Source organism: Monodon monoceros, unplaced genomic scaffold (assembly GCF_005190385.1).
Source record: "Monodon monoceros isolate NGI ecotype Baffin Bay Population unplaced genomic scaffold, NGI_Narwhal_1 Super_Scaffold_18, whole genome shotgun sequence".
NCBI classification, from domain to species: domain Eukaryota; kingdom Metazoa; phylum Chordata; class Mammalia; order Artiodactyla; family Monodontidae; genus Monodon; species Monodon monoceros.
In genome coordinates, this window is record NW_021703774.1 from 22,800,316 (window position 1) to 22,872,404 (window position 72,089).

Genomic DNA, 72,089 nt, shown 5'->3' on the forward strand with positions numbered 1-72,089 from the left:
CAAAATAATATTGTTTTGGGTCACTCTATTCTGGGGGCGGTGTTGTTTCACAGCAACAGAAAATGAAACAAAGGACCTAAAGCTGGGGTGACCAACCATCCCAGTTTGCCGGAAACTGAAAGGTTTCTGGGACTCAAGACATTGAGTGCTGACACTGGCAGAGTCCAAGGCACACGGATAAAGCCGTGGTTCTCAAACCTTCATGTGCATCAGAAACACCAAGGGATTTATTAAAACACAGACGGCTGGGCCCTACCCCTAGAATTGAGTGGGTCTAGAGTTGGGTCCAATAATTTGCATTTCTAACAAGTTCCCTGTTGCTGGTTGGAGCCCAAACTTCCAGAAGGACTGGCCTGAATGAAAGGCTGAGTTCGGGACCTGCAAATCCCAGTTTACTGCATGTCCCACTACTTCATCCTCTGTGCGACCCAGCACTGTGGCAGGAAATGGAGGAGGCCAAGGTCCTCTGGGTGTCAACCAGGAGAAACCCACATCTTCCTGGCAGGGTGGCTGGGTGCTATGGAAACAAGGCTAAGCCCGGAAGTGCCCAGGCTCCTTGGCACCTGCTTCCCAGAGGGAGCCTCAGCCCCTGGGGAGGAGCGAAGTGAATAAACAAACAGCAGAGATCAGCCCTCGGCCAGGGAGGGTGCCTGCAGGTCCCCACCCCTCAGGAAGCAACCCTGAGGACAAACCTCTGCAAAGGAAACCACCCATCTCCCAGGGCCTTGAGTTTTGTAGCTAGAGGGGACCTTTGCCATCACTGGGCCAACCTCCTCTTTTAACTGGGCGGGGTGGGGGGAGCAGGGAAGCAGGCTGTGTGTTGACATGACTTGTCAAGACCACCCGTCGAGAATGAGAAGCTTCTCCCCTCCCAGCCGCCTTCCTGGGTAGTGGTCCCTCCTACCTCAGGCTCTGGCCCCAGCTCAGCCTGGATGCCCACAGCTCCTCGCCCCACTTGGTCCTAACGCTGTGAACCCACATCCCCCTCATGGGCCCTCCACATCTTGAGCGTCTCAGTCCACGTCAGCACCAGCCCCGGGCAGAGGAAAGCTAGAAAGCGGCTGCTGCCTTACTGCAGGGCCCCAAGCTTCAGTGTGAAGACTGCAGATTCCTGGACCCACCCACGAGAGTCTGTGACGGGGCCCAGGCACCGACATTTTCGACAAGAGCCCTACGTGATTTGGATGCAGGTAGCGTTGGCCAGACTCCGAGAAGCAACCCCCTAGCATAATCTTCCACAGAAGGCCACCGACAAAGAGGTGACGAAGTGACAGAAGCCTGACTCAAATACACTTGGGAGGAAGCCGGAATTTATTATTGGTTCTAAAACCCAGACAACGGACAAAGCAGAGCAAAGATGTCATTTGACCTCATGGACAGTGGGAGCTGAGGCCTGGGATGAGTTCCCTTGATTCTCATGGCTAATTTTTCCATCCAGCTGGACATAATAACCCACAGGTCACATCTTCCACCAGGGGATCGACTCACTCTCTCAAATTAAGAAACTCTGGGGGAGGGCTGATTGGGTCAGGTGCTTCTCCCTGGACCAGCGAGTAGGATCCTACGCAGGCCCCAGTAGCCCAGCCTGGTCGGTACTGCTCAGGGTCTGAGACAGGGAAATGTGGTAAAGAAGGGAGGACTTGGTTCCAGTCTGTGGAGGCCTCTCCCAACCACTGAGACTCTGGGCAGGAGACCTGGTATGGCAGCCAGCCTCCAAGACGGTGCCATGATTCTTGTCTCCTGGCATTCATGTACCTGTGTACTCCCTCCTGTATTGCACAGGGCTGACCTGGGTGATGAATACGATACTGCAGGAGTGATGAAGTGTCTTCCAAGGTTATGCTTTAAGAAGTACTGCAGCTTCTTCCTTGCTCACTCTTGGGTCACTGGCTCCGGGGGAGCCAGCTGCCATACTGTGAGGCACTCAATCAGCCCTTTGGGCCAGGGCTGGGATGAGGGTGAGTGAGGCATTGGCTCAGGCTCAGAATTTAAGGGGTTGCCAATAAAGCCAGTTATCAAGATAGATGTTTTAGAGTAATATTTTAAAAATGAAAATTCATGCAAAAAAATCCATCATGAACAAAATATCAAATTTTTAAATAAAGACAGGCTCAGTACGGTCTGAAGTGTACTGAAGCAAAAGGGAAAATCAGTAACACTGGTCCTGATAGCAATACTAGAGCCCACCAGGAGCGTGGGAGGTCTCGGTCCCGGGGCTGAGGATCTAGTGACATCCACTCAGTCTCCCAACAAGTGACTGGATAAGAACAACACACATGTGTCATCTTCTGGCTCCAGGAAGAAGGCAAATCTAGCAGGGCGTTTCCCTCTGTGTCTGGACCGGGGTGACTAAGCTAAGCTCCCCTTAGCCAAGCAGAACAGTAGCTGGCCACTTCCAGGGCTGCAGCCTGTTAATGACGAGGAATCGTCATAACCACATTTGTGGATTCCTTATCACGTGCCAGGCCCTTTGCCAAGCACTTTTCAGGTATTAACTTCACTCCTCAGTGGGGACCTGAGGTAGGTTCTAATCACCGTTTTACAAATGAGGGAACAGAAGTACAGAGACTTCAGTAACTTGCCCAAGTTTCCACAGAGCGAGGGGTCAGAGTTGGGGTTTGACCTCAGGCAGCGTCTGACTCTGGAAACCACAGGCTGAATTTGCATCTCAGCTCTGCCAAGTATTTGCTGTCTATACTGGGAAAATTACTTCACCTCTTTAGGCTCAGTGCTCACCCCTGTAAAATGGGGATAGTAGATGAGCGCATGCTTAAAGCACTTAGCACCATCGTTGCTACGAAGCAAATGGACACTCAGCATTAGCCATTATTCTTCTTCTGTCAGGCGCACTTGAACTTCAGATGGTAGCTTCCACTCAGGGACGGTCTCCCCCTAATCTTTCCCTCCACTTCTTTTTTTTTTGCGGTACGCGGGCCTCTCACTGTTGTGGCCTCTCCCGTTGCAGAGCACAAGCTCCGGACATGCAGGCTCAGCGGCCATGGCTCACGGGCCCAGCTGCTCCGCAGCATGTGGGATCTTCCCGGACCAGGGCATGAACCCGTGTCCCCTGCATCGGCAGGCGGACTCTCAACCACTGCGCCACCAGGGAAGCCCCTCCACTTCCTTTTTTACTGGCTTCTATAACCATCCTCCCTCACTCCGCAGGGACCCCTTGCCTCTCATGGGATTGTACCTACTCCCCACCCAACCCTCATGCAGTGAAGCTCAGAAAATCCAGGAAGAGCTATGGGATGCTGGGGAGAGCCTGGGGTGGGTGTGGGGAGAGGAACAGGAGGTGAGCCGGGCAGGGAGAGCGTGGCCCTGGGGCAGGAAGCGCCGGGCTAGGGGAGGCCTCAGGGCCCCAAGCGAGCAAGCTTACCGAGCTCGATCCTGTTTGCTTCCCTGGGTGCAGCCCCGACTCACAAGGAGACCTACCAGAGTGGACACACCGACTAACCCGCGGGTCTTCTCCCCTCCCCACCGCCAGGGCCACCAGGGCGATCCCAGAGGCCTCATAGGTGGGAATGGGGATCCAGGAGCACAGGGCAGGCTGGGCTGCCGCGTGGAAACCTGGCTTGAGGGGGTGGAGGGACCACCTCTGCCCTTCGTCCGCCAACACCGTCCCCTGCCCAAATTCAAGCTCATAAAGAAGCTTGTGGGCACAGGCTGGGGACCAGTGACTGCGTGTGCACTGGAGTGCTGGTGGCAGTGAGCTCTGCCAGGTGGCTCCTGCTGGGCGCTACTCCCCTTCAGCCATGCCACCCAGTGTCACCCAACAAACCCATCACGACGTCCCAAGTCTGTCAAGTCTTCTGAAAAGACTTGCTCTCTTCTCTTATTGCCATCCTGCCTCTGCCCTCCTGGGAAGGGATGACCTTCATCCCGTGATGGATCCCCGATGCTGTGCTGGAACCGTGAGACACACAGATGAAAGGCGCTCTAGGATTCTCGGTTCCAGTTTGCAGAGGAGGGGTGGTAAGAGCCGATTTGGTCCCAGTGCCTGGGCTATGGTAGGCTATGCAAGGACAGGGGCAGCAGAGGGGGTTCCAGAGTCCTGAAGGTCACCAGGAGTTGGCCAGGGGAAGGAGAAGTGTCCTCAGAGGAAAGGCCCTGCAGGGTAACTGGGATGAATTCTGGGGGTGTGTCCTGGAGGCAAATGGGGAGAAGTGGGGAGGTGGAGCCGATGATGCTGAGCTTTGTAACTGGCCGGCTTTCATAGTTTGCCTTTTATCTAGAATCCTCTGGGGATCCAAAGGGTTTTAAGCTGAGGGACACGATTAGATCTGCCTTTTGGAAAGCTCTCTGGCTGCGCTGCAGAGAATGGATGGGTGGATGGAGAGGCCGGGAGAAGGGCGGAGGGAGAACAGGTGCCGGCCCTGGGAGGAGAGCGTTGGCGTGGGAACCAACAGGACTTGGGGGCTGATGAGGGGAGACTCTAAAGAGGACACAGTTTGCTGACATGGGGGATTGAGGAGGAGGGCAGATTTGGGGAAGATTTCCGACACATCCACAGTAGAATCCAGAAGGTACATGGATAGCATCGTGTAACTGTGGCGTCTCCCTTTACCACCTTGAACAGGAGTAGCAGGCCCATTGTTTCTAAGTGTCACTCAACCCTTCTCCCCACTCCTTCTCCCATGTGACTAAGACCCCAAACCTACTCAGTTTAAGTGGGGCTTCCCTGGTGGTGCAGGGGTTAAGAATCCGCCTGCCAATGCAGGGGACACAGGTTTGAGCCCTGGTCCGGGAAGATCCCACATGCCGCGAAGCAACTAGGCCCGTGTGCCACAAATACTGAGCCTGAGCTCTAGAGCCCGTGAGCCACAACTACTCAGCCCACGTGCCACAACTACTGAGCCTGTGCTCTAGAGCCCGCGAGCCACAACTACTGAAGCCCACGAGCCACAACTACTGAAGCCCATGTGCCACAACTACTGAACCTGCGCTCTAGAGCCTGCGTGCCACAACTACTGAGCCTGCGTGCCACAACTACTGAAGCCCACGAGCCACAACTACTGAAGCCCATGCGCCTAGAGCCCGTGCTCCGCAACAAGAGAAGCCACCGCAGTGAGAAGCCCGCACACCGCAAGGAAGAGTGGCCCCCGCTTGCGGCAGCTAGAGAAAGCCCGCGTGCAGCAACACAGCCGTAAATAAATAAATTAATTTTAAATTAATTAGTTTTCAGAAGGGGTGGGTACTGTGGTCTGCAGCTGTGAATCCCATAGGACTTGCTAACACTGCTCAGGGCCCCAGCACATCCAGTGGGGTGGCCCTCACTATGAATCGTGGCCCCGCAGTCCTCTGCAAACCGCCACTCAGAACAGGTCCTGTCACCTGCCAGCTCTGACTCCAAAACCTATCCTGAACTCAACCCTCCCGTCTCCACCGCACCACCGCAGTTCAAGCCACCAGCGCCTCACCTGGACCACTGCCTCCTAACTGGTCGGCCAGCCTCTGCTCTGGCTTCCCCACTCTCAATATGGCAACCAGAGAAATCTGTTCAAAATATAAACCAGATCATGTCACACCTTGGTTTAACACCCCTCTTTCTGCATGGGCTAACTTACCACTCAGGCCTCAGACAAAATATCCCCTCAGAGAAGCCTTCTTGACACCCCCCCGCCAAGCTAAGATTAGTGGCCCCAGCCTCAGTATCCCATCACCTTCTTCTGCTTTCTTTGTCGCTCTTTCATTATCTGACATTATCTTGTTTCCTTGCTTCCTTGGTCTGTCTCTGCCCGACAGGATGTCAGCTGTCAGACAGCAGGGCCCTTGCTGGGCTCGATGGCCCAGTATCACCGGCATCTGGCGCCGGGAGAATAGGTGCTCGAGAAGCATCTGTTCAACGAACTGTTAATGCTATAGGCCCCTGGTGCAAACTGCCTCTGAGCCCTGGCACTTGGGCAGCCTGGTGGCCTCCCTTGACCTGAAGACAGCACCTAGTGACAAGGGTCAGGTAGAGGAGTGAGACTCTGACAGCCTGCTCTACGTGCCAGTCTCCTCCGCAAGGCCCTCCCCACCAGGCCCCCAGCGCCTCTCTCCTCTCCCAGTGCCCAAGTCTGCTCCACGGCCTGCTCTGTGGAGAGGACACTCCTTTTGGGGAACCCCTATTCCTACACCACTTTGGCAGTGAAGCCAGGAGCTGGTGGGAGCTAGAGGAGGGGGTAGGCCGTCCAGAGCAGAGGGGCAGCGCTAGCTTTGGTCATTTGAGAACAGGGTGAGAGCCGAGAGCACAGCTGTGAGTCCACATCTCGCATACAGGTTTCCAGTGTCCCTGTGCCACCACGGCCTCTCCGCGGGGTCCAAAGACAGAATCAGGAGCCTCCCTCTGATTCTCTAAACTGCTAACATTGTTTACTACACACAGGCCCTCATTAACCTAAGAAAGAGCCCTGCAGGAGGGGCTCCTGTTTTGTTGGGTGCCTCCCCTGGTGTGTGGGGAAGGAGGGCTGCGGCCAGAATCCTGGGAACATTGGCCTTCAGGAGACATACGGGAGGAAGCGGAAGCTAAGGCGAGGATGAAAGTGCCTAGAGGCTCAGAAGGAAGTCCAGAGAGGACGCTGGAGGCCAGTGGAGCAAAGGATTTCAAGAAGGAAGTAGTAAACAGGGTCAATGTTGCCAAGCAGTCCGGGTTGGAGAGGTGTCAGTGGCTAACCACTGAGATTGTTGGTGACTCTGGTGGGGGCAGAAGCTAGCCAGGCGTTGTAGAGACGAGGAGCCTGGGACTTCTTCCTGAGTAGCTTGTGCCTGTGATGGAAGGGAGACTGGGCAAAAGCTCATAGGGCTCAGGGGACATGAGCCTTTTTCCTTTCGAGATGGAATGTGAGCATGCCTACAGGGGAAGAGAAAGGCGGCCAGGCCAGAAGAGAACCTAAATGATGCAGGGAGGCCCCGGGGGACAGGGGGTGGAATGGGATCGGTGGGAAGCAAGGCAGCAACGTGAGGTGATGCAGAGCGGAGATGAAGGGGCTTCTCACTTGTTGGCGGGAAGAGAGCTCACTTGCTGGAGTTGGGGGTCGAGGGGCAGCGGCAGGGCCGTAATCGTTGCTGTAGGGGAGCAAGGGCGGGTCGTGCAAAGAAGTGGAGGGGCCCTGAGGCCACGTGACCTGGACCAACACCCTCGAGAGGGAGGAGACTTTCTCTCCAGAAGCACTTGTCAGCCCAAGTGTAGGAACAGATTCGAGGGTTTTGCTTTCCTCCTCCTCCAAACCCTCATTTTATGGAGGCAAGTCTTGTCATTACTTTGGTTAGCAGTATGGCTCCACGAGAGCTGGCTTTAACAATAAAACCCGCTGGATAGAAGAAAATTCTTCCATAAAAGCCACCCAAAAAACTATCCAGGGCTTCCCTGGTGGCACAGTGGTTGAGAGTCCGCCTGCCGATGCAGGGTACGTGGGTTCGTGCCCCAGTCCAGGAGGATCCCACATGCCACGGAGCGGCTGGGCCCGTGAGCCATGGCCGCTAAGCCTGCACGTCCGGAGCCTGTGCTCCGCAGCGGGAGAGGCTGCAACAGTGAGAGGCCTGAGTACCGCAAAAACAAACAAACAAACAAACAAAAACAACTATCCGAAAAGAAAAAATGGGGGGGGAGTGTCATTTACAGGTGAAATAAAGTAGTACAGTCCCACTGAAGCATACATACCAAGGCCTCTCGCAAAATGACTGGGGAAACCAAGAATATTAAAAAAGTTTCCAAGTAAGATGACTGGGTAGCTCCAAATCTAGTTTTGGTTCTGCTGCAAATGATTATATGCTTTTATGTAGGTGCGCCGTTTCCTTTTTTTTAACTTATTGTTAAAAGGGAGTGGAACTAGAGAGCCGCAGACTCCCTGGATTCTGAGGCTTTGAGCCTGAGAAATTTCCGTGAGTCAGCAACCCTCGGGACAGACACAGGGACGCAGTCTGGTGGCTCTGACCCCAATCATGCTGCCCTGACCTGGCAGCAGGCCTCCACCAGCAGTGGCCACTCCCTCTCTGGGGACTGTTGTTAAGTCTGGAGCTTGGCTTTAGCCACTCATTCTTTCTTTAAATTTGTCTCCAGAATTTGGGGCTCTTTCTGGCCAGGACGGAGATCTTCGTAGTAGGGATACCAGGAGGAAATATGTCTGCTCTCAGCATGAAAGAACTGCCCAGGAGGGAAGAAATTCTGTCACAAAACATTTCAGAGATCAGTTCATCTGGTCCAAACCTCCCATTTCACAGATAAGAAATACAAGTCAGCCCGGAAAAGCTGCATCTGTTAACCTCACAGTTGGTGGCAGCACGTGTGTGCCCTACACACGGGGGGCAGGGTAGGTGGGTAGGGCTGTCTTGGAAAGACTGGGAAACTGAGAAAAGAGGGAGGCAGCCTGTTCAGATACTGGCAGCTAGTACGTGAAGCCAGAAAGCATTACAGAGATTCTGTGGTACACCTATTTTAGTCCAGAAGAAACAAAAATCTTCACTTTAATTTTCTGCGATCCCCATGGATTGCCTGTCTGTATGTGTACTCAGTGCTTTGTTGTGTAATATAAAGACTTCCCCAAGATGCTACACAGGTATAAAATCCCTTAGGCAGAAATAGTATTCACAGGATATTAATAAATGGAACATAAAGACAGTGTTGGCCACAAAAGTTTTAATTCTTTAAGGGATTTAATTATATTAAAGAGCTAAATGTTCCAGGAAAGATTCTGTTCCCCTTTCACAGCCAGTTCATGGCAAAAGGTTTCTGGGGACAGGCAGCTGTCCCCAGAGACAATTAATTGAGGCTCCAGGCTGTTGCTGGTTGCCTTATTTGGAAATGCCTGAAGTCGAAGGAGTTCCTGACAATCACTGTGGGGGGACGATACAGGCAGAAACCTCTCAAAACCTCTCAGTCTCCTCACAAATCGCTGAGAAAAGGGCCTTTAAAACAAACAAACAAAAGGCAGACAGAAGACTCCGGAAGAGTAGCCAAATAAAGGTCTTTGAGACCACAGAGGAGAGGCTTACTGCATGCACAGCTCAAAGTATAATCACCAGCTGGCTGTGACAAATCTGTCCTCATTAGACCTTGGACTCTGAAGCTAGTTCTCAATATAATCCTGAAGCCCAGTGGATGGATGTGGAGAGTGTTATCTGTTCTCTATCCCCACTGCACTTACTGTTTAAAAGGTTCGGGCTTTCCTGGCGGCGCAGTGGTTGAGAGTCCGCCTGCCGATGCAAGGGACACAGGTTCGTGCCCCGGTCTGGGAAGATCCCACACGCCGCAGAGCGGCTGGGCCCGTGAGCCATGGCCGCTGAGCCTGCGCGTCCGGAGCCTGTGCTCTGCAACGGGAGAGGCCACAACAGTGAGAGGCCCGCGTACCGCAAAAAAAAAAAGGTTCAGCAATCTTGCTTATGCCACAGGCAAGAAAGCAAAAGCCTTCACAAAATCAGTATGTCCAACCCAAAGAATTGGAGAAAATATTTGCAAACCATTTATCTGTTAAAGGATTGATACCCAGAATATATAAAGAACGTCTACAACTCAACAACAAAAAAACCAAACCACCCAGTTTAAAAAATGGGCAAAGGACTTGAATAGACATTTCTCCAAAGAAGACATACAAGTAGCTAACAGGCATGTGAAAAGATGCTCAAAAAAAAAAAAAAAAAGATGCTCAACATCACTAATCATTAGGGAAATACAAATCAAAACCACAGTGAGATACCACTTCACACCAATTGGGATGGCTGTTTCATAAATATATAAAACAGGCATTGGAGAGAAACTGGAACTCTTGTACATTGCATTCTGGTGGGAGAGTAAAATGGTGGCACTGTAGAAAACAGTACAGATGTTCGTCAAAAAATGAAAAATAGATCTAGCTATTCCACTTCTGGGTATATACCCCAAAGAGTTGCAAAGTAGGGTCTTGAAGAGATATTTGCACACCCATGTTCATAGCATTGTTCACAACAGCCAAGATGTGGAAACAACCAAATGTCCATCAACGGATGAATGGATAAACAAAATGGGTATACACAGATATACAATGGAATAAGATTCAGCTTTAAAAAGGAATGAAATTCTGACATATGCTAAACATGGGTAAACCTTGAAGACATTATGCTAACTGAAATAAACCAGAAACAAAGAGAACAAATATTGCATGATTCCAATTATACGAAGTATACCGAGGAGTCAAATTCATAGAGACAGAAAGGTAGAATAGTGATTACCAGGGGCTGGGGCAGAGGGTAAGGAAGAGTTACTGTTTAATGGGGACAGAGTTTCAATTTGGGATAATGAAAAATTTCTAGAGATATTGGTGATTTTGCACAACACATGAATATACTTAATGCCACTGAAATGTACACTTAAAAATGGTTAAAATGATGTTATATATACTTTACTAAAATAAAAATAAATTAAATAAAAAACCAATCTGTCACCAGATTGGTACAACTGTCATGTCTCAATACCAGTATCAAATAATCTTGTTCTAAGGCTGGAGAGAAAAAATGTGAAATCTTTTCAAGGTAGAATAACTTATTCTAAAAGACTCCTGGGGACTTCCCCGGTGGCGCAGTGGTTAAGACTCTGTGCTTCCAATGCACGGGGCCCAGGTTTGATTCCTGGTCAGGGAACTAGATCCCACATGCGTGCCGCAACTAAGAGTTCGCATACCACAACTAAGGAGCCCATCGGCTGCAACAAAGACCCAGTGCAACCAAATAAATACATAAGTATTTAAAAAAAAAAGACTCCTGGATACAAGATCAATATGCAAAACAATTAGCAACAAATCACGAAAAAAGGTATTTTAAAAATATATCTTCTAGGTTCACCATTCTTAAGATGTAGAAATACATTAACAATGGAAGAAAAACCGAATAATATTCAAAAATCATAACTTTCCTTGGGCCCATCTCAGAGCTATTACAAAGTAACCAAATAAACTGAATTCTAAAGGGTAATAAACCCATCCAAGCAGAGAAAGGGATGCACTGAGCATGTCATATTATGCTGATCATGGAAGAAAAAGGTGGGTGCCATTGGAGATAAGGAAGAAGAAATGAACTAAAATTTTAACAAGTTTTTAAAGGCCAAGTGTGGGCTAGTGTGTCAATTCTGACAGCAGAGAAGACCAGAAAAGGAGAACTCACACTCACCTGCAAGCTCTTTTCTGGGTTGGGCCTCCAGTGGTACAGACCAGGAGGATGGAGAGAGCCACCCTTGGCGGCACATGCATGCAGGAGTGATAAGCTGTTCTGGGGGAACAGATGTGAAAACCCACCTCCTTCCCAGGAATCCTTCTCTCCTCCACAGCTCAGGCCAAAATCTATTCTAAAGCCACTAGGGAGGACATGAAGTATGCTGCTGTAATGTTTTTATACTGTACATGAAGTGGTATAATATATTTGAAGGTAGACTGTGACACATTAAAGACATGTATTATGAACTCTAGCACAAACACTAAGTAAACCAAAACAAAGTAAAAACAAAAGAATAAGTCAGTAGGAGAATTCCAAAAGAAGGCAGTGAAAGAGGGGAAAAGTCATCCAAAGAACAGATGCAACAAAGAGAAAACAGCAAGTGTATAATAGATTTAAATGAATATCTACCAACAATTACATTAAATGTAAATTGTCTAAACACTCCCATTAAGAGCAAATGATTTTTTTAAAAAAATCTGACTATATACTATCAAGAAGAAACCCACTTTAGGTATAAAGACATGGACAGGTTAAAAGTAAAAACATGGAATAAGATATACCCTGTAAATTTTAATCAAAAGAAAGCTTAAATGGCAATATTAATACAAGATGAAACAGACTTTAGGACAAGGAAGTGTCCTTAGGAGTGAAGAGATACATTACATAATAAAAAAGAGGTCAATCCATCAAGACATAACAATCATAAATGTAGACACCCAATAATAGAGCTTCAAAAGACATAATTCAAAAATCGACCAAAAAAAAAGGATTCAAAATAGACAAACTCAGAATTTAGTCGAAGACTTTAACACTCCTTTGTTGGTAATTGATAGGGCATACATAAAATCAGTGAGGATATAGAATACTTTAATACTACTATCAACCAACTTGACATACTTGACATTTACAAAACATTCTCCCCACCAAGAGCAGACAACACATTCTATTTCAGTGAACGTGGAACATCTACTAAGAGAGACTATTCTGGGATCTAAAACAAGTCTCAATAAATTAAAAAGGATTGAAATCATATAAAATATGTTCTTTGGCCACATGGAATTAAATTAGAAATCAACAACAGAAAACATTTGGGAAATTTCCAAATATTTGGAAATGAAACAATGCACTTCTAAATAACTTATATATCAAAGAAGAAATCAAAGAAAATTAGAAAATATTTTAAATAAATGTAAAAATACCAAATTTACCAATATACCAAATTTATGGGATGTAGATAAAGCATTTAGAGGGAAACTCATACCTTCAAATGATTAGACAAAGAAAGATCTCCAATTAATAACCTAGTAAGCTACCTTAAGAAACTGGGGGTGGAGAGGTGGGAGCAAATTAAACCCAAAACAAACAAAAGGAAAGAAGTAATAGTAAGAGGTAAAATCAATTATGTTAAAAAAAAATCAATGAAACCAACAGCTGATTCTCTAAAAAGATAAATAATTCACTAGCCAATCAGATCAAGAGAGAGAAGATACAGACCAACTGGAATGAAAGAGGAGACAACTCTATACAGATCCTCAGACATTAAGTGAACAATAGGAAATATTATGAATAAATTTATACCAGTAAATGATAGTTTGGTAAAATGGACACACTCCTTGAAAGTGACAAACTACCAAAAGCTCACTCAAGAAGAAACAGATAACCTGAATAGCTCTACGTATGTATCAAAAAAGTAAGTTCACAGCTAAAAAGAAAGAAAATTCCAGGCTGAGATAGCTTCTCTGGAGAATTCCACCATCGTTTAAGAAAGAAATAATAACAAGCCTACACATGCTCTTCCAGAAAACAGATGAGAGTATACTTCCCAACTCATTTTATGAGGCCTCCATTACTCTGAAACCAAACCCAGACAACAATATTATCAGAAAACAAAACTACATATCAACATCCCTCATGAACACAGACATAATATTAAAAATTGAATCCAGTGATAAAAATGATCATTACCAAGTAGGGTTTATCCCAGAAATGCAAAGTTGGCTCAACATTCGAAAAGCAATCAATATAATTCAATATATCAATAGGCCAATAAAGGAAAGTCATGTATATCTCATCTCCATAGACAAAGAAAAAGCATTTGGCAATATTCAACATATAATAAAAACTCTCGGACTTCCCTGGTGGTGCAGTGGTTATGAACCCGCCTGCCAATGCAGGGGACATGGGTTCGAGCTGTGGCCCTGGAAGATCCCACATGCCGTGGAGCAACTAAGCCCATGTGTCACAACTACTAAGCCTGCGCTCTAGAGCCCGTGAGCCGCAACTACTGAGCCCGTGTGCCACAACTACAGAAGCCTGGGCGCCTAGAGCCCGGACTCCACAAGAGAAGCCACCGCAATGAGAAGCCTGTGCACCGCAATGAAGAGTAGCCCCTGCTCACAGCAACTAGAGAAAGCCCAGCGCAGCAACGAAGACCCAATGCAGCCAAAAATAAATCTAAAAAAAAACAACAAAAAAACCTCTCAGCAAACCAACAGAAGGGGACTTTCTCAACTTGATAAAGAAAAACCGATAGCTATCATCATCCTTAATGTTTAAGACTAAATGTCTTCTCTTTAAGATGGACTAAAGCAAGGGTGTCTACTCTTATTACTTTTTTTTTTTTTTTTTTTTTGCAGTACGCGGGCCTCTCACTGTTGTGGCCTCTCCCGTTGCGGAGCACAGGCTCCGGACGCGCAGGCTCAGCAGCCATGGCTCACGGGCCTAGCCGCTCCGCGGCATGTGGGATCTTCCCGGACCGGGGCGCGAACCCGTGTCCCCTGCATCGGCAGGCGGACTCTCAACCACTGCGCCACCAGGGAAGCCCATTACTCCTTTTAAAAGGAGTGTTTTGCAGGGAGCTGAGCCGTTATAGAGGCAGTGTGCACCTCGAGCAGTGAGAGTGGCACTGCCAAGCTCCTTCCTTGGAAACTACACTCAGCATCAAGCCACCAGAGCTGTGAACTGTGTCTGTGAACATCTGCACTTTACCTCGGTTTATTTTGTACATGTTAGCAAGATATGTCCTAACATAACTGCTTTTTCACTTTATGCCACTTCGGCTTATGAAAGGTTTCACAGGAATGCTCTACTTTCAGTGGGGGAAGCCTGTATATGGTCAACTAATTTTTGACAAAGGTGCCAAGGCAATTCAAAAGAGGAAAGAGTCTTTTTAATAAATGGTGGTAGAGTAAGTGGACATTTATGTATAAAGACAAAAAAACTGTTACCTCACATTATAGACAAAAATCAACTTGAAATGGATCATAGAAGTAAAATGTAAAACTAAGCTATAAAACTTCTGGAAGAAAATATAGCAGAAAACCTTGAGTTAGGCCAAGATTTCTTAGGACACAGAAACCACAAATCATACAAGAAAAAAGCTGATAACTAAACTTCATTACATTAACATGTCTGCTCATCAAAAGGTACTGTTAAGAAAATGAAAAGACAAGCCAAAATATGAGAGAAAATATTTGCAAAACACATTCCTGTAAAGCGTTTGTATCCTGAAATATAGGGAACTCTTACAAGTAAACAGTAAGAAAATAGCCCAGTCAAAAAAGAGCAAAAGATCTGAACTGATAATTCATCAAATGATAGATATGGATGGCAAATAAGCACACGAACAGATGCTCAACGTCTAGTCCTTAGTGAACTACAAATGAAAATCACAATGAGATACTACCTATTAAACGGCTAAAAATTTTAAAATGACATACAAAGTGCTGGTGGGGATATGAAGCCACTAGACAGAACTGTGTTGGTGGGAATGCAAAATGGCGGAGCTACTCTGAAAAGCAGTTTGGCAGTTTGTTAAAAAAAACAAACAAACATATACTTACTAAACAACTTAGCAAACCCACGCCTAGATATTAACCCATGAATAATGAGAACATATATCCACACAGATACCTATACATGAATGTTTACAGCAGCTTTATTCCTAATGACCAAAAATTAGAAAAACCCAAATGTCACTAACAGATGAATGGATAAACAATAGAATACTTCTCAGCAATGAAATAGACTACTTGTATGTCTACAAGGATGAGTCTCAAATGCATTATGTTTAATAAAAACATCCAGACACAAAAAGCTCCACTTGTTTACACTTAGATGACATTCTGGCAAAGGCAAATCTACAAGGTCAGAAATCAGACCAGTGGTTGCCAGGAGGCAGTGAAAGGGGACTGACTCCAATGGGACAAGGTAAAAAAATTTGGCATCATGACACCTAACAGTGCAACTCAAAAGGGTGCATTTTACTGCCTTTAATTTATACCTCAATAAGCCTCAATATAAACTTGATATTTTAAAAATGACAAAGATAAAAAAAGATAATCTACAATAGCACCAAAAAAGTATCAGAGATTTAAAGATTTACTTAAGAAACAAATTAAATTACTCTGAGATACATATGCAAAATGATATAGGTACATGATCATTTACTGCAAAATTCTAATGGCAAAGATTGGAAACCTAAATCTCCTTTATTACTGAAGTTGTACAATCCATTTATTGAGAAGCCAAAAATAAACTGAAACATCTATGGTTTCAACAAGGATTTTCAACAGGGATTCCAAATGAGTTTCAAGGAGGATTCCAAGACCATTCAATGAAGAACAGTCTCTTCAACAAATGGTGCTGGGACAACTGGATAACCACGTGCCAAAGAATGAAGTTGGAACCCCACCTCACTTCATATACAAAAATTAACTCAAAATGGATCAATAACCCAAATGTAAGACCTAAAACTATCAAACTATTAGAAGCAAACATAGAGGTAAATCTTCATGACCTCAGATTTGGTAGTAGATTCTTAGATTTGACACCAAAAGCACAAGCAACAAAAGAAAAAATAAGATAAACTGGACTTCATAAAAATGAAAGACTTTTGTGTATCCAAGGGACATTATCAACAATGTGAAAAGACAACTTAGAGAATGGGAAAAAATATTTACAAATCTAATAAGAGTTTAATATTCAGAATACATAACAAACTCTTACAACTCAACAACAAAAAGACAAATGGCCCAATTTACAAATGGGCGACGGACTTGAATAGACATCTCTCCAAAGAAGATATAGAAATGGCCAACAAGCACATGAAGAGATAACCAACATCACTGGTTGTTAAGGGAATGCAAATCTAAACCACAATGAGATACCACTTCACATCCACTATGAGGCCATAAAAAAAAATCCCCAAACAGAAAACAACAAGTGTTGGAGAGGGTGTGGAGAAATAGGAACTCTCATTTGTGGTCAATGGGAATGTAAAATGGTGCAGCCGCTGCAGAGAACAATTTGGCAGTTCCTCGAGAAGTTAAACATAGAATTATCATAGGACACAGCCACTCTACTCCTAGATATACACCCAAAAGAACCAAAAACTAGTATGCAAACAAATACTTGTTCACAAATGTTCATAACAACACTATTCACGACAGCCAAAATGTAGAAACAACCCAAATGTCCATCAACAGCAAATGAACATATAAACAAACTGTGCGTCTAGCCAAAGAATGGATTATCATTCAGCCATAAAAAGCAATGAAGTACTGATACATGCAACAACTTGGATGAACCTTGAAAACATTATGCTAAGTGAAAGAAGAAAAACACAAACCATCATGTATTATATGATTCCTTATATATGAAATATCCAGAATAGGCAAATCCACAGAGACAGAAGACAGATTAGCGGTTACCAAGGGATGGGAGGAGCAGGAAATGGTGTGATTTTTAATGGGTACGGGTGTTCTGCTGGGCAGATGAAAAAATTTTAGAGGCAGTGGTTGCACACTGTGAATGCATTAAATGTCACTGAATTGTACACTTTATAATGATTAATTGTATGTTATGTGATTTTCATCTAATAAAAAAGAGAAAAAGATGTACTGGTCTATCCAATGACATATATATTTATAAAAAAAGACTGGGGGCTTCCCTGGTGGTGCAGTGGTTAAGAATCCATCTGCCAATGCAGGGGACACAGGTTCGATCCCTGGTCCGGGAAGATCCCACATACCGCAGAGCAACTAAGCCCGTGCGCCACAACTGCTGAGCCTGCGCTCTAGAGCCCACAAGCCACAACTGCTGAGCGCGTGTGCCACAACTACTGAAGCCCACGCACCTAGAGCCCATGCTCTGCAACAAGAGAAGCCACTGCAATGAGAAGCCCGCGCACCGCAACAAAGAGTAGTCCCTGCCTGCTGCAACTAGAGAAAGTCTGTGCACAGCAACGAAGACCCAACGCAGCCAAAAAAAATAAATAAAATTAAAAAAAATAATAGGCAAAAGATAAATATTCTGAGTCTTTAAAAAAAAATGAAGCTATTATGTATTGATATAAGATTAAAAAGTAAGTCTTTAAGTTGGAAAAAGTTGTAGAGTATATACAGTAGGGGAGAATTTATAAATATGTACTTATTTACTTGGATATGCATAATACACATGAAACTGGTAATACTGGTTGCCTTCAGGGAGCAAAGTTTGAATCCTTGGGTGGCTGTGGACAGGGTGAGAAGCTATTTTTTATATAATCTGTTGTACATATACAGTATGAATATATATATTTTCTGTATATATCAGACTCATATAATAAATATAAAAATACACACAGGATAACTAGTTTATGAATGATAGTGGAATAATTTTAGTTATCCCTATAGAAAAATCAATTAATAACTCCTACTTCATATCAAAAATAAATTTAACATGTACTTGAGACCTAAACGCAAAACATATTTTAAAGTACAGAGGAGAATCTTTATATCCTCAGGGCTGAGGAAAACTTCTTAAAGTAGATACGGAAAACACAAACCATGAAAGTTTAATAAATTTAAAGTAAAAACTTCTAAATAGTAAAAGACATTATAAATAAAGTAAAAAGACAACCTGAAGTGTGACACCAGTTACTTGTGATGCACATGACCAAAAATAAATTGTAGGATCCAGAATATTAAAAGTGCTCTCACAAATCAAGAAAAAACACAAGAGAATGGATGACGGATATAAATATGGACTTCACAAAAGGCCAGTAACAGGAAGAAATGCTTATCCTCACTGGTTATTAAGGACGTGCAATTAAACCACATGAGATTTGTTTCATATCCATCCAATTGGTAAGTACAAAATCTGACAACTGTCAGTAAAGATGTGGAACACAGGCACCCCTGCATATCGCTTTTGGGAGTTTAAATTGGCACAATCATTTGAAGAGTAATTCTGCGTTATCCAGAATAGTTGAAGATCCATGTAGCTTATGACTTAATTCTATTTCCTGATATATACACTAGAGAAACTCTTGCACATGAGCATAAGTAGACATGTACAAGAATATTTATAATAGTGGAAACCTGAAAAAACCCTAAACATCCGACAGCAGGAGAATGACTACATGGCGTTATATAGTATCCACATGATGGATTACTCTAAGCGTAGAGCTATATGAAGGTAATCACTAAAAACAATGCAGATTAGAAAAAACAAACTATCAAATGATATCAAAATTTATATAAAATTCAAAAGCATTCTGTAAAACCGTACTATTCTGGCAATCAAACTTTTCTGGCAACATACATTATTATAAAAGGCATACAAGGGATTTCCCTCGTGGCACAGTGGCCTGCCAATGCAGGGGACACAGGTTCAAGCCCTGGTCTGGGAAGATCTCACATGCCGCAGAGCAACTAAGCCCGTGCGCCACAACTACTGAGCCTGCGCTCTACAGCCTGCGCGCCACAACTACTGAGCTCGCGTGCCACAACTACTGAAACCCGCATGCCTAGAGACCGTGCTCCACAACAGGAGAAGCCACCACAATGAGAAGCCTGTGCGCCACGATGAAGAGCAGCCCCTGCTCGCCAACTAGAGAAAGCCCGCGCGCAGCAACGAAGACCCAATGCAGCCAAAAATAAATAAATAAATTTATTTATTAAAAAAAAGAAAGGCATATGGAATGACAAACATAAAAATCAGAATAATGATTATCTTTGGGAGGAAGAAAGAGGATTGGTAATCAGGGAAAGGTACACAAGGCTCAAACTCTTTCATTAATGTTTTATTTAATTAGACAAGATCTGAAGCAAATAAGGCAAAATGGCAAATATGACTGAAGCGGGTGCTGGGTACATGAGTAGTCATGTTATGCTCTATACTTTAATGTACACTAGAATTATATCATAATTGAAAATTAGAAAAAAGATCAGAAGGAAAATTTCCAAATGATAACTATTATCTCCTAGTGGTAGGTTTATAATTTTATTCTTTTCACCTATGTATGCTGCGTAAATCTTCTATAGTAAATGGGTATGGCTTTTATAATGGAAAAAAAATCAATGATCTTTTATTTTAAATCAATATTTTAAAACTCACTTGGGGACTTCCCTGGTGGCGCACTGGTTAAGAATCCACCTGCCAACGCAGGGGAAACGGGTTCAATCCCTGCTCCAGGAAGATCCCACATGCTGCAGAGCAACTAAGCCCGTGCGCCACAACTACTGAGCCCGCACAACACAACTACTGAAGCCCTTGCACCTGGAGCCCGTGCTCCGCAACGAGAGAAGCCACTGCAGTGAGAAGCCCGCGCACTGCAATGAAGAGTAGCCCCTGCTCGCGCAACTAGAGAAAGCCCGCATGCAGCAACAAAGACCCAATGTAGCCAAAAATAAAATAAATTAATTAAAAAAAATAAAATAAAATACTGTTAAAAAAAAACTCACTTGATAAATCCAAGTCTGCTCACTGTCCACTAGAATCCATTCCTTTTCATAATAAACACACTCACCCCTCTCCAAGTTCCAAGTTTTGGCTGTGCACAAGACCGCCCAGCTAGAGATGGCCGTGTAACTTAAGTACTTGCTAATGGAAAATGAAAAGAAATAGGGGTTTTCTCTTTAAAACTAGTCATGAACCCCTCCCCCCACCCTAGCTGAATCGGGAATGTAATCCCAGCAAGCCTGAGTCTAACCATGCACACAGAAACAATGTCCCCCAGGATGGTGGAGCAGTTAACATTTTAGGAATCTGGGGCTCACAATCACTTCATCAAATACTGCAGCCCACCTGCCCTGCAACACTTGCCTCCTTTGGCCTGTATGAGACAGCAACTATCTTATCTGAACTACTTTATTTTTGAGTCTCTGTTGTCCCAGATTAGCCAGTATTCTAATTAATTATGGCAGGAAAGACCACTTAAGGGTTGTATTTTCCATTTCTTCTACTGAAAGTACCATTTAAGAACAAAGAACTATCCACCTTTCTTTAGAAAGGCAATCTAAACTACACTAAAAATCAGTGGCTGAAGCTCTACCAATTAATCTAGAAATTCAACACAGTACTGTAATGTAAATCCCAACAAGATTTTTCATGAAATATCAATATGACACCCTAATGATTAAATTCATATGGAAGAAAGGTACAAAAATAGCCAAGAAAAAGTATCAAAAGAACAGAGGAGATTCACCTTGTATCAAAATATATTTTAAACCTACAGGTATTCAAAGTGTAGTATTAGCACATACATGGTCAAACAGATAAATGGAACAAAGTTCACAGACAAACTCATATATATATGGAAATAAGCAAAAGCCATAAAGGAAAAAACTGAATAAAATTGACAACACAGTTTATAACTTCTATGACCAAACAGACATATACACACACCAAAAACACCATAAACAAAATTAACAGACTAGCAATAAACTGGGAGAAAATACTTACATATAATGTATGATAAGTATACGAACTATTTTTTTTAAATGCTAATAAATCAATATAAAATTACCCAACTGAAAATAGGTAAAGGACATAAACAGGCAATTTATAAGAGAAGAAATACATATTAACAATAAAAATGGATGCTTAATCTTACTGGTTATCAGGGAAACACACAAAATGAAATTCCATTTTTCACCCATCAGATTAACCAAAACTTAAGTCTGATAATATCAAGTGTTAAAAGAGAAAAAAACAGTATTCTCAGATGCTACCCACCATAGTGTATTAGGGGGAAAATTAGTTCAGCCACTTTGGAGGACAATTAAAATTAAAAATGCACAGAACTGGACTTCCCTGGCAGTCCAGTGGTTAAGACTCTGTGCTTCCAATACAGGGGGTGCAGGTTCAATCGGGGAACTGAGATCCCACATGCCATGTGATGTGGCCAAAAAAAAAAAAAAAAAGCACAGAACTTATCCAGCAATTCCACTATTCCCTACTTGGTATTACTCTTGAAAAAGTCATGCACATATGCAGAGACATATAAAAGAGTGTTCACTGGAACACCATTTATAAGAAAAAAACCAGAAGTAACCAAAAATGTTCACTAACAAAAAATGGCCAAAGAGCCACTCCACAGAAGAACATAGAGCAGATTGAAAGAACACAGTAGACCCAAACCTACTAACAGGAAATGTTCTCCAAAACGCAACCTGAAATTTTAAGTGCAAAATGCAGACCTTTTGAAAAACATGTTTATATTTCTGCATTTTGCCATGCCCCCCCCAAAGTTATGTTATCTTCATACTGGATATATTTAAATTAATGATCTTAGAAAAGGGTAAAAATTGTTATAATTGTACAGATATGCCATAAAGAAAGGTTAAAAAAAAATCGGCATTTGTAATCCAATTTGTACTTGCTCTTTTCAGAAACAGACTTGCAAATCACCAGTTCACCATAGGGTTGAACTAAGCAACCACACACAAGCTTTCAACACAGATGAGTTAACTGCTCAGTTTACACGTTTACCCCATGTTTGGACTGCCTGAGTCCAAATGCCAATGTCAGTTCTGAAAAAGTCAGCCACTTAGTTTTCTGTACTAAATTAAGTACCCTAATCAATTTGCAACTTACAAGTGACCTGTCAACTAATAAAAATAGAGCTAGTGCTTACATCTCTAATTACAAAACAAATCAAGCAATATAATAAGCAACTGAAAAAATGTAATAAACTCAAAATAAGGGTGTTGAAAGGACAATAATCAACTTGGTCTTAAAAAACTTCCAATAAGAAAGTTGAGGAACCCTAGGCAAATGTATGGAGATTAAAGTCCAATATTTATTCACACACATTTTGAAAAGTTAGTGAATGGAAATGAAATTAGGACTTGTGCTACCCCAAGAATACATGCATACATTTTTATGTTGCTGACAGAAGTGCTGAACTGAGAAGCAGCTTTGGCTATAGACTACTGCACTCTAAGTCCCAAGGAATTATTAGCACTCATTTGCTATTTTGAACTAATTGTTTCTTCTCTTCCATAAAGCAGATGGTCAAGACTCGGTAGCATGGTTTCTAAGATGTGCTCACACATCAACAACTCTCCTTAACTGTTCTATGATCTGCCTTCATGGTAGCAACAAACTACACAGAAAGGAAAAAAAAAAAAAAAAAAAAAAAAAGATGGCAACTTCATCTAGCCTCTCCAAATTTCCAAAGGAGAAAAAAAAATTGATGTCCAAGTGACCGTGCATTTCAGCGGGGTCATTTTTAGAATAGTTTGTGGCACTCCACATCACACTGACTGGGGCATGCCTCTCATTGCTGCTTCCCAGGCGCCACACCTCAGGAGATATTTTAAAGGAGCATATTCCGTCTTCAAGGAACATGGTACACAAGTGGTTTGGAAGGGGAAATACTTTTATAATGTCACTGTCAATAAGAAAAGTCAGCGCTTTCCCTTCCATCAAGAAGTCTGAAAAACTGTTAACCTATTTTAACAAACTAGGGTAATTCACAGCAGAAACGAAATAATTAGCCAGAAAGTTTGTTGTTGTTTAACTTTCTAAAACAGAAAAGATCATTTAAAACATTTCTTGTCCTACCCAAATGATGAAATACAGAACTAATGCTTCAAAGAGTAACTATATTAATGAAACATCAAGAAGATACAGATAAACATTTTAATTGATTAAATATATTATTTTCAAGATCTTTTTGAAATCGCACTTGTAATATACTAATCAACAGCCAAAGGCAATAAAAAAGTTTAAAACCAAAAATGTTCTGACATGAACATGTGACAGGAATTGCCGCTATGTCAAGTAACATACACTGCTCCCAAGAACAATATTTTTGGAGGATAATTCATCTTAACATGTGCAAGGAAAAATCTGTAATCAAAGGCTGGAAGAAATATATATTAGTGCCTGCTTTTTAAAAGTTTATTTTACATTTTAAATACAGTGTTTTCTCATTAAAAAAAAAAAGCCAGGAAGTGCCTAACCCCAAGGTTTCTATACCATGTACACATGAGAGCTGATGGACAGCTTGACAAACCTGGTGTAACAGTACGGACATCCATAAGCTGGGACTACGGAAATCAAAATTAAAAAACACACATTAAGCATCGCTTAGGAGAAAATAATCCAGTTTCTGAACAACCAAAAGAGAACAGAGTTAGATATGTACAAAACCAGGTACTGAAAAACAGAAAGAAATGCAGCACACAAAAAACAAACAGCCCCATATGTAGTGAATTGTATACACTGCAGCTAATCAATGGAAACCCTCCTACAAGAAGTGATTTGTGATTTGAAATTTTAAAAATCTAAGTATTTCAGTAATAACATATAATAACAGCATTATGTGTATACTGCCATCTTTGTGATTTTTCTATCTATACCACCCTCCCTTCTGAAAACAAGAATCTCCAGACGAGTCAATCACTTATACAAATTTGAGGCAATTAATCCATATTTGTTTTCAGTAAGGAAAACAAAGATGTACCTCTTTCCATCAATGAAGACGTAATACAGATTAAAGCTATAAAAAAATTTAAGTACAGGCATACGCATTTCCAACTCTTTCTCGTAATTCCCAACTGGAATCATGTAGGGTGTATGCCTAAGTAGTATCAAATCAAAAGAAAACGGACTGTCTCTGGCAGTGATTTCCATATTAGTGCAATGTTATTCCCCATACACTGAGTTATATTTAAATGATTTTATGTATTTCAATTCAGTAGGTGTCATTTTAAGTTTACAAAATCCCTAACTAGATGCTTGTGTAGAGAACAGTTTCAATTTGAGATGCTCCGTAAAGCCAAATCAAGGCAAAAATGAATCGATTTCGCATTGCTACTGGCAGTTATGAATACCAGATGAAGAGAAAAGGGCCAAGAGTTTGTGGAGGCTTGCTAAGATGGATGTTTGAAGTGTTCTATGTATCTTGATACTTCAATTATCAATCAGGTCTGAACATTCTATATTAAGATTATTCAGAAAATAATTATCTGTAACATAACTCTGAACTAAACAGCTGCACCCAAAGCAAAAACAATCTGGGTCATTCAGAACAAGATCAAGTTGAGGCAATTTCTTTTTCTATTATAATCCGTGAGGTCTTAAGTTTTTAAGTTTTAAAAATGGTGACCTTCGATCAAAGTCAGATGTACCTCATGTAGACTATTAACAAAGGATTTCAACTCAGAGGGCACTGTAAAGGAACTAAGTGCTCTCATAAAACACAGAGCAGGCAGCAATGCACTAACCATCAGCCAGGTGGGGTCAATGTTGAGCTATTTTATTTCGGAGACTTTAAAAATTTAACACGTAGCTCATGTAACGTCAGCATCCACTTGTGACTCTGCTGGTCAGCACCAAAGGGCTGGATGAGTCTGAGGAGTCCCTTTAACCCCAAAGTACTAATGCTCAAGAGTTTCAAGGAAATCCTGATTCCCAAGAAGAGTCACAAACCATCAGACCAAAATCAATAGGGTAAACACAGACTGCAATGCTCCACAAAAGTCAAAAGATATTTCCAAATTAAATGCCATCTTCTGCCCAACCCTAGACTCCAGACTCTGTAACATCTTTATCTAGTATAATAGACTCTGTAGTAGACCGATTTTGACCTCCACAAAGAGTAGGAGTTGTCAAACTTGAGGAGGTAGACTCCTCTCCCTGGATATTGGTGGCTGCCAGCATACACCTCTTCATGACAGTCCCGTCGGTACACAGGCACAATCTCGTCCAGTAGAGGCTTGTTGGCATTCTTTTTGGCTTTCTCTTCAGAACTGATGTTTTCTGTGAGAAAGAATGGAGACATGTCACTGTGAACAGATCCAGGAAAACCACATTTGCCTCAAGCATCTTAAACTCCATCCTTTCTTTGAGAAATTGCTCATTAGGAATTCTCTCAATCCATTCTACAACTTTCTGCAGGCAAACATGTGTTGATTCCTTCTATACCTGAGCAGCTGCTATGTGTACCAAGCACTGTCTGGGCCCTGGAAGCCCAGTGGCAAACATCTGGTGGTGGCAGCAGTCAGCATCCTCTCTCCCTCTCTGTACTCAGACCATTGCTCCTATTTCTGAGCCCCACTTTTTCCCTTCCACATCCACTCAATTCCTAATTCCTCCCAACAGGTGGAATCTCACTGATCTGAGTGAGACCAGGGAAAATGTTACTCTGATCCTCCTCTTCTCAACAATATGAAAGTCCTCTCTTGTTTTAGGAAGGTGGGAAGGGAGCTTATGAGGACTATTATTTTCTATTTATCTGAAATATAAAGAGTAAAATGAGAAAGCCACACTAGAGAGGTAGACATTCAGACACTCTGAAAATTCAATTATTTTCACTAGGCCTGTGAAACCCAGGGATGATCTCAGTGGCAAAAAATAAACCTGATTCTAGGTTTGCCCCAGTTAATAGTTTTCTGAACTGTAATGATATGAGGTTAGGAAAAAAGAAAATACCTGTAGAAACCTATAGGAATGAGAACTATGAACCAGTTTAAAAGTCTCAGTTTAACATATTAAATATAAACAGCCTCAAGGAAAACAGATCAAGGGAATACTCAGCATAGATTTTAAAAGACTTTCAGGTTTACAACATGACAGAATGAATTACAGAGACATGAGTCAATTATGTGACGCCTGTCAGTGGGCCACTATTAGGAATTTAAACCAGGAAGGTCTAAGAAACTCTCACAGTCTAGAAGAGCTTAAGGAGACGTGGTGACTGTAATGTGGCATCCTGGATGGGATCCTGGAACATTAGGAAAAATTAAGGAAATGTGAATAAATATGGACTTTAGTTAATAATGTATCAATATTGGTCCATGAGCTATGATGAACATACCACAGTACAATGCAAGGTGTTAATAATAGGGGAAACTGGGTTGTCGGGTATATAGGAACTCTTTGCATTATCTTTCCAATACTTCTCTAAATCTGAACCTATTCTAAAATGAAAAGTTTATTTTTAAAAAGTAGATGAGGGCTTCCCTGGTGGTGCAGTGGTTGAGAGTCCGCCTGCCAATGCAGGGGACACGGGTTCGTGCCCTGGTCCGGGAAGATCCCACATGCCGCGGAGCGGCTGGGCCTGTGAGCCATGGCCGCTGAGCCTGCGCGTCCGGAGCTCCGCAACGGGAGAGGCCACAACAGTGAGAGGCCCGCGTACCGCAAAAAAAAAAAAAAAAAAAAAAAAAAGTAGATGACACTTATAAACGGGCCCAAGTCAGATTTGCCTTATCACAGCAATACTACTTGAAAATTAAATGTCCTCCATTTGCAAATGCGAAATACAAGCCATTCAAATTATACACTATTGCCCATAAGAATATCCATGAAACAGATTATCAGGCCCCATTAATTCAAGATCCAAATTTTGTTCAAAATCTATAAAACTGAAGGTTACTGGGATAGACGAACAATGCATCTTTCATCAATCTAAGCAAAGACTTGAGACCTGGAAACAATCAAGTGGAGAACTACAGCAGGATGATGGATTACCATTATGTTTTCTTCAGAGAAAACAAACTCCTCCCTCTTTCTATCTTTCAAGACCTAATGGAGAAAAACTAAAGCAACAAACAAAAAAACTGGACTCCTCTTCCATCTTAAACCAAGCTAAAAGGACCCCCCATAAAATAAAGTACACAATGTGGATAAGACATGGTGACACAGTAGCCTCCATAAGGAGGCATATGGCTAAAAGCCATTTGTGAGATAAATCTTCAAAAAGGAGACAGGCTCACTCTTAGGAAACAATTCTGGGGAGCAATAAATCCTCAGTGTTGTGCTTTTTTTTGGCCACACCACACAGCTTGCAGGATCTCAGTTCTCTGACCAGGAACTGAAAACCCAGGCCATGGTAGTAAAAGCCCAGAACCCTAACCACTAGGCCACCAGGGAACTCCCCTCACTGTCGTTACTGTTAATGTAGAGGTTTTAATGGGTTACTTTTAGTTGCAAATCATTTTATGATTAGGAACAGCACAAGGATAGGTAATGCCATTTTCCATTTGAGGGCTATCATACATTAGAACAAAGGTCAAGGATGTCTTACCTCTAGTCAGGCACTGGACCCCAGCCATTTTTACCAGTGCTCTTCCCAACAGCAATAACCCCAAAATGATAATCAGCTGAGGGCTCAGACTAGGAAGTAATCTCCTTTAAAAGCTACCTGGCTTACAAGCCAGGAGAAATATATTACCTCAACCCATTTCTTAACAGAGAATTCTTACTATTCACAAAGTACAGTAATTTGCACATGCAACAAAAACTTCCCTTCCCTTGACAGGTATACACTAATATGTATAAAATAGATAATAAGAGCCTGCTGTATAAAAAATAAAATCAAATTTAAAAAGAAAAAAAAACCAAACTCCCCTTCTCAAACATTTGCAAACCATCTGATTTTAATGAGTCCCCATGTGCATCAGAAAGGCTAGTAAATGGCTTAGTTACTGGTCCTGATGTTGCTGAGGGGCACTTAAGACAACGGTAGTGGCACCTGCCCTGCAATCTCAGGTCTCTCTCTCACCTTTTCTTTTTTTTTTCCTCATTCTTACATTTTTTTTCTTTCTGGTTCCGTTAGTAGTATTTATGGGCAATGCTTTACCTTGCTGGTGGTACTTAGAAATAAAGATTTGCTGAAAACAAAATGCCATGTAAGACAAAGTAGCTCCTAAATGACACTGGCCCATGTGTGTGTGTTGCCATACACGACCCTAAAGGGCCTAGACTGTCTTGGTGATGTAACTGAACTTGTATATGAAAAGCTGATTGAACTTTTAGCCCCCCTCCATGCACCTTCCAACAACTACCTCTTTAAACGTATCCCAATGGAGTCTCTGTGATTACCAACACTCTTCAAGAATAAGCAGTTTGTTTACAAGTCACCTGAAAGGTTAGTTAGGGCCAGAATTGAAGGTGCTTTTCCATTCTCCCAGTCAGGGCACTCTTTCCATATTACTGTCACTCAAGTCAACAAATACTTAAGTGCTTACTAGGCGTGTACAAAAGCCCTGCGTTCTAACTTTTCTGGATAACAAAACTGAAGAGACCATCTTCTCAATTAGTAAGCAATACATTTCACAACCTACTTCTTAGACCAAGATAATTTAGACGGTCATTGGAAACACTCTATTTTGTCTAGTTAGAGAAAATAAATCTTAGAAAAACAACCTAGAAAGCTGATATCAGAAATATAAATTTAAATAAATTCCAGAGTTGGCAGAATTTCTTGCTTGCTCTTCTAAAAATTTTCAAAATGGCCTTGCACATTTGGCTTTTCAACACACAAGGCTGGAAGTAAAACAGCATTCAGAAAGCGGTAAAATAAACTGTCAAACAGACCTTCCCGGTGTTAAAAAAAATTCACGTTCAGGCCCCAGTCCCTTAAGAGGCTAGCTTCTCTCACAATCTTTTCAGCCCAAGGTCCCACTAATGAAGCGACTGATTCCCGTCCAGAAAGTGTTAGTCAGGAAGCATATGGCTGGCTGACATCTGAACTGCTAGCATTTTTGCCAACACACAACCCAGCTACTAAATATGGACCAATGGCTCTACCTTCTTCTTCCTCGTCGTCATCGCTGGACTCACTGACATGCACGCTGACAGCAGTGTTTGGAGAGTCTGTCCATTCAAAATACACCCCAAACCCAATGTCATAATTGTCTGTAGCGAATTCCCAAAAGAGATATGATCCTTCTTCATGGGTGGGTACTCGAACAGTGACTACTTCTCCTCGGCCCACTGTAATCACAGAATCCGCATCCTGTCGAATCTTCTCTTTAAAGTCTTTGATCTGGGGTCGTGTCCACATGGATGGAGCTGCTATTACTGGAAGAGATTCTAAAGGCAACAGGAATTACAAAGGCTAAAGAGGATGAGACTTCACCAGTAGGCAGCAACATTTGCATAGGATGACCTGCTCAGACACATGAAGGCACCAAGTGCAATCTGGTCTACCTTAGATTGAGGACTTTAAAAGCCTCCCCATGGAAGTCTCCCCGCAAATTACTACATTTAACATGCCACAGGTATTTAGAGGTCATCATACCACTTTAAGTAATAAATGCAATCCATAGTCTTAAGGAGGATTTTTTCCAACACTCTAATTGCATATGGGCATTGAAGAATGACCTTGGAAACTTCCTAGCTGGAGATAGGGAAACATTCTAACAAAGAAGAGAGATCTGGACTTGAAATAAATTCATTTTTGGATGTGAACAAAGAAAGCTGGGCTTTGACTTCAGTCTCTCTGTCAGAAAAAAGTCTTGACCTCAGAGTAAACCAAAGTTCTAGGGGAGGGGCTATTCTAAAAGAACTCAAAGAAAGAGAAAAACTTGGATAGGAATGGAACCGCTAGCGACTGAGTAAAAATGGGTGAAGTCTTGTTACTGAGCAGTATCTACGTGTACTCAACAGGTTTTCCAGAGTTATTCACAGAGCCTTTGACAAAAGATTCATTTGAAAATACTGGTGAACTCTTAATAGGAAAAAAAAGGGGGGTGCTGTGTGAACCAAGGTATTTCAAGGTCTTTTCTGAAACTATTTTCTGTTACTTGTTCTAAAAAGAATAAGGAAGAACTCTGAAATCAACTTTCTTATGAACCACACTACCATCTCTGATCACCGTCACTGAAATGTTCTCTTCTTCCTTTTTACTTAGTGAACTCTTACTCTTGCTTCAGATCTCTCAGCTCAAGTGTCCCTTCCCCCAGGAAAACCTCTGGTGACCTCTCTAACTAGGTCATATCCCCCATATTATGTGCTCTCACATCATAAAAGACCTTTCTCTCCAGCATAGTACCTACCATAGCCACAATGCTCATTTTATTGTGTAATTTTGCTTCACCACTGTAGCCCAACACTCAGAAAATCTTCAACCAATTGCTGAATAAATGAATGAGCTGCCCATGAAAAGGTAAGCAGACCTTTGAAAACCTAAATTCTTATTGGTAACATGGTACTTTTGTCTCAAAAATATATTGTAAATATATGGTAGCCAATCTACAAGATGGCCCCCAGTGATCCTCTGCTGTGTGTATTCATGTACTTGTAAGGTTACCACCCAAAATGCATCAGGACCAACAGAATATGGCAGAAGTGCGGATGTATTACTTCCAAAGCTAGGGCATAAAAGACACTGACGCTTTTGCCTTGTTTTCCTTTGCATCATGTGCTCTGGGGGAAGCCAGCCACTGTGCTGAGATCACTCAAGCAGCCATTTGGAGAGGCTTCATGGGGCAAGGAATTGAGGCCCTCCTGCCAACGGCCAGCACGAACTTGCCAGTCATGGGAGGGAACCACTTTGGAAGCAGAGCCTCTAGTCCCAGTCAAGCCTTCACGTGACTGCAGTCCCAGCCGACATCTTGACTACAACCTCATGAGAGACCAGAGCCACCACCACTCAGCTAAGCAGCTCTCAAATTTCTGACCCACAGAAACTGTGAGAGATAATAAATGTTTATTATTTTAAGCTGCTAAATTCAGGTACAGTGTGTCACACAGCGACAGATAACCAATATATACAACAAGACAACCCAAAGTGTCCAAAGGACATCTGATTTGCTCTTCTAAACTATTCAAAGAGTCGCCAGAAGCACCAGATTCAGACTAAAGAGTGAAAAAGCATTCAATTCTCACAAATATGTAATTGCTCTCAAAAGCTAATTAACCTGACTTCCTGACTTTTGCTTTTCATGAAGTCTGAATTACAGCATGTGGATGGAAGAACACATATGCCAAACCATACCTTTTGGTCCATTCTCCAGGGCTTCTTCTGCGGCTTCTGGTTCAAGCTCTTTTTCAGAGTTGTCAGTGTGGGTTTTGGCCTGTCCATTCACTGACATCATATCACTTGGCGTAGTTGTATTCACTTTTGATGATGTAGGCAAAGAAGCCCCAGCTACTGGTACTTCCTGTTGTTTCTGTAATGCTGCCTATAAGTCAAGAAAAAGTGAAGATACACTGACCAGGAAGGCTTAATAAACTGGACATTTGCCCTGAAATGCATTCTGACCCTATGTTTTGCCCCAACAAGTAGCTCCAAGAAATTACTAAGAAACTTTATCAGTTTTTATCCTATCTATAATGAATATTAGTATCACAATATCAAACTGATAGCTAAAAATGTCAAAATATTAACGTGGACAAAAAAACTGTAACTGAGGATCACATTTTTGTGACCTGAGGATCACTAGAAAAACTGACCAGGAAAAATTAAAGTAGGTAGAAATAATCAACCCAAAATAAAATTATTATAGGTAAAAACTGAACACAGTAACATCTGTTCTTAAAATTGATAAAAGAAAATCTTGATAAAATTCAGATACATAAAATTTGAATCAGAAAAATTAAACTTGGTAGAAATAAATGGTCACAGAAGAAAATTCATAAAGGCAGAAGCTATAACTGGTGAAACCTGATAAGGGCCCCCAAAGTAACCAACAAATCAAATATGGACAAAAGTAATCAATAAATTAAATCTTCACTGTAAACTATATACAGAAAAATTCTTATCACGATTAAACTACAAACTGTTAATCATGTAAAAAATATTGACCTAAAAATTAAATAGGCTTATAAAATGGAGTCTGAGGTCAAAAGACTTTAATGAAAATTAATCACTGTTTACATAATTATGATTAAAATATGTATATTCATAAACATGAAGTCAAAATGTCCTCTGAGTCAAAATGGAGAATAAAAACATCTTAAATCTAAAGGACAACTACTTTAGGACATTCCTCTCCTATCAAGATGAATAAATATTAATACTACTAGAAATGCCTAAGTATTACTTGAGTAACTTTTGGGGAAACTGTGAATTATAATGTACATATAGAAAAGTATACAAATCACAGATGTACAGCTTGATCAATTTTCATTAGCCAAACATACACATGTAACCAATGCCCAGATCAAGACATTACCTGTGGGTCTTCCCTGGTGGCACAGTGGTTAAGAATCCGCCTGCCAATGCATGGGTTCGATCCCCTGGTCCAGGAAGATCCCACATGCCGCGGAGCAACTAAGCCCGCGAACCACAACTACTGGGCCTGCCTGCTGCAACTACTGAAGCCTGTGCACCTAGAGCCCATGCTCTGGAACAAGAGAAGCCACTGCAATGAGAAGCCCGCGCACCACAAAGAAGAGTAGCCCCCGCTCGCCGCAACTAGAGAAAGCCCGCGCGCAGCAACAAAGACCAAACTCAGCCAAAAAATAAATAAAAATTAAAAAAAAAGATATTATCTGCATGTCAGAACCCTTCCTGGTACCCCTTTCCAGAAAGTCCCCCAAGGGTAACAACTATTCTAACTTGTAATATTACAGATTTGGCTTTGCCTGTTTTTGAACTTTACATACATGAAATTGTATAATATATGCTCTTTTTTGTGTCTGGCTTCTTTTACTCAACACTTGTTTGTGAGGTTCATCACAAGTAATTATAACTATTTTGTTTGTTTGCATTGCGACAGGATATGCCACTGTGAAAATACAAAATTTATTTATCCAATCTACTGTTGAGTGTTGGGGCATTTCAGTAACTTTTTAAACTAAAACACTAAGTTATAATAAGTAAGCATACATTTACAACAGTTAAAAAAAAAAAGAAAACACAGGAAAAAAAAGCCTTTATAATATAATTTCATGGTTTAGGGATAATGATATATTTTGGCATATCTGTATATACATTTCATTTAACATATCATTTACAAACCAGTTATTCAAACAGCAACGCCTCTCTCTGCTGCTAGTGCAGGTTGGCAAAACACTTAAGAGTTTAAAATACCTTCTTCCAAGGCCTAGATTCTCAGTAATTTCCACATCAGTTTTCTAAAAGAGTACCAGCTTCAAGAAAAAGGGCACATAACCAAAACAAGTCAGCACACTCAGAACATTCACTGCATGACAGGAAAGCAAAAAAAGCATTTCTGTTGATGATCAATTGGTCAGCTCAAATGGTCCCTCTCCATTTCAAGCCTTTCTTGAAACTCTCTAGCAGAATGAACAACTCCCTACCCCGGGATCCCACTGCCTATGAATATACATCTATTACATAAAATAGACTGTAATCATGTATTTACATAATCTCTCTTCTATACTCCAGGAAGTTTTTAAAAGAACAGAAAGGCACAGGAACAATGTAACAAACACCCATGTAACCACACCCCCAAATTAACAAGTGTTCCCATTTTGTTATTTTGCTCAGTATTTATATAAAAATTAATACTTTATGGGACTGAAGTTTCCCTTGCTCCTTCCCCAGTCCCTCTCCTTCTCTCTTTCCAGAGACAACCAATCAATTTGATAAACTTGAGTTTGTTCACTGCAATCTAAACTATGGCTTTCCAATTCTGTTTCAAAGATTTTTGGTTTTCCCCTATATGACTGACTTTGTTATGACTAAGTGATAGCAGCCTATAAGCAGGACAGTGTGTAATGAGCTAGCCTATTAAAAAATTATCTCAATGTCCATCAAAGAAGCAGGAAACAGGGAGTGACATGCTAAAGTAGAAACAGGCTTTAGAGGACAGAAAAGAAATCCCTCCAAAATACCACTTATCTTGTAACTCTAGTTTGACATCCTTTTCCTCTTCTCACGGATTATACAAAACCTGCAGTGCCTTTTAGCTGCTCACTAAATGTTAAAGACTCAGGGGAAAACGTATTTTAGGTGAGGATTAATTTTCAAGGAATTTAAAGAGCCTGGCAAATCAACAAAGATTACTTCACCTAACAAGAAATATGGAGCAACTATAATGCAACACTTCTCTTCTTTTTTTTTTTATAAAACATTTTATTAAATTTACAGAGAAACATAGTTTTTTGGTTTTTTTTTTTTTTTTTTGGCCATGCCATGTGGCTTGTGGGATCTTTGTTCCCCGACCAGAGATTGAACCTGGGCCCCTGGCAGTGAAAGTGCCGAGTCCTAACCACTGGACCGCCTGGCAATTCCCTGCAACACTTTACTTCATTCAGGTATTTGGACAGGTAGTAACTGCTTTATAAGTGAAAATTAATTAAATACGTAAACTTAGCTACGTTAACTTTAAGGAGGCATTTTATGCCTCTGCAAGATGTAAAAAAATGAATGTAAAATCAGTTATCTTCCCTATGTACCAAATACTTTCACAGAGTAACTATTTTCTCATTTTATTCCTCTGATAGTCCTGTGAGGTTAACAAGACAAGTACCAGGATTTTATAGCCCATTCTTACTGATGGGGAGAAAAGGCGGAAAAATCAGAGCAATAGGTAACTTGTCTGAGATCAAACAAGATAATGGCGAAGCCAGGACAGAATCCAAGTGGTGTGTGACCTCCAGTCGCATGTCCTTCCCCTAAACCGCATATTCCTATGTGGAAGCAAAGCCTGTGGGGGCACTAATCACCCAAGTCCTCATGGTTCCAGGACCACTATTAGAATCTACGTCAAACTCATTGGAGTAACACTAGGTCCATACAAATCCCAAATACATGTATGACAATATAATAGTGGCCACTTCATTTATTGCTTCAATATCATATCCTTCTTTTCATAATCGCCAGTGCAATGTTAAAATCTCCCTTAATAAAGGTCATCTAAAAGTTACGTTATACCTGAGAGGCTAACTAATGCAAAATTCATCAGCAACTGTTAAAAAAGAACGTGCGTTCCCATGAAACTAAAAACCCCGTCTGTGGCTAAATTCGGGGGTTATCTAGCGTACCTGTTGCTGTGCAAGCTGGACTTGATACAACTGCTGCATATACTGCTGATAGTGTTGCTCCTGCAACTGGCGGATGAGAATTTGCTGCTGTTCGTAGTTCCCTGGATACTGTTGGGCTGCATACTGCTGGAACTGCACGGCAGTCTGCGAGTTTAAAGCTGCCATTATCTGCTGCCTAAAAACATTAAAAAATATACACTAGTCTGACTACAGGAGATTGATTGTTCATGACAAAATAAAATGTCCTTGTTATTGATTTTCATAATGCATAACTCTTAAAAATGACTAAGGTAGTAAAGTATACCAATCAACATGTGTCCTAGGTCCAGACAAAGAATAAGAAAATAAACTTGGTCCCTAATCTTTCACATAGGTTTTTCAAGGAAAATCTGGGATGAAGAGGGAGAATAATAAGCATATCATCACCACCACCATCATAACTGCTAACATTTATTGTGCCCTTACTATGTGCCATGCAGTGTTCAGAGCACTCCCATGTACTAACCCACTTAGTTCTCACAACCGCCCTCTGAGGTAGGGTTTCACAAAGCAGGAAATGGAGGAGTTCAGTAACTTGCCCAAGATTACACTGCTAGTAGATGCCAGAGCCAGGATTCAAGTCTAGGAAGTCTGGCTCCAGCCTATACTCTTTAAACATGGTGTTGTAAAAGGATGGGTTGTCATCTATGGCAGCGATGAGATATTTAACTGTTGGCCATGGTTTCTCTACCTAAATACATGAAAAGCAGAATAGCTAAAAGATGTTACAGATGGTTCTGGTAAGTATAAAGAAAGCCAGTGAAAATCTGAGTGCCCTTGGCATTTAATGTAAAGCTTGCCTTAAAGAGGAATACTGAAGATAATAACTGGGCACACTTGGTTTAGAGATACTGATTTCTGTAAACTATTACTCTTCTTTTTTTTTTTTTTCCCAGAGGAACCACATGCTTAACTCAGTCATGTGACCAAACATAAACACCTCAAAGCCATCTCTTAACAGATAATAACAAAGCAGAATCTCACAAACTCCTGAATAGAACATGACACTGGGTCCATCTAGGGCACACCTCTCCCCTCAAAAAGAGTAGCAGTCATAGTTTCTCTCCAAGGCAGACTGAGGCCCTGGGTCAGTTTGAAGCTTTTCTGAGGAACTACTCAGAAATAATGGGGAGAAAACAATGGACCCGCATGTCCTCTTGTTTAATCTATATTCCATGCCACCTCTAGAACCCTAGGCCTTCTTCCCACAGTGTTTTATGGGCGTTAATCCCTTTCTCCTTATTCCCACAGCTCCCTCTGGAAGAACCAATCCCTTCTGAGACAGCTGCTCTCACAGCCCTTACTGAATAAGAAATGGCTTCAGCTCCCAAGTTCTGTACTAGGAGACTAGGAACAGACACCCGACACAGGCTGAACCAACTAGATCCTTTGGCCTGGGAATTTGTAACTGGGTCTCTTATATGCCAGCCAGTCTCTGTCAGATGCATGAAAACAAAGACCACATAAATCTTGGCTAGGACAGCCTTGCATATGCCAAAGCAGAGTGACAATTTGCAGAGAACAGAAAGAATGAAACAGAGACATAGCTGAGAGAAGCAAAGACAAGAGACTGTGTGGACCCAAAGACAGAGAGCAAGCAAGCAACCTCAGCTCCTATTCTAGTGCCTGGGTTCTGGGAGCAAATTCCAAATCCTTCTAATACATTCTTCATTCGCAACCAAATGATGCTTAAGATGAGGCCTTCCTTGGTAATACATCATTGGTACAAATGGCAAGCAGCTAATGCTGGTCGACTTCCCAGTCAAACAAATCAGAGAATTATTCCAAGGCACACAATGGTAAACGGTCAAGCACAACAGTGTGGCAATCCATCGCTCGTCGTGAAACACAAGCCACACAACACGCGTACTTTTGCTGCTCCAGCCGAAGCCTCTCTTCTTCTATCCGCCTCCTCTCTTCTTCCTCCCGTCTAAGCCTTTCTTCCTCTTCTTGCCTACGTTTCTCTTCCTCCTTTTGCAGACGTTCTCTTTCTTCCTCTTCACGCCGCCTTCGCTCTTCCTCCTCCTTCCTACAAGGTAAAGGACAGAGGGAATGAACCCTAAACAAAGAATCCCGTTTAAAAATAATTTAAGACTCTTTCCCAGTGAAGACTGACACAAGCTTTTTAGAGAATCATGTGATAATTTTATCACAATCTGAAATACATATACTTCATGAGGAGAAATTTATCATATGGAGTCAATCTCAAAATATACAGATCACAGCAAAAACAATGACTGCTTCACAGCAACAGAAAAAGGAGTCCATCAGTAAGGTTCCACGTAAAACATTACGATACCCTGAAACCTCCCTTCTAAGATATGCTCACAGCACCACAAGTTTTTCCTTCATACTACCTGCTGTGGTTGAAATTAAATTCGTGTGATAAAGTTAGCAATACATCTGCCTTACTCATTAAGTACATGCTCCATAAGGGCAGAGACTGCTCATCTCACACTGCTATATCCTCAGGGCTTACCACAGTGTGGGAAAGAATAAGCACACAATAAATGTGTAGAGAAATGAATAATCCACCCTGAAATGCCACGTAGCCATAAAATAAGAATAGGATTACATGGCCCAATATGTAAAGACATTTAATATATATGTTTAATGGAAAAAGCAGGTAAATAAATAGAAGAAGGCCTGGAAAGATATACCTTAAATCTGTCCGCTATTATCTACGGAGAGGAGAGTGAGACTAAAAGTAAGGTGGGAAGGAAGGTTTTCAGTTTGTGCTTCATATACTGTCATAAATGGAAAATCATTTATATTGCTTATATTCATGTATAATTTCTGAAATTAAAAAAAAATTAAAGCTTTTAATTAAAAAAAAGAAAAGAACAGTTGGGGATCTAGGCGCAGCCCTTACCCAGCTCTTACTCACCACCACAGCCCCTCTCCCGAGGGAGAGCAGACTCTGTTGCACTAGGAATGGAGGCCATATAGGCTGAGAGTTGTGAGGACTGCAGGGAGGTTGAAGATGGGATGAAAGAGAAGACTTCTGAGGGGTCTCAGAGGAGACACCATGTCGTGGCCCTCCATGAGAAGTGTGTGCGTTACCCCTTTTCTCCCCAAACTTCTATAAGTGATTAACACACCCGAGCCACAACCAAGTCTCAAACTACAGCAATAACATGACCTACTTTTTATATGTCACAGATAGTACACAGGGCAAGATGTTCCATAAACCAGAGCTTAAGCTTCAGGATAGAGGAAGTCTAGTCTTAAATGCTTTAAAAGAATTCTACATGGACCTCATCTCATGACAAAGGTATATTTTTAAAAGGAAAAATACAGTTTTACATGTTGAGTAGTAACTTAAGTATTCAATTTATCATTAAAAAAGAACTTAAGGGACTTCACTGGCGGTGCAGTGGTTAAGACTCTGTGCTGCCAATGCAGGGGGTCCGGGTTCAATTCCTGCTCAGGGAACTAGATCCTGCATGCTGCAACTAAAAGAGCCCACATGCTGCAACTAAGACCCAGCGCAGCCAAATAAATAAATAAATATTTTTTTAAAAAAAGACCTTAAAAAGCAATATATACTACTTCCAAAGACACAGCTACACCTCAATGATCCAATATCACTACACAATGGACTGCAGCACATAAATCAATTCCAGTAAAGGAACCTCATTGCATTCTCATAGGAATCAAACTTTTTCTCTGGCTAAAAACTATCTTCCTTTGGATAAGTATCTTCTGGAAATATATTAAGGTATTTTCTATTCGCTTAAAGAGAAATACATTATACCCCATACTCTGTCTCTTGGTAACTCAGGAGTTATAACTGCAAGCATAAAAGCTGTACACGCCATAATACAGTGATAGAGAGTTTACTTTCACATTAGCCCTGACTGCCACAGTTTTATCATTCTTGCATCTATTTTTCATGGTTTCTGTCTCCTCCCTCACTGTTAGGCTATTTTTTCTTCTAATGTTATTTCCAATCCAGGTTAAGGTGGGAAACCAGAGAACCAACTGTTTCTAAAGTAAGTATAATATAATCTGAGGGAAAATTGGTGTTACAGCATTATTTTCATTACCTAGAAATTTTGGACTGTCAAAGTTCTTGAAAATATAACCTCTAGATAAATAAAGTACTGGGGGACTTCCCTGGTGACACAGTGGCTAAGACTCCATGCTCCCAATGCAGGGGGCCCGCGTTTGATCCCTGGTCAGGGAACTAGATTCCACATGCATGCTGCAACCAAGAGTTTGCATGCCACACCTAAGGAGCCTGCCTGCTGCAACTAAGACCTGGTGCAACCAAATAAACAAATAAATACATATTAAAATAAATAAACAAATAAAGGGCTAACTATAATTCTGTTGAGTTCACAATCATGACAGAGAATCCCATAAACACACAAACAGCACATTCAACAGCTCCCCACGCAACCTCTGGAAATAATAAGCCATCTGGAAGCCATAGCCAATATGAAATGCCTATATAAGGTCTACCATGTAGCACAGCTGATAACCATGATATGGAGTATGAATATTCTAGAAACCCAAGGGAGGCAGCAGCAAAGGGTGTCAGACCAGAGGGTAAGGAGGAAGGGAGTGGCTGAGCTTACTGTGCTTGCTCAGAAACCTAGTGTAGCAACACAAAAGGAATGCTGCCATGATGGATGGGTGGTTACTTTTAAAGGTATAGCCAGACGGAAGCAGCCAACCTTCTCCCCTCAAAACTCATAATAAAAACACCTGCTCACATCGGAAAGTTTGAGCAATTGCCGTAAGAAGTGGGGATCCAATGGAACTAAGACACCTGATTTAAAACAGACATTCCATAAAGCAAAAGCATCAGTATACCATGCAGTAGGCTGCTCAAGGGTAAAGTATTCTGTGCCTTCAAACTTCACCTTTTTTTTTCTTGCTCTTCCTTCTCTATTTTGTGGGATGCAACATACGTTGAAAAGAGATGGCAACACCTATTCAGGAGCTTGACAAACTCTACCATGGCATCCTCTTTAGACATGTTTCCCAGGGCTGCCCATTCTCTCCTGTGAAGAATAACAAGAAAAGTTACTTCCTCTTCTTAATACAATGAGAATTTGATTTAATTTAAACCTAAATATGACCAAGTCTCAATTATAACTAAAATGAAGAATAATTCTACTATAAACAAAAGGTTCAAAACTTCAACAAGCAGGTAGTGATTTACTAAATTAGATAGGCCACATACAAACCAAACTTACTGTTGTAAACCACAATTTAACTGCACTGCTGATAATTTCCATACCAGTAAAAGGTATCAAAGTTTTACTTTTCTTATATCATAATTTAGCCTTAACTGAATAAAATGCTTAATATATTCTTTCTTGTCACAACTCTGTATATCCCAATAAGGGAATCAATTACTACATTGTAAATGGCTTTTTAAATATCATTTAGGAAGAATCAAATGAAGCTGTACTTGTCGTATGTTCATAAACAGATGAGTAAACTTCTTCCACAATATTTAGCCATAAACATCTCCGAGCCAAAAACAGATAAACGTCTGAAGACTCCAAAAGCTGCAAGCAAAAATGTTTGTTTAGTTCTTATTCTAAAGCTAACGAGCCAGCTATATACATCTTAATCAATTTACTTTGTACCCTTTTCAACATTACTCTCATTAACTTCATTATACAGTAAAACACCGTTACCTCCTGTCATTGCCCAACACATCAAAGAATCCAACCTCAGGACAAGTGTCTGGATTATATGGACCCATAAGAACCTGCTTAGGCAGTGCCACAAGCTTCAGTTTTTCTTCATAAGTTGGATGAAATGCTTTGCCATCTTTTTCTTTAAGAAAAATAAATACAAAGAAAACAATTAGCACTGGCAAAATACATAATTTTCAGGATTATATGTTGAAATTTTGCTGTAAGGTATATCACAAATTGCCTGTGATATATATAAACCCCACTATAGGGAGATTTTAATTTCAAGTACTAAATTTTAATAGTCAAAGCCAAGATAGAAACACTTTATGCTGAATTAATTTTTTAAAAATAAAGCTTAAGTACTGATATTTATGTTAAAACTACTACAAAGAGTAAATCAACTACATTTAAATTAAAAAAAAAAAAGCCGCTACTAAAGAGAAACCAATCTGTCAAGCTACAGTAGGGAGACACATACTAGTGTACCACTTGACATATTTTACAAATGTTAAAAATGTTCAGCAATCATTTCTTAAAGTAGTTTAAAAACTAATTTTATATCAAGCACTTTTAACATAAGAGACAATTACATATACTTTGAAAGGCTATATTCAAAAAGCATCCATCCCACTGAGGCACTATGATGTGGTAGAAGGGTCTTTGGAATCAGACAGCCTAGGTTTAGATCTCATCTCAGACACTTCCTAGCTGTAGGACCATTTAACCTCTGTTTACCAATAAAGTGAAAAGTCCCCTGATACTTCAGAGGTAACAGGATAGTATTAATGGTAATAACTGTTAGATACTTTTACTTCCTTTGTATTATGGCTGGCTCTGGCAGATTTCCAATGGGCTATTATGAGAGAAGCCAATCTGACCTGTAGAGACTTAACTACCACCAACAACATTCCAAAGTAGTATGAAACTGGGTAAATGTGAAGTCCTTATAGAATAGTTCTACTTCTTTGATAAATGGTAGGATTAATTACTGGTTGATTCTAATGATAATAAGAGATTACCAAATTTCAAAACAAACAAAACAGGAGGTAGAAAGTAGTATATCTTGCCTACAAATTTTATCCATGTACACAGAGGTCACCAAAAGAAAATCACTGATGATGAGAGAAGAATATGGTTTAAAAGGATATGAACAGGAAACTCAGAGAAGAAAAAAACAGAAGTTGCCAATAAGCATGCCAAGATACTCAATTTCACTAGTCAAGGAAATGGAAAGTGAAACCATTAGATACTAAGATGCTTTCTGCCATCAGATAGGTTAAAAAAATGCCATCAGATAGGTTTAAAAAAGTTAAGTAACATCAAGAGTTGGTAAGGACAGGACAAACGGTACCCATTCTCATACACTAATGTTGAAAGTATAAGCTGTTACAGTTATCTTGGAAGGAAATTTGGCAATATATTCCAAAATTATAAGTAGACGCCCTATGGTCCAATAATTCCAATTCTCATCATCTACCCTTGATAAGCACTCCCAAATACACAAAAGGAGGTGGATATAGGGATATTCTTGCAGCACTCTTTTCTTGTTACTGTAACCAAATTAAAAGTTCATCAGTAAGGGAACAGCTAAATAATGTGTCATATTCAGCCTGTGGTATAAATGAAACACATAAAGGGAACACTGTTAAATGAAAAAAGCAAGCTGCAGAAAACTACATACAATCACAGCACAAAATATATATCCTCAATTCTAAGTACTTCTGCTACCCACACTTTAACATCTCTAAAATCAGACTAGCTTTTACAATCTATTGTATTTTACAGTTATCATTGGCAGTTTTTCTTTCTTAAATAATAGTAAGTCTTAGAATTGATGAAATACATCATGTCGACATACCACATATATATTCTATAGGTACATTTATATGAATGTAAATGCAAAGAAAAAGATCTAGAAGGAGTCACACTAAAAAGATAAGAATGAGAAAGTGGGAGGGGGCTAAGATCAGGAGTGGTGATCAGAAAATTGAAAACTGGAAACATTTTATAGTTCTTTTTTTTTTCTTTAGGCCACACCGTGCGGCATATGGGATCTCAGCTCCCAGACCAGGGATCGAACCCGTGTCCCCTGCCCTGGGAGTGTGGAGTCTTAACCCCCGGACTGCCAGGGAAGTCCCAAAACTAGAAACATTTTAATCTTTCAAAGGAAAATATGCGGAAGAACAAACTAACCTGTTAAGAGGTACTGCCTCTGGGGAAGTGATTGGCAAAACTGTGGGTGGGAACTGAAGAGAATTATACATACGTACTTCTATCTGCATTTTTTTCAACAAGAACAAATTCATGTAATACTTGGAAAAAAGACAAACCTGTGGCACTGACCTTACTTATGTAATAAAAATCAAAACAACTCAGAAACCTGCGGACCTGCCATCTGTCTTTGCTACTGAGCAAACAGTATCACTAAACAATTAGCACGAAGAGTAGGAATTTCCTCTAAAGCTTTTAGAACAGGATTATCCATAGGTCTATATTTACCAACTAAAACGCAATCCTCATTTTAAAATCTAACTCTTAGAAGTCTATTTCAATCAATGATGGAAATTATAAGCCCTTTTTTACATTCATTCATTCAACTTAATAAATATTTATTGAGCCCTTGTACGCAAATCATTGTGCTAGACACGAGGATTCATAGCCCTCCTGGAGTTTACAAACTACTGAGCTCAATTAAAAATGTATAGCTTGGCAATACAGTATATAATTGTGTTTAGGTGCATATTTCAGGTATATATATACTGCAAACAAATTATTAAAAATTATATTGAGATAAAGGAACAATTATTTTAGAGTTAAGGAAAAAATAAAATTATGTCAGAGGTAATAAGATGACTTGTTCCAACTCTTTAGGTTGGGCCAGTAGTTACGTTTAATTCGAACATAGTATATAATCAAAATAAAGCAAAACAGATGAGAGCTTACAAAACCGAAATACATCTTTACATTATCTTTCATGTAAAACACAACAAGCCTAGGGGCTTCCCTAGTGGCGCAGTGGTTAAGAAGCCACCTGCCAATGCAGGGGACACGGATTCGAGCCCTGGTCTGGGAAGATCCCACATGCTGCACAGCAACTAAGCCCGTGTGCCACAACTACTGAGCCTGTGCTCTAGAGCTCGTGAGCCACAACTACTGAGCCCGTGTGCCACAACTACTGAAGCTCATGTGCCTAGAGTCCGTGCTCCACAACGAGAAGCCACAGCAATGAGAAGCCCTCGCACTGCAACAAAGAGTAGCCCCTGCTAGACACCACTAGAGAAAGCCTGTGTGCGGCAACGAAGACCCAACGCAGCCAAAAATAAATAAATTAGTTAATTTTAAAAAAATAAATAAAAAATAAAACCCAACAAGCCTAAAAGAGGTGTTCCTTATTTCATTCACTTCCCAATGAATCTTTTCTAAATACAGCCTTGAACAATTATCTTAGCAAGAAACACGGTGTTATACCTGTTCACTGCTGCATTATTTAAAATTAAAAACCTAATTATTCAACAATAACGCAATGCTTATAGTAATCCACTGAATAGATTATACAGCTATTAAAATAACAATATAAGGGCTATATAGCATTTCAGAGAATATATTTATGATGTATTAATTTAAATAAGTAGAATAAAAAATTAGATACTAGGTTTATAACTATGTAAAAATGGGTGATTACACATATAGATCTTTCTTTTTAAAAATTACAGTTAAGATTTTTCTTACAAAATTAGCTTATCAGAACTCTGTATTCTAAGATGTTAGGGTGCTAAAAAATGTGAAACAATAGTGGCAACTTTTTACCAAAAAGCCTTTCTCCAATTTTAAAGATGCCCATAAGCTTCCTTTACCATCTACCTTAATTTTGTACATATTAATCACCAAAAGTTTTCTTATGCTAATTATGTCTCAGAGAAACATAGCACAGACAACTTTCTTCTTACTTCCCCCAAAAGTGATGATCTGAAAAACAGTTCCAACCTTGACCATAGCCTATTAATTGAAAGATTATTATTTAGAAAGTTTTTGTTTTTTAAAACCAAAAAGGCACCAACCTAACTATTCATTTTATCTTGAGCCTTATAAAAGAAAAATATGCTGCTGGTCATTCAAGAAAAAAATAGGTGTAGTGAGGCTGGGAAACAGTGGAGGTAGAGTGCATAGCAGAATATAACTTCCTTGTTTTGTTCAATCAGGATCCCTGAGATTTTGTTTTGTTTTTTCCATTAAAAAAAAAAAAGTTCTGAGTAGTCATGTAATACAGCAATTTTCAAACATACACAAGAATTCTTATTTGCTTTAGGGAGATGATCTGAAGCTAACAGATAGGACTAGTGGGTATGAAAAAAATATTTTTAAAATATGACTACTATAAAGTTATTCTAATGGAGGGAGGGTCCATTTCTTATGAGGTGATAAATTTGCTCCTTTATTTCAAACTAGAATCAGGGACCATGGGAGAGGGTGAGTCAACAAGGAAACTGTACCCATTATTCAGCAAGGTGTTAGGCTAACCTTGACCCTAAAAGGTGACTCATCAACAGAGGGAGGGGGGGTTTCAGGATTTTTGGATGTCATTTTAACATCTGCCCTTTTTATGCCTGACGGAATTAATTTTTCAAAAGGGGAATATGCTTTTAAGTGTAAGTCTCTGTCAAGCACTCACATAAATTTGTTCACCACCATGAACGCCAGCACTAAGCACACGCTTTGTTAACAGGCACTCACCACACCAAAACCACACCCAACAAATCTCTCTAAAGAAGAAACTGACTGTACAGGTCAAGTTCTGTGAAAATGAGCAAAACAGTATATCTAATCTTGCGAATTTTACTGGCCTTTCCATAGAATCTTTTATGCATTTGCTAGTTTTAAGACTTGCTCTATAATCCTTCCTTTAATACGTATTACTGAATCTTCAATTTATTCATCATTATTCTAGCTGGGAACTAAATCTGTCTTAAACACACACACACACACACATACAAACCAAAGAAATGGAAACACACCAAAATGTTAATACTAATAATTATTTCTGAAAGATTGGATTACAGATTTTTCTTTATTCATTTTTTATTTCCTCAGATTTCCAATGTGCATATGTACTTTTATATCAAATACACATATGCTTTTTTTCTTTTTTAACAAACCTTTTTTAAAAGTCAAGGCAACTTATTTTTCAGCCTTTGGGACGAGATTAACAGATCAATTATTCTCTCCTGAGGAATATACAAAACCCAGAAGGATATACTAAGAATCCCAACCACCTTTAGTACAGGACAGCCCACATCATGTTGACATTCTAAACTTCAGCCAAAACAGAAAATGAAAACCCTTCACAATCAATATCATTAGGCAGACTATTATAGTATCACAAAAAAGTTACTTCTCTCCTACTCTTCAGATGGCTCTAGTTCACACACCACGAAGGTTTGTTTTATTTAGTTTTTCTGCGTTAGATGAGAATAATTTTCTCCTAAATTATTTCTTTTTTAAAAAATATATTTATTATTATTATTGTTTTTTAACTTGGCCTTGTTTCACGACTTGTGGGATCTTAGTTCCCTGACCAGGGATCGAACCCAGGCCCTGGCAGTGAAAGCACCAAGTCCCAACCACTGAACAGCCAGGGAATTCCCTCTCCTAAAATTATTTCTGGTTCCAAGGGCATTAAACATAGTTAGCAGGAAAGAAGTTATAACTACCATAACTGCAATAGACAGAAAAGCCTTGCTGAAACTCAAAGATCTTTAGCCAAGACCATATTCCCAAAGGAAAGCTCTTTCAGTCCTACTGGTAAGGAAGAGAGGCATCATCCTGGGTCCCTGCACTTACAGAGTTAATTAGTACAAAGTCATTAAATTCAATCAATTTGGAAAAGCTCTTTCTATGGCAACAAAAAAAGACAAATATAAATTATGCTGGAAAGAAGCGGCAGAGCTATTTTTCAGATGCAAGTGTGTGAAAACACATCAATGAAAGGCAGGAAATGACCATCGCTACTACCTGGAGAAGTGTGCGTACAGAGCTAGCCACTTTCAATCAAATGGACTAAAAGGGATCACTTGTTGGCATCTGTCCAGCAACAATTATATTAAAAAGTTTATTTTCTATAAAATTGAAGACCAAAAGTCAGGTTAAAAATCTATTTTACCTAAAGGAGACAGACTAAAGCAGGGATTGGCAAACTAGACCAACTCTGCCCACAGTTGTTTTTTAAGGCCTGTGAGCTAAGAATGTTTTTTATCTTTTTTAAGAATTGTTAAACAACAAGCAGAAATAGACAAACAAAAAACAAAGAATATGAACACAGACCATATACGGTCCTTAATGCCTAAAATATTTACTATCTGCCCCTTTACTGAAAATGTTTACGGACCCTGGACTAAAGGAAGAAATAAATGCAAAAGTCAAATGATTTCTAAATATTTTAAAAATTCGAATATAATTAAAAGGATTGAAAACATAAAATTCAACTTCCAGTTAAACATGGTGAATTGAACACACACAATTACATCTGATCCTCAATGAAACCCCACTAAAAGGAAAAAGGAAGCCAATTCAGAGAACCCTGGAAAGGCTCGGGAATTGAAGGTACCAGGTTCTTTAAAAGCTGAAGTCTAGATAAAAATAGGGGTTTTGGTTTAAAAACTATCTAGGAACCTCCCTGGCAGTCCAGTGGTTAAGACTCCATGCTTCTAATACAGGGCGCTCGGATTCGTTCTCGGTTGGGGAACTAAGATCCCACACGCCTCGGGGCGTGGCCAAGAAGTAAAACAAACAAACAAATAAATACACACACACATATGTATGTATATAAATAAAAACTATCTAAAAAGCAGGTACCCCTACCTCCCATTTTGTTTGGCAATCCCAAGCAGGCAGATGGCTACCTTGCCCCTACTTAGCAGAGGTCTGGATGTGTACACTAGAGAACACGAATCACAGATACTCCAGGTAGGAGAACACCAGCCTGAGAGTGAACTGCAGGACTGAAAAGAGAAATGAAATGAAAGTTACGCTGGTAAATGGTAAACAACTTCCACCCACCCTCCCTTCTCCTGTCTAGTGCTTAAATGCTGGCCAACTAGATTCATACACTCCAGGCAGGAGACAGGAATATTTCCATGAAAAACTGGCACAAAATAAAAGACTTACACATACTAGTTTGAAAGACACTGATGTCGAGGGTTCCCCGATGAAACTTTTGCCTCATTACCTACAATAAAAGCTTGTACTCAAGGTTACAATTGGCTCTCCAGTGCCTCACCCTTTAACAAGAATGAATACCCAAGGATCACCGGACATTTGAGAAAGCTCCCAACATGGGGAAAAAAAAAAGGCTGAAAGAAATTTCCAACAGGAAAAGAGAAAGTCTAAAAGAAAATAAGGAATTCCAGGAGAAGGAATTCCAACACCACAGAGAGTTGAAGGTAATTTTCAGGATGACAGTGGGCAGAGACTCACAAGGTAGAAAGCTAAGACTGAATCAAAAATTTAAGGATATCTAGGAGAGATGTCTCTTAAAAAAAAGAGTTTACCTGAGGACAGAGAAAAAAATGATAATTACCTCTAACTACACAAAAGACAAAGAGTTTGCATAAGAACCAAAATATAATCAAAGTGCATGATCTGTCTCAGGTATGAATAACACAAATAGAAACAACTGACACTGATTTAATCACACATGTGATATTATAAAATTAAGAATTCGGGAAGAAGGAAGAAAGAGGCATACATGTATAAGTTACTTTCTTCTTTTTCTTTCTTTTTTTTTTTTTAAATTAAAGAAGCAGGGACTTCCCTAGTGGTCCAGACTCCACATTCCCAGCGCAGGGAGCCTGGGTTTGATCCCTGGTCAGGGAACTAGATCCCTCGTGCCACAAGTAAGACCTGATGCTGCCAAATAAATAAATATTTAAATAATAATAATTAATAAATTAAAAGAAGCAGCAGGAAAATGGAGACAAATACCAGAAGAAACAGTTAAAATAATGGAAAGTGGTTGCCTTGGGGGAGAAGGTCTTGGAGATGGGAAAAAAGAGAGACGGGGTTGGTTATTTTTCCTTATAAATTTTATAGCACAACTTGACCTTTTAAATTGCCTTGGTTTTCACTTTGATAAAAAGGTAAAAGGAGTAAACTCATATGCTCAATTTCAGTAATCAGCTCAGAAGACATTATAACATGTGGTAGGCATAGTAATACCACCCCCCCCCAAAGATATCCACATCTAATCCTCAGAATCTATATCCCAGTGAATATGTTAGGTTACAGGAAAAAGGGGAATTAAGATTGCAGCTGACCTTATTCTGGACTACCCACGTGGGCCCAAAGTAATCACAAGAGTCCTTATAAATGGAGGGAGAGCAAGAAGAGTCAGACGGAGATTTGAAGATGTTATGCTGCTAGCTTTGAAGATGGAGGAAGGGGCCACAAGCCAAAGCATGCAGCTGGCCTCCCGAAGCTGGAAAAGGCAACAGATTCTCCCCTAGAGCCTCCAGAAGGAACAGAGCTCTGCTGACACCTGGATTCTAACCCCGTGAGACCCATTTTGAGCTTCTAACCTCCAGAACTATAAAACAGTATGTGTTGCTTTAAGCCACTAAATTTGTGGTAACACATTTTCCCAATAAAGAGAGAAATGGCTTCTAGATTACATTTCTATTAAATTCATAAGTATCTAACTTTACATTTCTAGTAAGACAGCATAAATAATTTGATAACAGCGTTATAATCACAGTTACCAAGCCCAAAGCTCTGAAAGATTACCCTTCCATCTGAGATCAATTAAACAAAAGGTTATTAGTCTCACATGTCAACTGTCAGAGTAAGTTTACTGAGAAATATTTTTCTCTTCTCTCTGGAGGTGAAGATAGAGGAAGGTAACAAATTATTTCAATGTTCCTTCTAGCCTTTATTTGATGAAATGAAAGCCAATAAAATCTATGGGTTGGAAAGGATATTAAAGATAGACGACTGAACTGCACAACCAAAGTTCAAATCCTCTCTACATAACCACTTGCTCTACAATAATTTGTTACTGGACACACTATACAAAAAGGTGTATATTGTAACATCAATAGTCTAAAATGTGAGGGAGGGAGAAGTGAAAGAACAGAGTTACTGTATGCTATGGAAGTTATCAGTTTAACCTATATTTTTATACTACAGTATAGTATTTTATAGTATAACTATATTATATAAGCCGCACGGTAACAACAAAGAAAAAACCTGAAGTAGATACATAAAAGATTAAGATAAAGAAATCAAAGCATACCCACCTAGTTACTGCTAACGTATGCTTGAACACTTCCTGGTGATGGGAATTCATTGTCTCAAACAGCCTATTCCATGTTTGGATAGCTGTGATTTTTATTTTAGGTCTTTATTCTGAGTAGATCTGTCTCAATTTTATCCACAGGGTCTATTTCTAGTCCTTGGCATTAAATAAAACACATCTAACAGATCAGACCTCAAAAAAAGCCACAAAATACTGTACATCATATTTGCCCTGAGTTCTCTATTCTTTAGGCTAAATATTCCCAGCTTATTCACTCATACATACCTCCTAAAGACCCAGCTCTGCTATTATACTAAGTATATAACACAGACACAGATAACCTTTCTTAGCCTCAGTTTTGCTATCAATAAAATGGAGATAATAACTTCTCACATTCCTTGTGAGGGTTAGAAATAATGTGTTCCAAAGTCTTGATACAGTGCCTGAGTAGAGCAGACACTCACTAAACAGCAGCTATTATGATAATGATGGCAGGGATTCGAATTCCCACACTATACAAGTTGCTCTCTTCTGAGTGAGCTCCATTTTGTCTTTAACCCTAAAGAATGATGCCTCAAACTGAAAGCAGTATCCAGGGACTGTCTGAACTGTGTGGAAGATAGCAGGACCACCTCCCCCTTCTCTCATTGCAAATACAGAATTTCCCCCAAAGCAGCCTAAGCTCAAATCTGTTTTCTTTCATGGCCCTATCACTGTTGTCTGGCAGAGAATACACTTTGAATAAAATCCATCTTCTAGAAAAATTAAAATTAAAACCACATCTCGTCCATGTTCAATTGAGAAATAAACTGATACATTCTTATACTACTTATAAGAAAGTATAATAAATGCAGTATTTCTGAGTTAATGAGTATGAAACTCTGGAAACTGTCTAGCATGTACAAAGTGCTTAATAAAAGTTGATCTCCCCCCCATTAATTCAACACACTCTCTAATAAATTCCTGGTAATCTCTCCTCTTCAACAGCATAAGCAGTCACAGAACACCAATTGCTAGGTACTCTTTGCTAAGAGTTTATATATATATATATATATATATATATATACACAATTCTTATAATTCTTACAATTTGAGTAAAGGAAGGCAGATTTTAAACAACTGAGTGACAAAACTAGGAAAAAGTACCCCAGGTAGTGTTCACTCCAGAACTCAACTTCCTAAATACTGAGCCAGAGTAGCTCTCGTTTTAGCTAACTGATAAAAGTAAACATTACCTCCTTCTGGTTGTTGGTTACCAAAGTGTACTCACTTTGTAAAAATTCATCAAGCACCATTTATGATTTATATACTTTTCTGCACGTGCAGTAAATAAAGGGGAGGCCTCAGGCAAATGTTAAATCAGTTACACTAAAATATACACATATACAAAAATATATACAAAAAATACACATATATAAACATATCCTTGAATCCAGTATTCAAAGGAAAATTTTAGTTCAGCTCAAATCTAATATGAAATAGCAAATTAAAAAAGCAGATGTTTAAAAGGCATTACTATTCTTGGCGGCTATAATTTTCTTTCTTATAAGTGTCTCTTAGGTCTATTACATCCTCCTACGCTATACATGTATACCTAAAGATAAAGACAATAAAGAAAGAAGGGAAAAATAAACTCAAAATTTAACAGATATTCAATAGTAACAATTAAACTTGAAATTATCTGAAGCTAGTCCACTTAAGTCCAGGAGGCGCACACTAATTATTATGTTACCAAAGAATAAATTACAGTTGTACAGTATTTTAAAACATTAATGGAGCCATTTATAAAAGTTCTTGGAGATGCATATGTTTCAAGAGGACAAAAGGAAATGGAACTATTCAGTATGTACATATGATTGCTTCTCTGCTATCAGCAACATAACACAGTGTAATCTACAGCAATGCTAGTGGAAATTCATTAACAATTCCACAGAGAAACTGAGTCCTAGACTTAAGTTCCTCCAAATTCAACTACAGCTTCCTTTCACATATCACACCCTCAAAAACTTATCACTCCCCTCACACACACACACCCTAGATCTGTCTACTGAAATAACGACCAATCCAGTAGCAATGAGCGTCCACTGCTAACACCTAGATTACGGCTCTTCAAATGCCACTTCCCACTAAAGGAACCATGTCTCTTTGGAGAAACAGCTGATTCCTATGGAGGCAGGAAATGTATACGATGAATCTGGAACATCTCATCATACCAGATACCAAGGAAGCTACAGAAGACTACTAGTCATGTCAAAGGAACTTAGGAGCCAATCTTAAGAGGCCACCACTTGCTAAAGATCATACAATTTGAGCATCAATAATAAGAGCCTAAGTAAAAAAAAAAAAAAAAGGTTTACATGCATGAGTATATAACATTTTGAAAACTGTCACCTTTTGAGGCTGCTAAGGGAGACAACTCATTATTTTGAAACCTAATAATGGGAAAGAAGCATTTATCTTTTCTTTCTTATTTAAGCTGTACCCCAAACCAAATAGCATGTGAGGAAAAGTATTACAGTGAAGGAAAGACAATTAGAATATTACCATTTTTCAATTGCTAATGAATCACACATCCATTTTCAATTTACCAAGAGTAAAACACAATCATTATGTTGGCTAAATGCAGGCCTCTCAAAAGGTCTAATAATGTATTAGTAGCAATGAGATTTAGCATTTACCAATATTTTTGATGGGCACATTTACTTCAGTCCTTTGGAGGGGATTTTTTCATAACAACCAAAATTGGAAACTGGGTAACAATGTTATGTAGGAATTTAGAGCAGATGATTCTCCCACACTTTACCTTTCCAGATCTCTGAAGAGATTCTCGATAAAACAATATCTTTCCATTAGCTCTTAATATTTTCAAGCAAATATATTAACGAAGTTCTAAAACGTGATAAGGCAACAAGGTAGGTAGTTTTGAATGTTTTCCTAGGAACACCATCAAAAAGCAAGGTTCCTATTTGCTTTTCATCTCCTATAGTGAGAAGAACTGCCTTTGGAATCAGACAGACCCAGGACCCACTCTGCCTCTTACTACTGGTAACTAACGGGCCTATAGGGCAAGTTTCTCAACTAAGAAACCAGGATAACATCCCCATTGAAGGGCTTGTAGAGGATTACACAAAACAGTATATATACAGCTCTCAAAATAGTACCTGATATTTAGTGAACATCTGCTCAATAACTGGTGGCAATTATCACTCTGGAATTTTAAATTAATGCAACCATCTACCAGCTCAATGGAGTGAGGCAACAAAGTATTAGAGAAGGAAAAACTCACCCCCAAGAACTCTAAAAACTGAAACACAACTCCCCAGGTTAACTCTATCCAAGAAGTATAAAGGCTACAATAAAGCCAGCTGATTCATTCCTTAACCTAAAGAGATAAGGAAACCAGCTTAATCTTCCTAAAGTAGAACTGGGCAACTTTGCTCCTCCTTTTAAAAACCTTCAATGGTTCCTCACTGTCTGCTGTCAAAAAGGCTATTTACAATAGCATTCCAGTCCTTCCACGGATCTGACACCAACTTACCTTCCCAGCTCTCTCCATTAAACTACAGTACCTACTTCCTATTTGCCATTTCCCCGACACACGTCTTGCCCTTTCATGGCTCTTGGCCTTCCCCCTTCTCTGGAATGGCATTTGCTCTCTGGATCCTCCACACTGTATTGCAGTTGCCACTGGGTCTTTAACTCCTCTTTTGGACTCTAAGTTCCATAATAGCAAAAGGGAATATACTATTCATTTACAGTGGTAACCTTATATAAAACTTGATCCATAATAAGGATTCAACAATGTCTGGAGCTTAGATGGTAAACTGCTAACTTACATTTTCCAGTATTTTCATCTATTATTTTACTTTTATCTTCAAAAACTAAGAGGGTTAGCTAATTGACACAATGGGTTCAGTCACTGGCCTATGATCACTGTGACAGGGATAGAATGAGAAACAGGGTTCCTAATTCCCAATCCAAGTTATTTTCAATGGAAAAAGATACCCATGCTTTCAAGATTTATTCCACAGTAAAAGATAAAGTGTAATGTTATTTCTAATTCATGTGAGATACAAAACCACAAAATAGTGATTTATTAAAGTCCTTGCAAGACTGATAAAAATGCCAAGTATTATGCTGGAAAAATTCACACATTAAAACAAAGGCAGCCAACACTCGACTCACCCTACTTTCCATAATTCTTCTGACTGTTTTTAGATCCTTCCCCCCAACCCCAACTCAGGAACCTCATATACTAATAGCTTCTTCATTGCTAACATGTAATGATCCATGCAGAAAGGAAGCTTTTGATTGCTAGACTGTTATTTCTCCTTTTAAGTACTTGGATATTGCTTTGAGAGCTTGACTTAGGAACTTAGTAAATCATAACTATCAATGTAGCTTTTTTCTTTAAGGTGACTGATAACTAGGTCCCAAATTACAGGTTCCCCTAGGAGTCCTACCACTCAACAAACATGTTAAGATAATGTTAGCTTTAGAGCACTAAACCTTAAATCTGAGATGTCAAATTTCATTTAATCCAGCCATATTATATCTCTATATATAAACAAACTGAGTCTGGAAGACAAAAGTTAATTGTCTAGGAGTACATGGTAAATAGAATCCAGAGGGATTCCCTGGAGGTCCAGCGGTTAGGACTTGGCGCTTTCACTACAGTGACCCGGGTTCAATCCCTGGTCCGGGAACTGGGATCATGCAGGCTGCGCGGCACAGCCCAAAAAAAGGAATCCAGAGCTTCCTGACTCCCAAGCAATGCTAAATTTACTGCACATTAAGAGTGTTTTAGGGACTTCCCTGGTGGCGCAGTGGTTAAGAATCTGCCTGCCAACGCAGGGGACATGGGTTCGAGCCCTGGTCTGGGAAGATCCCACATGCCGCGGAGCAACTAAGCTCGTGCGCCACAACTACTGAGCCTGCGCTCTAGGGTCTGCGAGCCACAACTGCTGAAGACCGTGTACCTAGAGCCTGTGCTCTGCAACAAAGAGAAGCCACCTCAATGAGAAGCCCACACACCACAAGGAAGAGTAGCCCCATCTCGCCGCAACTAGAGAAAGCCCGCCTGCAGCAACGAAGACCCAACACAGCCAAAAAAAATAAACAAATAATGGGGGGGGGAAGAGTGTTTTAATCTTTCAAAGAAGACATTACTACCATTTTCAAATAAGACAGGCTCAGAAGATAAAATTATCCATTTATTTTTTGTTAGTTATATGGTGAAAGTCAGTATTAGAAGTTCATTCAGTTTCTATTCTTACATGTTATTCTGCTACAATATACTTTAATCTTATTGTACACCGGAAAAGTAAGTTCCAAGAATAAAAATTTTAAGTAAAATGTAGTTATATGAATTGTACAGAAACCACCAGATTTTTACATAAGTGGTATCATCACCTCAGGAAACTCTAAATTCAAGCCAGTGACCTAAGGGTCAAGTGATCCAAAACCCATTAGCCATTACCAATTCCCCAAGCTGGCACGGAGAGCTGAACTCATCATGCAATGACGATGAATATTTCAAGGGTAAACTTTTTAATAAAAAATGCAATGAAGGGGAATGACCAAATATTCTGGAAAATTTATAAAAGACTTTCATTAGTTTGCACAATTAGAGTCATTTTCAGAGAAAACAAATAACTTTCTAATGTATCACTACTTTCAACGACTCAACTTCAGCTAGTAAAATATGTACTCCAAAAGGTACTCCCTCTGGGAAAAGTGTCATAAATATGCTGTTCTGGAATGTAAACGGAACCTAGCAACCACGTCTAAAGTTTCATTTGCCGATGTTTCTCCTTGCTCATCTACCCCACAAGATCTAAGTATCTCTTCTCATCAGTTTTTCCCACTGACAAGGTCATGTGACTGGTACCACCACCATCTGACTACGTGAATCACCCAATTAAAAAAACCAAAAAAAAAAAAAAAAAAAAAACGCACACACCACAATCTAGCTCTAAGACAAGATTTATTCCAATTAATTCTGTGAGAAGTACAGAGGGTACTTTTAGGCCTTAATCTGAGAATTCACTCTTGGACATTGCTTATAAGGTAAAATTTTAACGATCTAGAAGTTACTAGTTACATAGTGAGCATCCCTTCTCTTCAGAGTTTGACAAGCCAAGGGGGATTAATACTTTACTTCTTTCTCTCTGCCACATCAGTACTGCCAGGTGATCAAGTCCTAAGCTCTCCAGAATGAATGGAAAGTATATATATGAAACCCATGGAAAGATTTCCACTGTGGAAAAAGGGCAAAAATCGGTGGCTCTGACGTGCCAAGCCATAACAAACAGGGAAAGGAATGCGACAGTTATAAAAAAAAAAAAAATCCCAGAACGGGAACCTCTGGGAAAGAGAGAGATGGCTCATTCTTCCACCCAGGCTCCTGGAAAACCGAGAAGCTAAGTCAGGTAAGATGCCCCGCTAACCTCGGGGAGGCGGGACCCGGACTAATAAACCAAGGTTCCAGGCCCCTGCGGGTGGGACCTAGTGGCCAAGCGGGTAGTGACAAACTTCGGGTAACCCCAAGGACAGAGCCCAGCTCCGGTCACCGCGGTCCCGCACGGGTGGGTGAGGACGAGACGGGTCCAGTCTCCCCGGGGCGGGGCAGAGGCGGCGGGGGTGGGGCCTGCTCGGCTCACCTTTGAAGAAGCGCAGCGCCAGGCCATACAGCTCCTCCAGGCCGAAGCCCCAGCGCTGCTCCAGCCGCCGCGCCTCCTCCGCCGCGCCCCCAGCCGCCGCCTCCCCGGGCTCCGGCTGCTCCCCTGCGGCGCCCGGGCCCTGGCGGGACCCGGGAGGCGAGGGCGGCGGCAGCGGCGGCGGCAGCAGCGGGGCACCCTCCGCGCCGGGCCGCTCCTCCGGGTCCGGGCTTAGTGTGAGCCCGTCGACGGACACCTCGAGTCGCTCTGCGTTCAGCGCCGCCGCCATCTCCGCCTGCTGCGCCTCCTCGGCGGGGACAGGCGGTGGCCACGTATCGACTTCCTGCTGACCTCTGACCTCCGCCTACCGACACCGGAACTTCCGCCGCTGAGTAGAATCTAGGGCTCCCGGGCATGGTGCCCCGCCCCCCCGGTCCGTCGGTCGGCCCCGCTCTGCTACCACTCGCTCCGACCCCTAGCCCCGCGGGTCCCGAGCGCCCCGTGCCCACCTTCACCCGGTCCCCCTCCTGCCCTCTTTCCTCCCGGAGGGAGGGTACTACGGCCCAGCGGCCCCCGCCCCGCCGTTCTTTCCGGCGGCTCGCGGTGTCCGGCAGGGGAGGGGCCGAGCGGGGTCAGAAGGACCCCGAGTAAGGTCTGTGACGGGAGGGTGACTGCTGGTGAGCTCCCTACCCCTCCGGTCAGACCCTCCGCATTGGTAGAGAGTTGTGTGGTTGGCGGAACTCTGGCAATTCTAAGGAAATGCCGAGCAAATGCCTTTTTTTTTTTTTTTTTTAAGAAGAAACTGAGGCTGCAGAGAAATTCCGTGGCTTCTGAGACTGTCATGGAAGGGCACATCCTGGTTTTTTCGGGAACTGAAGCTCCTACAATTTGTGGGGCCCTCATTACGTAGAAAACACAAAAATTACGAGCAGAAACGTAGGAAAGTGAATATATATTTAGAATGAGAAAGAACTCAGAAGTGACATTTTGAAAAGTTAACAAAACTCACAAACATCACACAGATAACCATAAAATTTTTATTAACTGCCTGACACACTTCTACAGGGCGTCCAAAAATCCAGAACATAATTATTTTATTTATTTTTTAAAGATTGAAAAAGCTCTTGACAACATTATATTTATCTGTGTTCCTAGACTTTATGGGCAACAGTTACGATAATTTTCCCCACACTTTTTGGCTGTATACTTTTGATCAGCTATTCCTATGATAATTATGTTGTAATGTTTTCTATAAGGAAAACAGAAAAATCAGTCTTTAGCATGGTGATCCTTTCTTTTTTTATTATTAATTGCTTATAAATTTTAGCTTCACAACTTATCACTGAATTACTGTGTATTTTTTTAGGGTTATTGTCAAATTTGGGAAAATGTGTCAAGTTTGTCTCACATATGAGCTATAATATTTCAGGACTGTCTGGCTGCTCCAATGGCAATTTTTTGCCTGGTTTTTACTGGATCTCCAGCGATTTTCAGGACAAGATTTATCTGCTATGTTAAGACAGAATCTCCTCCATTAAGATGAATAAAACGTGACTTCACATAGAGACTCACTACAGTACAACTGCAAGTTTGTGTCCCACAAATACAAGAATTCTAATATATTCCATTCCATTCCATACAAACAAAAATAAGTATGGTGCACTTATAATTGTATATATGACATTACTTAGATTCCTGATGAGTGAGAACCTCTATTTTAGGTTAGGCATTGGGAGATTTGATCCCCTACTAGAGTCGAAAGGATTTTTTACTTCTGACAGTCGGAAGGATTTTCTATGGGCTAGTTTCTCGTTTTCTTTCAAATCTTGTTTCTCCTCTGCTGCCCATGGCATCACATTCCTGTACCAGACATCACAGAGTTCTTTTGCCCTCTAGTCCTACACCTCTGTGACATGGTGCTGGCTGAGCTGGCATAATGGGCAGTAGGTGTATTCCAGAAAGCCATTCCTACACCCACGGTGAGTAATAATTTAACAGTAGCCGGAAATGACTGCAAACCATAAATGCACGCTAGTAAACCCAAATGAAATGTATCCCTAATTCAATCATTGTTCCCTTAGTCAGGTCTCAGAAAAGCCAGTGGCCATTCCTGCACCACTTAATGCAGAAGAGAAGTGATGGAAGTCTGAATACAGTGTGACAGTGGTCTTAAATATCTTACTTTAGAAACTTTTACAGAAACATTTGATCTGGTAAATATATTGCCAGGGCCTCTCCAAGGGCCTTGGAAGTGGCCTGTGCAAGGGGCCCTGAAGCTTAAGCTTCATTGATCTACGGTAAACCCACATCTTGAAACAAACTCTCGTACTCTAAGCCCAGTGATTTTTTTTCACTTAGCTTGGATCTTTAGATTTAACTTTTTTTTTTTTTTTTTTTGCGGTACGCAGGCCCTTCACTGTTGTGGCCTCTCCAGTTGCGGAGCACAGGCTCCGGACGTGCAGGGTCAGCGGCCATGGCTCACAGGCCCAGCCGCTCCGCAGCATGTGGGATCTTCCCGGACCAGGGCACAATCCCGTGTGCCCTGCATCGGCAGGCGGACTCTCAACCACTGCGCCACCAGGGAAGCCCTAGATTTAACTTTAATTATTATTTTTTAATGTTTTGTTTTGTATTTTTGGCTGTGTTGCGTCTTCGTTGCTGCACGCAGGCTTTCTCTAGCTGCAGCGAGCGGGGGCTACTCTTTGCTGCGGTGCACGGGCTTCTCATTGTGGTGGCTTCTCTTGTTGTAGAGCACGGTCTCTAGAGCGCAGGCTCAGTAGTTGTGGTGCACAGGCTTAGCTGCCCCGCGACATGTGGGATCTTCCCGGATCAGGGCTTGAACCCGTGTCCCCTGCATTGGCAGGCGGATTCTTAACCACTGCGCCACCAGGGAAGCGCTAATTACTTTAAAGATATGCATATCACAAGGCCTAACCTCCAAGAAGTCATAAGTACACTACATTTTTGTATTCTATCTTTAGTACTCAATAATTTTGAGGGTGATAATGAGATGGGTAAATACAACTCTAGTTCCTGGAATTATAGATTCTGTTTTCCAAGTTTTCTACAATAAGCATTTCTTTTGTAATCAGAAAAAAAATTTTTTTTAATTTAGTGTAAATATTAAAACCTACAGAACACACCTAGGAAGATGGACAGGTAAAATATGATACAGTGGTAATTATTGACATTTTATTGTTTTAGAGTTTAACATATTGAACATTCTTGAAAAATCTGCACATTCTCTAGATCAAACACATAAACCTCTTCCTAATATAACCATCAAAGAATGCCCTGTAGGTAGTTGCTCTTAGTGACCTAAAACAGATTAGGAAATATAATTTTCTTTTAACAACTCATGGTAGGAAATGAGTTCCAGACATTCACTACAAGAGGTCAAATTTAATGTGTATGAGAACCACACAAGGGTATCGTTAAACTGCAGATTCTGACTCAGGAGGGAGGCCTGAGAGTCTGCATTTCTAATAAGCTTTCTGGGCTGATACTGCTGTCCACAGACCACATTTTGAACAGCAAGAGTCTAGGAAACTTTTTCCACGGCTTTATGGAGGTATGACTGACGTCAAATAAACTGCAAGTACTCGAAGTTTACAATTTGATGAGTTTTAACATACACGTATACCTGTCAGACCATCACCACAATCAAGATGACATGTCCTTCACCCTTTCTGTAATGCCTCCCTCCCTCAAGCCATCTCAGTAGGTGTTTGTTAGAATGTGTTTGTCACAGTAGAATTTGATTTCTATAAACAGTTCAGAGAACCTACCTCTATTTCCCCAATCCTGTCTTTTATATGTGAGGAGACACAGAACCAGCAAAAACGTATATTTTCTGAAACCTTTCAAATATCTTCCCCAAGTCTGTTCCTATACAAGAGAGCGCTTTTCAATCAACCAACTTTGTTGTGTGAATTTCAGTTAAGCTCCATCCCTTTCAGTCATTTGCCAGATGAAGTATTACCATTGCTGAAATGCTTTTGAAGTTTCTTCCCTAAAATCAACCTTTCCCTTTGTTCCCTCCACATATTTTCATCTTCTCTGAAATATGGTTAGATCACCAAAGACTGGGTTGAATTATACGTTCCCTGCTTTATCTCGTGAATTCATAATCGGTCCTTGGTAAAATTTTGCAGTTAGTCTAATTTAGTAATGATAATTACTGCACTTTAGTAATGATAATTATTTTGTGCTCCTTGACTGGAAGCACCTGGAGACCAAAGGCTGTGTCCCTGGACTCCCATAGTCCCTAACACAGGACAGGAAACATGGTAGGCACTCCAAATATCTTACTGAGTAAATGAATAAAGGTATAATTATATCTATTACATGCAATACCAGTTCAGCTCAACATACATTTAGGGAGTGCCCCCTATACTAGACATTGTAGGAAGTACACAGATGAGAGGCTGTGGACCACAAAGGAATCATGGTCCAGTAGGTGAGATCACGAGAGAAGCATTTATATTACAGGCGGGCTGCCAGTACTGGAACGCGCTCACCAACTCAGCGACCTTGAGCAGGTTACTTAACTTCTGCTTCCTCCTTTGTAAAATGGGGATAATAATAGTAACCGCCTCTCAGGCTGTTGGGAAGACTGGATGCATGAATACACGTAAAGCACTTAGAAAAGGACCTGCCAGGCACATAGTGAGTGTTTAGTACATTTTGGCCACCGTTATGTACAATGTTCCATTAAAATGTAGACGAGAGGGAATTCCCTGGCGGTCCCGTGGTTACAGCTCCACGCTTTCACTACCAAGGGCTCAGGTTCAAACCCTGGTCGAGGAAGTAAGGTCCTGCAAGCCACGCAGCCAAAAAGTTGTAGAAGAAAGATTGCACACTGGAGGCCCACTGGATGAACCCTGCCCACTAATGTCTTTTACTTGGCTTGCAAGAGTTGGCCCCTGTAGTGCTTTAAATCTGAATGGGTTGGGCTTCCCTGGTGGTGCAGTGTTTGAGGGTCTGCCTGCCAATGCAGGGGACGCGGGTTCGTGCCCCGGTCTGGGAAGATCCCACATGCCGCGGAGCGGCTGGGCCCATGAGCCATGGCCGCTGAGCCTGCGCATCCGGAGCCTGTGTTCTGCAATGGGAGAGGCCACAACAGTGAGAGGCCCGCGTACTGCAAAAAAAGAAAAAAAAAAAATCTGAATGGGTTGCTAGCATTTCAAAATCTGGAATATTGTTTTAACAGAATCATTACTTTATTTTATTTGTTTATTTTTTGGCCTTGCTGCGTGGCTTGTGGGATCTTAGTTCCCTGACCAGGGATGGAACCCAGGCCCATGGCAGTGAAAGCGCAGAGTCCTAACCGCTGGACCGCCACGGAGTTCCCCCCAAATCTGGACTTTTAATGTAAAAGTCCAGATTTCTGAGTTACCTTTAAAAATTAAGAAATTTGGTGACACTGAGCCTGGCATTGATGCTAGACATCCATGAGCTGGAATTATGTAGAGGCTGCCTTCTTAAGAAGGGACACATGCTCTCGAGTTTGTGAGAATCCCCCCAGCCCATGGTGATAGACCCTGTCCTTGATGTTTATCATGGGCCTGTAGCCGGTGCTAGTGATCATTTTACACCAACTCTATTTATATTGTTACCTGCCTGGCCACTGTAGGCATTTGTGTTTGGAACTCCCTAATGCAGAAGAAAGAGAATGGCATATTGCCAGGAGGTTTTAGAGGTGGCTTCAGAGAGGAGATAAGTATGATCATTGTGCATGTTTACATTTGAAGAAAGTAGAATTCCAGGCAGAGGGAATACCATTTGCTAACTTCCTGAGGGTTAAGAGAGACCAGCGTGTTTGGTTAGCCTTGGAGGAGTGACAGGAGATAAGCCTGAAGAGGTAGGAGGGGTCAGATGTGCAGAACCTAGAAGGGTAGGCCAGAGATGGTCCTGAAGGTGATGGGGAGCCACTGAAGGATTTTATACAAGGGAGTTTCACAAATAACTTGGGCGGCGGTGGAAGGAGAATCTGGAGGGGAGGCTGGCAGTAGAGAGCTCAGAAAGAAGCTGTTGTTAGCTCAGGAGAAGACCATGTGATCCTGAAGAGGAGCTGCATAGGGAGATGACAAGGAAGAGATGGATTCTAAAGAGATGTGCAACAGAGCCAGCCAGAGTAGGTAAGGCAAGAGACTGAACCTGTCACATTTTTTTTTTTTTTTTTTTTTGCGGTACGCGGGCCTCTCACTGTTGTGGCCTCTCCCGTTGCAGGGCACAGGCTCCAGACGCGCAGGCCCAGTGGCCATGGCTCACGGGCCCAGCCGCTCCAAGGCACGTGGGATCCTCCCGGAGCGGGGCACGAACCTGTGTCCCCTGCATTGGCAGGTGGACTCTCAACCACTGCGCCACCAGGGAAACCCGAACCTGTCACTTTTTAGGTGTTGTGACCTTAAGACCATTTTCTGGACCTCTATCTCTTTATCTATAAAAGGTAGAAATTTTTTCTGCCTTGGTTCCATCACAAGATGTTGAAAGGCCTAAATTAACTTATATCTGTGAAAGTGCTTTAGAAACTGTAAAGTTCCTGAACAGATAAGATATGATTAGTATAGCTGCTGTTATCATTCCTCTCAGGCCTTCACACCCAAAACACTCTTAAGGGCCACTTTCCATTATGAAATGATATACATTTCTTCAGGTTCAAACGTAAAAGTGAGTCTAACAAAAGAAGTCAGACAGGGATGACTAGTGTACAGTGTAAATCTATCAACTGTGGCAGTGTGTATACATTTATGCGCCAGACACCTAACATTTATGTAACAGCTGAAAAGGTATTAATGGACATCAGATTAATAAAAGAGCATTTTTCCTTTATTATAGTCAAAAAAAAAAACGAAGAAGAAGTCAAAGACATAGACATTTGTATCTAAAAAAACAACGCTTCCGTAATCCCATTACTGAGATCTAATCAACATTAGCAATGAAAGACAATTTTCATTTGTATTGCAAATAATAATATTCATATAATAATGATGATGATGATGATTATAAAGTAATATTCTCCACTTACAGTAAGAAGAAGTTAAATGTTTAGGAATGGAGGCCCCTGATTCCAAGGATCTATTCAAAAGATGCTCCGAGACTAAGGCTTCTGCTTCAGGGGCTTTTACAGCCCCACCTGCTGGCTGGAGGCGGTAGCGCTGCCCCAGCCGGGCTCACTCTCCACGCGGGGTGCTCCTGGGACTGCCAGGCTCGCCGCTGCACCCGCGGCCCTGTAGCCATCTCCTGGGTCGGGGGAGAGGGATGCGGGCAGCAAGACGAGCAGCTGCTGGGGCCCCGCCTGGGAGCTGGAGAGCCAGGATGAAGCCTGGGGCTTTGGGCAGGTTTGCCCAGATGAGGAAAAATTTCAAAATTAATATAAAAACCAAATTTTGATCAGCCATGCTAGAGGAAAGACTGAATTATCTTTCCACTCTCTCAGTAGAAAACTAAGTTATGAAATTGGTATCATATGGCGACCAAGAAGTATGCAGCCAAAAAAATGCAGGAAGAAAAATAAGCATAGAGTTGTATCGGGGAATCAAATAACAGTAATAGCTGTTGTTACGACTGTGTCATTTCAGTTTTGTCACACTAATCACCTCTTTCAGCATTTGTGCTTCATTGTGGTTTCATTTCTTATTATAATTAAGCATTCGTTTTTGTACCTAATTTTTTTTTTTTTTTTTTTTGCGGTAGGCGGGCCTCTCACTGTTGTGGCCTCTCCCGTTGCGGAGCACAGGCTCCGGACGCGCAGGCTCAGCGGCCATGGCTCACGGGCCCAGCCGCTCCGCGGCATGTGGGATCTTCCCGGACCGGGGCACGAACCCACGTCCCCTGCATCGGCAGGCGGACTCCCAACCACTGCGCCACCAGGGAAGCCCTGTACCTAATTTTTTTAATCCTTTTTCTTTAAGAGCTCCCCTTCCCCCCATAACTGAACAAGCTTCAGGCCTGGCTGTGCCCGTGCTTGGGTATACTGGAGGACTGCTCTCCAAAGAGCATAGAACTAAAGCCAGGAGACCAGACTTCAGGGTTGGCTTGGTCACTTGTGGTCCTGTATCTCGGATCCAGCCTGAGCCTCCTTCCAGCTCCAGCACACACTCGTGCCGCGCAACCTTCCTTTACCTGCACGTGCACTTCACCTCCCTGGTGGCCAAGCCAAAGACTGACTGAGGTTTCCTGAGGGACGCTGGCCGTGGCTCGGGACTGCTGCCTTCCATTTCCTTGCACAGTGCCTGGAAGCCTTGGGTTGCTCTCCAAAAAAGTGGGAACACACCAAAAAACTGGCAAGTGCAAACAAATAGGAAGAATGGAAACTGGGTCCCCAAGGGCTGACAAGATAACTGGGGCAGGGGGACACAGTTGCTTACTGCGGTTTGGGAAGACTTCCTGGAGAAGGGATAATTTTGAGCCTTGATTAAAATCAACAAGCAACAAGAGCAAGAAGTACAGCTAAATGGATGTGGGAGAGGGAGGCTGAGCCTGGGAAAAAAGTATGTCAAGGAAGCAGTGATTGTTCTCCTTACATATCCCAATGACTCTCATGTGGACGAGGGGTACTTCTTCCACATACAGGGACTGGTCTTTATTCTCAGTTGTGCTCACAGGCCTGGCCCAGCCCCTGGCACGAGGGAAACAACCAATTCATGTTTGTTGAATGAACGAAAGAGCATGCAAAAATAAAGAACATTATAAAGAAATTAAAAAAAAAAAAGAGCATGCAGATTTCATAGCAATGCAAGGAAGTTACAGGAACAAATTTTAGCTCAATAAGAGGAAAAACTTTCTAAAAATTAGAACTTATGATTGAAGGACACCAATAATAGCTACTGAACATGTATGTGTCACGGACTAGGATAAACTCTTTATGTACATTTCTCATTTAAGCCTTACAGTAGCTGCTTGAAATAAGCATCATCGTCCACATTTAAAAATGAGGAAACTGAGTTACAGAGGTTAAGCTACGTGCACAGAGTCACAAACCCTCCTTCAGAGCCAGTGGAGGAGCCTTGACTTGCAGACAGGTCTGTCTGACCCCAAAGCCACAGCTGACCGTACCCTGAAAGTTTGTCAGTGCTTCAAGCATCTTGCTGACCCGTGAGGCCCTTGCATTTCATATGCAGAATATGCACAGCCTTTCCCCTGAGGAGGCCCTGCCTGGTAAGATCTGCCAACAGGTACAGGAAAAGGTGCTCAACATCGCTAATTATCAGGGTTTTGCAAATCAAAACCACAAGGAGATACCGCCTCACACCTGTCAGAGTGGCTTTTACCAAAAAGGCAAGAAATAACAAATGTTGGGAGTTCCCTGGCGGTCTAGTGGTTAGGATTCAATGCTTTCACTGCAATGACCCGGGTTCAATCCCTGGTGGGGGAACTGGGATCACACAGGCCGTGCGGCACAGCCCAAAAAAAACATGTTGGCGAGGATGTGGAGAAAAGAGAACACTTTTGCACTATTGATGGAAATGTAAATTGGTGCAGCCACTACAGAAAACAGTATGGAGTTTCCTCGAAAAGCTAAAAATAGAACTATCGTATGATCCAGCAATTCCACTCCTGGGTGTATATCCGAAGAAAGTGAAAACATTAATTCAGAAAAATACATGCACCCCAATGTTCATAACAGTATTATTTACAATAGCCAAGATATGGATGCAACCTAAATGTCCATCAACAGACGAATGGATAAAGAAGATGCACACACACACACTCACACACTAGAATACTACTCAGCCACAGAAAAGAATGAAATTTTGCCATTTTGCAACAAAATAGATGGATCTAGAGGATATAATGCTTAGCGAAATAAGTCAGAGAAAAATGCTGTATGTTATCACTTATATATGGAATCTAAAAAAAAAAAACAAATGAATGAATATAACAAATCAGAAAGAGACTCTCAGATGTAGAGAACAAACTAGTGGCTACCCGTGGGGAGAGGAAAGGGGGAAGGGGCAAGATAAGTGTAGGGGATTAAGGGATACAAACTACTATGTATAAAAGAAATAAGCTGCAAGGATATATTGTACAGCACAGGGAATACAGCTGTATTTTATAATGACTTTAAATGGAGTATAATCTACAAAAATTTTGAATCACTGTGTTGTACACTTGAAACTAAAATAGTATTGTAAATCACCTATACCTCTATAAAAATAAATTAAAAAATTTGAAAAAGAAGCAGCAAAGATACTGCTACCTCCCTCCAGAACGTGTCATAAAACTATTTAAGATAAAGTCGAGGTTGCTTTTTTTTTTTTTAACTTTAGAAGTACATGTTTGTTATAGAAAATTCTGTCAACATATAATAATATAAAGAAATAATCAGGCAGAATTCTGCCACCCAGAGAACCACTATTACACAAATTCTATTAACTGTATTAGCATTATCTCCTAATGGCAGGCTCTCCTGACCCAGCCCAGCAGAGGCTGCTATTTGAGAGACAAAATCTCCTTTGCAGTCCCCTTGTTTTGCCTGGGGCAGGGCAGGTGAGACAAGATTTGAACGTGGCCTCCCATCCAGGTACTAATGAGGTCCGACCCTGCTTACCTTCCAGTATCAGAAGAGATGAGGTATGCTCAGGGTAGTATAGCTGTAGGCTGAGCCTGGCCTCTTGATAAGAGACACAGAGCCCCTCAAAAGGGTACTAAGACATAGGCACAGGAATGTTTATTACAACAGCATTTATAATAGAAAAAATATTAGTAGCAACCAAAGTGCCCAGCAGTAAGAGGCAAGCAACATACATAATGGTGCATCCATTGGATGGAGTTCTAGTAGCTATTTTTAAAAAATGCCCGAAAATAGAAAGATCTCAAAAATATGTTACTATGTTACAGAGCCACATTTATAGTATGGTTCTTTTAGGTTAACATTTTTATATAGCTAAAGAAATCAATATATATGGGATATATGAGGGAGGTTTTAACCTTTCATTTTCTACCTCTCTGTACTGTTTGAATGTTCTAATCTTATATGGGCATTATTTTAAAATATCACAGTGAATTCCCTGGCAGTCCAGTGGTTAGGACTCCACGCTTCCACTGCAGGGGGCATGGGTTCTATTCCTGGTCTGGGTACTAAGATCCCACAAGCCCCACAGCCAAAAAAAAAAAAGTCACTGAGGATTATCTGGGAAGGAAGGGTTACGGATAATTTTTAAAATCTTTTCATTGTGTATTTAAAAAAACACATGAATCTTCTACTCCTGTATTCCAAATACTCTTTTTTTTTGCCCACGCTTTCCGGCTTGTGGGATCTTATTTCCCCAACCAGGGATCGAACCTGGGTCCCCAGCCGCGGAGTCCTAACCACTGGACCGCCAGGGAATTCCCTATTTTTGTATTTTTAAAATTAACCTTTCAGATATATATATATGTATCACTGAATCACTTTGCTGTACAGCAGAAATTAACACAACATTGTAAGTCAACTATGCTCCAATAAAATAAATTTTTAAAACATTAACCTTTTTTCAAAGCCTAATTTAGGAATTTTTGAGGTGGCACCCGTTATGGCTACCAGGACTGCCAACCATCCTCATGCCTGGCACATACTAGATACTGAATAAATTATTCAGTGGATGAATAAATTTGGTGAATCTGTTGGAGGCAATTCACCGTACTCACAGAGCTCAGCCCCTGAAGTCCTCCCACAATCTCTGAAGAGCAGGTTATCTTAAATGTAACCTTTGCAGCTTTCCTCTTCTACCCAAAAGCTCAAACATTTTCACACATTCAATCAGGAAATATTTATCGCTCACTTACTATATGCACAAGGCAGAGCAAGGGGCTGGTGTTAACTTCCCCAAATTATTTTCATAGCTAACTAGTTATTAAGTCAACAAATATTTATTGATCACCTATCATGTATTCCAGGTGGAGGGGCAAACAGATGTGAACCCTGCTCTAAGGGACCTAGAGGTCCAAGGGCCATGGATCTCAACCCTATCAGACCCCGAACCTCTTCATAAAACAGATCCCTTTTAGTATCCCTCTTCCTATCTAAAAGAAATCCATAGATAAAACATCATATGTACACAGTCATTTTTTATGTCCTAAATATAATATAAAGGAGAAATGCAGGAAAAGCAATTAATAACAAAACTGTGGCTGTTTGAGCATGACTTGTAGGGCAATAATGAAGTGGTCAGATGCTTGCATGCATACATGGAACCACCTTGAAAACATCTGCTATAAATGCAGATGGATAATGCTGTTGCTGTTGGTAATGTGCTTTTTGAAATTGTGAACAACGCTTGAGAAAGAAAATTAGCTCATACATAGATACTTCCCTGGAAATTTTAGTGCAAAAACTCACTGTGTTTCTTTGTAAAATTCAGGTTCTGTGCTTGGATCATTACAGACCGGCTTTTTGTCTCCATGACCATCCAGCGGGATGTGGGAGTTGGGTAACCTGACCCATGAGTGGCAGGACATCGAGTGTCCCCGCCCTGCCCACGGATCGCCAGGTTCATTGCCCCCATGGGTAAGAAAAGCAGAAATGCTGGAGGGGAGATACTAAGAATACCAGGTCCAGAGGCTGCCACGGGAGGCTTCAGAGGCAGAAACTGAAGAGTCAGAAGCAGCCCAATCACACTGCATATCTTCAAACAACAGGAAGTCCTGACACCCAGGAAAAATGTGGTGTGCAAGCCCCAGAGCAGGGACTAGGGTGTCGGCTTTCCAGGTGCCAGACAGCAGGATTCCGGCTGAGGCAGATATAAAGGTGATAATCAAATAAAACCCCCATTATAAAGGGCCTTAAAGTAAGTACCAAGAGTGTGCCAGCTACACCCTCCCCCATGGCACAGGGCTGTGTGCAAGGCTGTATCTATTTATTTTTTAAAAAGCAAACTTTTGGGGGATTCCCTGGAGGTCCAGTGGTTAGGACTCCGTGTGTTCACTGCCATGCCCAGGTTCAATCCCTGGTCGGGATGCTGGGATCCAGCAGGCCACATGGCATGGCCAAAGTTAAAAAAAAAAGAAAGAAAAGAAAAAAGCAAACTTTTAAAAAGCTGCCTGGAAAGCAGGGCTATGGCAGCTCTTGTGTCAGGGTGTGTAACAGGGCGAGAGGCCCAGAGAACATTTCAATAGTCAAAAGGTAGTGGGACCAGGCAATATTTTCTTCTTCTTATTTTTACTCCTTCTGAATTTTATGTACTAATCCTTACTAACATTAATCATAATTAATAAACTTCAATATATGGTGTATGTTTTAAATATAAAAGATAAATATATCATATTGTTATAATATAATCATTAATATAATTATATAAATACCAATAATAATTCATTCTTAATAAAGGAATATTCTTTATTCCTACTGACTTCTTTCTAATATATTTACTTTTAAATTAATCACAAAAAAACACAGATTTGTGGTGAAAAATATTCACACAGCACTGCAGGGTATGAAGTGAAAAGTTAAATTCCCCTGCCCCACTCCTAAACTCCGCAGTCCCACCTCCTAGAGGTCAGAGTTTCTCAAGTATCCTTCCCTGAAATTTTTTCTATGCATATGCAAATATATACATGTAAATACAGTACAGAGCTTCTTTCAAAACATACACATGTGCTTATAGTAACAACTTGTTTGGCAATTTTCTTTTTTCATTTCACAATATCTTGGGGACCTCTTTCCAGATAGTACATTTAGAGCTACAAATTCTTTCTGCTTGGGTCTAGATCTCCTTTGAACCAACATACCCCAGTTTATTTAAGCAGGGTAGAGGGCACAGGAAACCAGACAAGAGGCACTCACCCATGCAGTCTCTCAGGTTCACCTGGGGAAGGGCAGAGGGGCCGCATTCCAGAAGGTGGCTGTGCTGTGTCATTATCCCTTCTCCCACTGCAGGAGACCGTGTATCGCTATGCTGGGAGATTATAAATGTGCCAGAGTTGAGAGAAGGGAGGGATGGAGGCTTGTCATGGTGAGGAGGTTAGACTGTGGTGTCTGGCAGACCTGGGCTAGGGTCCAGGCTGGGCCACTAAGCAGCTTGTGTAAGGAGGTCTTGAGTAAGTTATTTGGTCCTGTGCCCAAAGCCACAGTTTCCTTTTTAAAAATTAATTAATTAATTTATTTTTGGCTGCGTTGGGTCTTCGTTGCTGTGCACAGGCTTTCTCCAGTTGTGGCGAGCAGGGGCTACTCTTTGCTGCGGTGCACTGGCTTCTCTTGCGGTGGCTTCTCTTGTGCAAAGCAGGGTCTCTAAGTGCACGGGCTCAGTAGTTATGGCACACAGGCTCTAGAGCGCAGGCTCAGTAGTTGTGGTGCACAGGCTTAGTTGTTCCACGTCATGTGGGATCTTCCTGGACCAGGGCTTGAGCCCGTGTCCCCTGAATTGGCAGGTGGATTCTTAACCACTGGGCCACCAGGGAAGTCCAAGCCACAGTTTCTTTATCTATAAAATAACTGGTGACCACCATACAATGGGATATTTTCCAGCCGTGAGAAAGGAATGAAGTGCTGATACATGCCACAGCATTAGATGAACTTTAAAATGTTACACTTAAGTGAAAGAAGCCAGACGTGAAAGATCACACACGGGATGATTCTGTTTTTATAAAATATCCAGAATAAGCAAATGCAGAGAGAAAGGAAGTAGCTTGGTTGTTACCAGAGGCTGGGAGAGGCGAGAAGGAGTAGGAACTCCTTAGTGGACACGGCGTCTTCCCTGAGGGTGATGAAATCCTTTGGAACTAGAAGCGATAGTTGCACAACACTGTATACGTACTAAATGCCACTGTATTGTACACTTGGAAATGGTTAATTTTGTGTTCTGTGAATTTCACTCCTTAAATAAAATAAACGGTCACAGTGATTGTACTTACCACATAGGGCGGCTATGAGAGTGAAGTGAGATAAACTGTAGAAAGCATTAAGACTTCCCTGGCAGTCCAGTGGTTAAGACTCTGCATGCCGGGGACTTCCCTGGTGGTGCAGTGGTGCAGTGGTTAAGAATCCACCTACCAATTCAGGGGACGCGGGTTCGAGCCCTGGTCCGGGAAGATCCCACATGCCGCAGAGTCACTAAGCCCATGCGCCACAACTACTGAAGCCCGCGCACCTAGAGCCCATGCTCCGCAACAAGAGAAGCCACCGCAATGAGAAGCCCGCGCACCACAATAAAGAGTAGCCCCTGCTCGTCTCAACTAGAGAAAGCCATGCACAGCAACGAAGACCCAACGCAGCCAAAATAAATAAATAAATAAAATTTATTTAAAAGAAAGAAAAAAGAAAGAAAGCATTGAATGCAGAGCTCAGCACAGAAAAGAATTCACTATCAGCTATGGTTACAAAATCCTTCCTCTGAGCAAAGCCTT

General features: G+C 41.2%; 1 protein-coding gene and 1 pseudogene across 2 annotated transcripts; both read right to left on the minus strand.

Annotated features, from left to right (window-relative positions):
- Window positions 1-23,059: 23,059 nt before the first annotated feature.
- Window positions 23,060-57,111, minus strand: ACBD3 (acyl-CoA binding domain containing 3). 2 transcript variants are annotated; one of them, XM_029228565.1, is made up of 8 exons: window positions 56,766-57,111; window positions 40,815-40,956; window positions 40,029-40,169; window positions 37,028-37,186; window positions 35,119-35,293; window positions 31,160-31,346; window positions 28,969-29,253; window positions 23,060-25,197 (listed from the first exon to the last, which is right to left on the minus strand). In XM_029228565.1, the coding sequence occupies exons 1-8, from the start codon at window positions 57,049-57,051 to the stop codon at window positions 24,986-24,988; spliced, it is 1,587 nt and encodes a 528-aa protein (XP_029084398.1). In that variant the 5' UTR covers window positions 57,052-57,111; the 3' UTR covers window positions 23,060-24,985. The 2 variants fall into 2 exon arrangements, with proteins under 2 accessions (XP_029084398.1, XP_029084399.1); XM_029228566.1 differs by lacking the exon at window positions 56,766-57,111 and adding an exon at window positions 47,673-47,717.
- Window positions 23,840-24,983, minus strand: LOC114897809 (annotated as a pseudogene).
- Window positions 57,112-72,089: the final 14,978 nt, after the last annotated feature.

Coding starts and splice junctions, on each gene's coding strand:
- ACBD3 (XM_029228565.1), bottom strand. CDS start 57,051: ATGGCGGCGGCGCTGAACGCAGAGCGACTCGAGGTGTCCGTCGACGGG. Junction 40,957..56,765: donor GGCGCTGCGCTTCTTCAAAG/GTGAGCCGAGCA, acceptor TTTTTCTTAAAG/AAAAAGATGGCAAAGCATTT. Junction 25,198..28,968: donor TGACGACGAGGAAGAAGAAG/GTAGAGCCATTG, acceptor TCTTTCTCACAG/AAAACATCAGTTCTGAAGAG.